The sequence below is a fragment of the Mustela nivalis genome (genome assembly GCF_964662115.1).
Source record: "Mustela nivalis genome assembly, chromosome: 14".
Classification (NCBI taxonomy): domain Eukaryota; kingdom Metazoa; phylum Chordata; class Mammalia; order Carnivora; family Mustelidae; genus Mustela; species Mustela nivalis.
Genome location: NC_139033.1, coordinates 42,534,434 through 42,606,522, shown reverse-complemented (window position 1 = coordinate 42,606,522; position 72,089 = coordinate 42,534,434). Strand labels below are relative to the sequence as shown.

The 72,089-nt window shown below is 37.3% G+C and overlaps 1 protein-coding gene across 3 annotated transcripts; it reads left to right on the top strand.

Annotated features, from left to right (window-relative positions):
* Positions 1-12,778: 12,778 nt before the first annotated feature.
* SMAD4 (SMAD family member 4) lies at positions 12,779-69,864 on the top strand. 3 transcript variants are annotated; one of them, XR_014302539.1, is made up of 13 exons: positions 12,779-12,909; positions 30,859-31,237; positions 32,080-32,254; positions 32,690-32,719; positions 37,534-37,746; positions 41,257-41,376; positions 41,471-41,587; positions 43,019-43,069; positions 50,655-50,838; positions 51,943-52,111; positions 61,620-61,758; positions 62,293-62,405; positions 63,272-64,796. XR_014302539.1 is itself a non-coding variant. In XM_082698207.1 (12 exons), exons 2-12 carry the CDS (start codon positions 30,989-30,991, stop codon positions 63,481-63,483), a joined length of 1,659 nt encoding a protein of 552 aa, XP_082554333.1. In that variant the 5' UTR covers positions 12,779-12,909; positions 30,859-30,988; the 3' UTR covers positions 63,484-69,864. The 3 variants fall into 3 exon arrangements, 2 of the variants coding, with proteins under 2 accessions (XP_082554333.1, XP_082554334.1); XM_082698207.1 differs by lacking the exon at positions 62,293-62,405 and having other exon boundaries at positions 63,272-69,864; XM_082698208.1 differs by lacking the exons at positions 12,779-12,909; positions 41,257-41,376; positions 41,471-41,587; positions 62,293-62,405 and having other exon boundaries at positions 30,863-31,237; positions 63,272-69,864.
* The last annotated feature ends 2,225 nt before the right edge of the window (positions 69,865-72,089 follow it).

Sequence of the window (72,089 nt, the reverse complement as noted above, 5' to 3'; positions counted from 1 at the left end):
GCAAGGCTGAGTCTTAGAACCAACGCCTTGCATCCTTCCCACAGCCCGTTCTGAGGGAGGAGCAGACGCCAGGTAAGTGCTGTCCAAACGCACACAGCATCCTTCTTCTCCTTCAAATGCCTCATTTCCACCTCTAAGAAGTGGCACTTGATTATACTCGAACACTTTAAAAGAAAATAGTAACTGCAATTTTCGTCCAAGGTAAAGTTAATTACTTTCCTCCAGTCTGTCTCCCCAGAAAATTGCTTTAAAAATAAGAAAAGAGGGGCACATGGGTGGCTCAGTCCTTAAGTGTCTGTCTTCAGCTCAGGTCATGGTCCCAGTGTCCTGGGATCAAGCCCCCCATCAGGCTCCTGGCTCAGCAGGAAACCTGCTTCTCCCTCTCTCACTCTCCCTGCTTGTATTCCCTCTCTCTGTCAAATAAATAAATAAAATCTTTAAAAAAAAATAAGAAAATATTTTGGTGATGGTAGGGTAATCTGCTTTTCCCCTGAGTTGAAAGTTCAAACCCTTTGCATAAATATTCATTATAAGAATCTTTTATCACTAAAAGGATGCCAACTCTACCTTTAAAAAAAAATGTTTTGTTTTTGTGTTTGATGAAATTGTTATTTCCAGCACCCTCCACCCTGTGATGTTCCCTTTTGTGCCTGTGACACCAAGTGAGACAGATGCCACGTTCACTTGTTTGGACCAAAAACTATGTAGTTTTAAGGCTGATTTGGAGTCTCCTAGGAGAAGAAAGAGGCTGGATAAATTTTAGGTGGTTCAGTTAATGTTCGTCACCATCCAGTTCCTCACCCAAAATAAAGCATGGCACCTAGTAGGATCACTCAGCATGTTTCCTGAATGAGGGATTTTGGAAAAAAGAAAGCCGAGTTTATCATTGAAAAGCACTGGAAGTAGATGGCATCACAGCTGTGGACTGCCTCCTGAATCAGTTGGTGTTCCTTCCTATTCCCCTCCTCAGGAGATTTTGCATTCAAGGCCCTAGAGGTCTGGAATGTAGAGTCTAGGGTCTTGCATTTAGAACTCTGGGTCCAGGGACGAGCTGTATCACCTCCTCTAGGAGGCTGTTAGAAATGTGGATGCTCCGTTCCTACCGGAGTCACTGAATCAGAATCTGCATGATCGTGTTCAAGATCATGTTCAAGTGGAAAAAACACTGTTTGAAAGTATCTGGGCCACTTCCTTTTGGAGACACCTGGTCAGGAGGCCCTTCTGGGTCTTGACTTCAGATCTGGGTTGCAGGACAGTTTCATACTGCACTTTGTACAGAGCGCTGGAGACCACAGAGGGTTCCAAATCCAGCTCTCCTATTAAAGGAACTTCATTACATGGGCAGGTGATGTAAAAAGTTAAAAAAAAAAAAAAAAGAGATCAGTCTCAGAGAAAACTTACAAAAATAGTACAAAAAACTTCTGCATATCCTTTACCCAGACTCACCAATTGTTAATATTTTCTCTCTCTACTTATATATTATTTTGGAATTAATGGAGGGCTAGTTATACACATAGGTCTGCCTTTCCCCTTAATACTTCAGTGTGGACTTACTAAGATTAAGGACATTCTCTTACATCACCGAAACACCAGGGCCAGATTCAGGGGGAGGCAGGGAAGGTCTGAGTCAGTGGCCCTGAGAGGGCTTCCTAGGAGCCTTGCTTACCGCACCCTAATCCTGGCCCTGCACATATACTTGCCCAAATCGGGAAACCTAACATGGATTCAATACTATTATCTAATCTACTGTCGGTATTCCAGTTGCATCAGTTGTTCCAAGAATGCCCCATTTTTACATACCCAACTCAAGACCATGCACAGCATTTCATCGTCATGTCTATTGGGTGTCCTTCAGTCTGAAACAGTTCTTCAGTCTGTTTTCCATGACGTTGACATTTTTGAAAGCTATAGACCAATTATTTTATAGAATGGTCCTCCATATGGTGACAAGTTATTTTTAATCTCTTGATGGTTCAGTTTCACCACCTATAGATTGAGAATCATTCCTGCTTCATGTTGAATTGAATAAATTCAACCATCTTATAGTCATGACACATGGCTGGTGTACATGGATTTAAAAAGTTAGCTAATACTAATTAGCTTCTTGTCAGTACCGCGTTAAGTGCTTCACCAGCATGATCTCACTGAGTCCTCCCTATAGCTAAGTGACACAGGCTCTGTTTTTGTCCCTGTTTCACAGGTGAAGAAATGGAGACTTAGAATGATTTGTTCACTGTCTTATAGCTAGTAAGGAGTGAAATTGGGACCTGAACCAAGTCAGCCTGCCTCTGAGGACTATTTGCTTAGTAACCTTGTTAGGGATGCTTACCTAAAATGTTAAGGTTTTTTGTTTGTTTATTTGTTTTTAAAGATTTATTTATTTATTTGAGAGAGAGAAAGAGAAAGAGAAACAGGGTGAGGGGTAAGGGAGGGGGAACAAATCTCAAGCAGATTCCCTGCTGAGTGTGGAGTGTGGAGCCTGACTTGGGGGTCAATCTCATGACCCTGAGATCATGACCTGAGCTAAAATCAAGAGTTGGACACACAAGTGACTGAGCCACCCAGGCACCCCTAAAATGTAAGATTTAAGATAAAATGTACATAATATAAAATTTACCATTTTGATCATTTTATTTTCTCTTACCTTTATTGAGATATAGTTCACATACATTGTGTAAATTTAAGGTATACAATGTGATGATTTGGTACAGGTACATATTGTAAAATATTATCATTATAAGGTGAGTAACATATTATTCATTTCACATAATGACATTTTTTTTTAGGCGGTGGAAATATTTAGGATCTCTTAGCAGCTTTCAAGTATATAATACAGTCTTGTTAACTAAAGTCACCATGCTATATGTTAGGTCCCTAGATCTTATTCATCTTATAACTGAATATTCGTACCCTTGGACCAACATTTCCTCATGTCTCCCCAGCCCCTGGTAACCACCATTTGACTCTTTGTTTCTATGAATTTTAACTATTTTATTAATTTGTTTGTTTGTTTATTTTTAGTGAAGAATGGTTGACACACAAAGTTACATTAGTTTCAAGTGCACAAGTTTATTAACTATTTGAAAGTGTACAACTCAGAGTCTTTCAGTATTGTCACAATGCTGTACAAACATCAGCACTAATTCCAGAACATTTCCATTACCTCAAAAAGAAACCCGTGTCTTTCAGTTCCCCTCCTTCTATCCCCTGATAACCACTAAATCTGCCAATCTTTCTGTTTCTATGGATTTGCATATATACACAATGGAATACTACTGAACAATAACAAGGAGCTAACTACTGATATACACAGGAACATTTTGGATCTCAAAAACATCACGCTGAGTGAAAAAATCCAGATGCAAAAAAATTACGTGTTGTAAGATTCCATTTATAGGGAATTTTAGAAAAGCCAAAACCTTAAAAACAGGAAGTGTGGCAGTGGTTGCCTGGGGCCAGGAATGTGGGGGTGGGGGTTGACTTGACCGCAAAGGGGCCGAAGGCAGTGTTCCAAACTGGATCGTGTGATGTATACCTTTACCCAAATCCATCCAACTCTCTATGTTAAAAAGTTTGTCAATGTAAATTGTACCTCAGTAAAACCGTAAAAACACAAACATACATGTTCTCCATACTTACCAGCATATCTTCCTTCATAGTCTGGCTCCGTATCTCTTTCCAGCCTCCCCTCACCTCACCTCTCACCTCTCTCCTCTATACATTCAGTCAACAAACATTCTCTGACACTTGCTGCGTACAAAGTCCTCAAGAGAACTTCCACCCTTAGGGAACTCACAACCTAGTCAGAACAAAGATAGGGCTCCCAATCCTGATAAACATCAGGGATCCTAGAGAATCACCAAATCTTCTTCTTCTTCTTTTTTTTTTTACTCATCTTATTTATTTTTGTAAAATAATCTCTACACCCATCATAGGGCTCAGAGTCATGACCCCAAGATCAAAAGTCCCATGCTCTTCTAACGGAGCCAGCCAGGAGCCCTGATTATCAATTGAGTCTTAAAGGAGAGGAATGAGAGCATATATGTTCCAGTCACTTTGAATTCCAAGTTTGAATCAAGGTTCAGTTTAATTTTTTAAAGAAGTAGTGCATTTTACAGGGTTCAAGAATAAACGATATTAATAGTGAAAAGCTTCCTCCCATCCAGTTCCCAGTCCACCCTATACAACCTATACAACCATTGTTGTTATAAACACATACTATTTTTCTTTCTTTTAACAGAAAAGATAACATAATATACATATCATTTTGGACTTTGCATTGTCATTTCACAGTAAACCTTTGAGATCTGTCCATAAGGGTACAGTGAAAACTACACTTTAATTATAGTTATGTAACATTTCATTGTATGGATGTATCATAATTTATTTTATCCAGTCTCCTTTAGGTATACATTTGAGTTTTTCCAACAACCTGTTATGGCAAACAATACTGTAATGGGTACCCTCTTTATAAGGGGTGTATTGGGTTTTGTTTTTTGTTTGGTTTGTATATATGTATATCTATGGCTATATATTGAATTCTTTTTTCATCCATTCCACAAACATGCCAGCCACTTTCATGTCTGTAGCCTGTTGCTCTGCCTTGAAAGTCTTTACCCAGTCCTTTTCTATTGGCAAACTCCTACTTTACCTCAAAAGCCAACTCAAATGCCACATTCTTGTGAAGGCTTCTGAACTCCCACTGGCAAGAGTTGTTCCTTCTCTTGTTTTCTCACCATATTCCATGACCCCATCATCAGAATGATCTATTAACACGTCATTCTTGCCCCAGTAGAGTAGGATTGACTCAAGGGCATGGACTATAGTAAATTTATCTTTGAATCCCTTTGTAATTGGTACCTGGTAAGTATTGAGGAAAACGTGCATTGCATGAATGGTTAGGACTGACAGAGGGGTCTGTACTGCTCCTGTCCCTTGCTGTCAGCTGCCTCTTGGTTTGTGTTCCTACGTAGCGGACCGTGGCCAAACAAAGGTGGGCTGTGATTTCCCTTCCCCTCCCACCTAATTCCTTCCTTCCTGCCTCCACCCCTTCCCTACCCTTGGGATTCTATCCACAGCTGCCTTTGTGGCCCTTGCTGGATCTGGCATGGATAGCAGTTATTCTAGCTTTTCAGTACATTAAGATAGATAAATAAGCAAATAAATAAGTAAATAAAATGGAGCATTGGTTCCACCCATCTTCTCTTTCTTCATCAAGTCTTTGGCCTCTTATGAAGCTCAAAGAACATATCCCTTGAGGGCCAAATGCACATCAGTTGCTCTCAAACATAATTTCCTGCACTTCAAGTCAAAGGAGATGACAGAGTTTACTATTGTGCTTTAGGAAAGTGGGAAATGCTTATAGTGTTTAGGTTAAGCAATCTTAAATGATTTTCAAGGGCAACTTAGATTCTTTTTTAAAAACATAGGGTTAACTCTGAAGTGTCATGAAACTCATGGCTGGCCCTGTCAATTGCTAGGTCACTTCTGTATTAAAAATTATTCTATTTCTGCCTTGCTGGGCAGTGCTGGAAGTGGGAGCTCTCCCTCCCTCCACTTCTGGAACGAAAAGCCAAAAGCTCTATATTCTCCTGACCCTGGAGAAGCTCCAAGTCCGGGATGTGAGCCATCAAAGAAAACAACAGGGCAAGAAGGCTTTCAAGCCTTCCCAGGGCAGAGATGGAGATGGGATTGAGATGTTTCACCTGAAGAAGTCTCAGGAAAAGTGGTAGCTTAGGTCCCTTGGAGTTCTTTGGGATGGTGGTCTTCAGAATTTCTTGCTTGCATGTCTCTTCAAAGAAATTTGAGAAACCATGCTTCTTCTTGTACTTTTAAAGGTCATATCTAAAATGTTTCATCTTAAGTTTAAATAATGGCAAAGTTTGTTATTTCTGGCATAATAAGTATTGGCATTTTAAAATGAGATTGTTACATCATTCTGTAAGTGTATCCAAGGGGATCTAAATATCATAATGTACCTATCATCCATTTAAAAAATACATGAACAAGCTTTTCTTAAAAAGAAATCCTACATCACTCTTTTTCTCGTTATCTTGCATTTCCATTCCACTTGCTCCTGAACATGATAATATGAGATTTTAGGCTGGAAAGTCTTTTATTGATCAGTCTATCATATTTCCCTAAAAATTAAAAAAAAATTTGATTGAGTCTCCAAGTTTAAAACATTCATCTTGACTGTATTATTAATACAATCTTAAGGGGCGCCTGGGTGGCTCAGTCAGTTAAGTGTCTGCTTTCGGTTCAGGTCATGATCTCAGGGTCCTGGGATTGAGCCCAGAGTAGGACTCCTTGCTCAGAGGGGAGTCTGCTTCTTCCTCTTCCTCTGGTTCTGCCCCCCTCCACATTGTGCTCACTCACTCTCTCTCTCTCAAATAAATAAAGTCTTTAAAAATATATAATTTTGAATACCTAATTGGTATAAACAACATAAAATATTATAAATTTTGATGAACTACTAAATTTTAAAAAATTTATTTATTTATTTGACAGAGAGAGAGAGAGAGTGAGAGAGGGAACACAGGCAGAGGGAATAGGAGAGGGAGAAGCAGACCTCCTGCTCAGCAGAGAGCCTGATGTGAGTGGGGCTTGATTCTAGGACTCTGGGATCATGACCTCAGCCGAAGGTAGACAGTTAATGACTGAGCCACCCAGGCACCCCGATGAACTATTAAAATTAAAATTTAGAATAGTTTTTACAGGAATAAGATATAGTTTAGATCAACTCTATCGCTAGTTTTCACTGTTTTGGGGAAGAAGCATGAAACACCTGTTCATTTATTCAACAATTTATTAAGCACCTCCTATTTGTCAACAGCAACTCTAGTCACTTAGGATACGTTAGTAAACATTACAGAAAAATCCCTGACCTCGTGGAGCTTACATTCTAGTGGGGAGGGGCAATAGATAATAAGCAATAAGCACAAGTAAATAATACAGCATTTTAGAAGAGCTATGAAGAAAGATAGAGCAGGGTAAGAGGGATCTGGGGTATAGTGTAGGGTTCAAAATGAGTTGGGATTTAAAAAAAAATGTTAGGATGGGCCCCATTGAGAAGATGGCATTTGACTAAAGATGGTTAGGGAGTTCAGGAGTTGGGGAGTTAGCACTGCAGACACCTGGGGGAAACGTGTGCCAGGCAAAGGGAAGTGCCAACGCAAAGGCCCTAACTCAGGAATGTGGCTGGTATCTAATACTAATAAGGCTGTAGCAGATTCTTCCAGGAGAATAATAGGACATGAGATTAGAAAGGTAACGATGGAGTGCAGTGGTGGTGCAGATCTTGTAGAACCCTGTAGACTACTGTAAGGACAAAGACTTTTACTCTGAGTGAGATGAGGAGTCATTGTGGGGACTTAAGCAGAGGAGTGACATGATTTGACTTATGCTTTGGGAGGATCCCTTTGGTTAGTATGTTGAGAATAGACTCTAAGGGGTAAGACTGAAAGCAGGAAGAGCTTTTGGAAGACTAAGCCAAACATGAGATAATGGTGACTTAGACCAGGGGCTAGTAGCAGTGGAGATGCTAAGGGAGGCTCTGAATCTAGACTAGATATGAGATGTAAAAGAAAGAGGGAGGTCCAGCATGACTCTAAGGTTTTTCATCTGAGCAGTTGGAAGGATGGACTTGTCATCAACAGAGACAGGAAAATTGGTGGGTTGAACAGTTTGAGGGAGGATGTTTTTCAGTCTGTGGCAAAAGTTTGAGATGTACAGTAGACTGCTGGGTATCAGAATCTGGAGTTCAGATGAGAGGTCTGGGCTGAATACATAAATTTGGAAATGTCATCATATATGATGATATCATGTATCTCTGATACTGGTATTGAAAGTTAGAAGGCTTAATGAGACTCACCAGTAAAATGAGTATAGATAAAAAAAGAAAAGAATCCAAGGAATGAGCCCTAGGTCATTGCCAGGCCCTAGGTCTGGGAAAAGAGAATCAACAAAGAAGAAATAAGACAGGGAAAGATGGACCAGTGATGAAGGAGGAAAACTAAGATGATATGGTTTAAAAAAAATGTGAATCAAGTAATTAGCTGTGTTACCTGTTACAGACAGGTCGATCAAGATGAGAATTCCAAATAAAGCATTGGACTTAGGCAATATGAAGTTCATTGTTGACCTTGATAGTTTTGATAATGTGGTAAGAATAAAAGCATGAATGGAGTTGAACTAAGAGAAGGTGCGAGACCGGCTCAGCTGGACCCCTAAAATATGCCACATATGTAACCTTGTGTGCATTGTTATGATTCTATTATATATGTATGTAGTCCTATCATAGGCATTGTATTTGGCGTGTTTTTGAACTTTTTATAAATTGTATCATATGGCATGTATTCTGCTACAGAGAGGGGGAGAACTAGAGACAGAAAGCATAGAAAACTCTTTTAGAAGTTCTGTTGGAATTGAAGTAGAGAAATGGGGTAGTAGTTGATGATGGAAGTGAGTCAAAGAGATTTCTTATGATTAGAGAAGTAACTGCTTATAAGTGATTTGAATGACCCAGCATAGCGGGAAACACTGATAAGTAAGGGGGGTGTAATAGCTGGAGTGATGTTGATGATCTTGATTAAGCGAGCCAAGATTGGGATTCGGTGCCTTAGCAGAGGGACTGCCTTTGGCTAAGAGCATGGAAAACTCAACTACATAATGGAGGGTAAGGTGGAGAAGAGGTTAAAGATGTTGGTATGTGGGTACGGGTAGATGAGATTGTGGGATTCTGCGAGATTTTCATTTCATTGCTTCAATCTTCTCAATGAAAAAGAAAGCAAGGTTGTTAACTGAGAAATGAGGATGAAAGGGAAGGAAGTGTAGGTTAGAGGGCAGAGAGGTGTGAAATCCAGAAGAATGGAGGAAAGAAGTGGAATTCTGGAGCAGCACTAAGGGCCCACTGGTGGTTAAAAGTGTTGAAATTAGGGCGCCTGGGTGGCTCAGTGGGTTAAGCCGCTGCCTTCGGCTCAGGTCATGATCTCAGAGTCCTGAGATCGAGTCCCGCATCGGGCTCTCTCCTCGGCAGAGAGCCTGCTTCCCTCTCTCTCTCTCTTTCTCTCTGTCAAATTAATAAATAAAATCTTAAAAAAAAAAAGTGTTGAAATTAAAGTGAAACTCACTAGTGTGATTGTGTTATTCTCTAGCCACTTTCAGATGCAGGGGTACTGGTGTGGAGTAGGTGGACAGCTGGCTTGACCAGGATTGTGGTTTTGCCAAGCATGCAGAGCAAAGGAAGAAGAAAGTACTGGGGTTGAAGGTGTGTGCAATGGAGTGATACAATGATCGGCCTGGGGTTTAAGCTGGGTAAGTACAGGAGAGAGTGGATATGTACTTTGAACAGTTGCTACAAGGAAATTTGGAAATGAGATGGTGTTAAGAGTGTAAGATGTTTGAAATTGTGATTATGATGAAATTGCAGTTTGGTAAGGCTTCTGCGATTCTGCCCATGGGAGTGAGTGGTTGAGTTAGGGTAGGCCAAGATCTCTGGAGGAGAAGTCAAAGAACTGAGAGGTCTGGGTATTGGGAAGATCATCCACATGTACATTAGAAGCACCTAGAATTAAGACCAAAGTGGTATTGGAATGACTGAGGGGAGCAAATAGTGAAAAAATGAAGGGAAATGGAAGCAACGATGAGGGGTCCTGGATAACCAGATTTAAACCTGCATGTTAGTAGTGAGAGGGGGATGATCTATTGAGGAGCAAGGAGGACACCTACCCCACTTCCAGGGACAGTCTGAGAGGCTTATGGTCGAGTTGCCTGAGATGGCCAAGTTGCCACCACTTGGGAGGGGGGCAAGGGATTCACTGTTCCAGGGGGAAAGTCAGGTTTCCCTTAAGCAAGAAAGTGAAGACAACCTGGAGAGAAATTCTGAGGAGGTTGGGTTGCAGGGATTATTATTCGCATAAATAAATCGACGGGACAGTGGACTGTGATGTGGCCCCACATGATCCCTGCCTCCTGGCAGTCATGCCCTTGTGTGGTCTCCTTCCCTTAAGTGAGGTGAGAGTGGGACTTGTGATTTGCTTCTGGCCAGCAGAGTATGGCAAAGCTGACGGGATGTATGTGACAAGGCATACATGATTATATTACAGAAGGTTGTTACCAGCGTCTTACACTGAGACGCTCCCCCTTGCTGGCTTTGAAGAAGGAAGCTGCCATGTTGTAAGCTTCCCTACAGAGAGCGCCACATGACAAAGAACTGAAGGGACCTCCAGCTGACAGTGAGCAAGGGGCCAAGGCCTTCAGTCCTACAGCCAGCAGGTAACTGAATGCTGCCAACAGTTTGGAAGTGCATCCTCTCCCAGTCAAGCTTCATTATGTGATCTTGCAAAGGACCCAGCTAAGCCCTGCTTAAACTCCTGACCCATAGAAACTGTGAACTAACAAATGTGTGTTGTTTTAAGCTGCTAAGGTTTTTCTTTCTTTCTTTTTTTTTTTTTAAGATTTTTTATTTTCTTATTGACAGACAGAGATCACAAGCAGGCGGAGAGGCAGGCAGAAAGAGAGAGGGGAAGCAGGCTCCTTGCTGAGCAGGGAGCCCAATGCGGGGCTCCATCCCAGGATCCTGGGATCATGACCTGAGCTGAAGGCAGAGGCTTTAACCCACTGAGCCAACCAGGTGCCCCTAAGCTGCTAAGTTTGTGGTTAAATTGTTATAAAGTAATAACTAACACAGATGAGAATGGAAGAGGGTTAGTTACAGCGATGTTACTATTAGCTCCACACACATCCAGTGCAGAGCCCAAAACAGGGCTTGAATTCACGATCCTGAGATCAAGACCTGAGCTGAGATCAAGAGTCAGCTGCTCAACCAAGTCACCCAGGCGCCCCTAGAGTGATGTTACTTTTAACTTCTTCTGAGGTATACTGCCCAGCAACTACATGCTAATCTATTACCAAATCACTTGCTTAGACCTTCCTTCAATTATGTTGATAGCAAAGAAATGGAAACAGCCTGACTTGGGAAAGAATTTATAACCCATTCATTCAGGTCATTCACTTTCTCATCACAACACCAAGTTCTGAATTGTCCCTTTGAATTGCCCTGGAGGTTTTACATCTTGGGTTGGGGTGCCTGGGTGATTCCGTCAGTTGAATATTGGGCTCTTGATCTGGGCTCAGGTCATGATCTCAGGGTTGTGGGTTTGAGCTCTTCATCAGACTCAGCTCTCAGCACGGAGTCTGCTTGGGATTCTCCTTCTTCCTCTCCCTCTGCTCCTTCCCTACCAGCACACTCTCTCTAAACAAAACAAAACAAAACAACCAAAAACATCTTGAGTTGATGATGCACCTTAAGTAATGGGTGAGAGTTTTACTTTGTTCCATCAGGTGGGACAGTTTTGAAAGAGGATGCTTTGTCCTCAGGTGATTTCTCAAGCTGAACAATTTTATTAAATAGTATATATAGCAGGGGCGGATCTGTACATGAATTACCTTAAGACTAGTCTTGGAAATTCTTCCTGAACCCCAGGAGTAAGGACCATTGAAGATGACAGTTATAGAGTCTTTTTAGCATAGGAGGTAAGAGCACAGAATGTGATGGTAGGGAAGACAGCATGGAAATAGGGTGGGGGGTGGGACACTGTGTGTGAAAGGTAGGAGGGTGAAGAGACTTAAGAAATGATTTTAGAACGCCCCAGTATTTAGTTTTCATGTGACCCTGAATGGAAGTATTTTCTAGGTGGTAGCAAAAAATAAAATAAAAAATTAAAAAATTATATAATTAGTATGTGCTTTCTGAAACTTTTTAAATATAAAAGAAATCCATGCATCTTGGAAAACTTTCAAATAGAGTATTAATTCAAAAGCAGAGTTTATGCTTTTCCCTATCCAACAGGTAACCTAGTTAACAGGTGTGTTGTAGGTCCTTGAAGGTCCCGTCCAACTCTGAGGTTCCACCGAAATCTCTTCTACTCACTTTTCCTAATACCTGACCAGATTTCCAAATTCCCAGATTCTTCGACTCTCCTGTGCATCCCTTAAGCCCAAAAGGGTTTTGGCAAGTTTAAACAGTTTTGGATCTAGTGATCCAGGGCTGGTGGAAACGGAAGGTGTGGTCGTCGCCAGTTTCTTTCCAAAGTGAACCGCTACAACCACCTTCACCCCGGAGCTGGCTGTCCAAGTCTCATTTTTGTGCCCGCAGGTCCTCAAAACACAAGGGCCGGCTGATCGCTATTTATAAACACTTACTGGACGCCCACTCTACTCCGAGCTCTCCCGCGCTGCTTGAGTACTTTTCTGCAAAGGGATGCCAATTTTTCTGATGAACTCCCTCCAAGCAGCCCTTTGTGCGGCAGCGCCCTAAGCCAGGGCCGGAGCCCAGAACGGGACTCTGGGCAGCCAGCCGACTGGTGCTGCCTCACGGGCGCAGGCGCAGAGCGACCCTCCCGTCACTCCGGGCGGGAGGCGGGGGCAGCAGGGAGAAAGGAAAGCTGCGGGGGAAAAAGGGCCAAACCCTGAAATTACCCGGATGTGGTCTCCGTGCGCGCATGCTCAGTGTCCTCTCGACAAGTTGGCAGCAACAACACGGCCCTGGTCGTCGTCGCCGCTGCGGTAACGGAGCGGCTCGGGTGGCGGAGCCCGCGTTCGCGCCCGCCCGCTCTCCTCCGAAGGCCCTTCCCGCCCTCCCCTCAACTCCACAGCCGCTCGGGGGGCGGGAGCGGGTGAGGGGAGCCGGGCGCCCCGCGAGAGAGGCACCCCGCCGCGGGGCGGCCCGGGAGCTCGAGGCGGCCCGCGCAGGCAGCGGCGCGGCGCCGAGGAGGGGCGGCCTGGCCCGGACGCGGCGGGGCGGGGGCCGAGGAGCGCTCCCGGCCGCCGGGGGAGCGACGGGCCCGGCGGCTCCGCGGACGAGCGGCGGCGGGAGAGCGGACACTCCTCGCCATCGCCCGAGCCCAGGTAACGCGCCATATCCCCTCCCCTTCCCCCGGCCGGGCCCGCGCACCCCGCCCGCAGCTTCCCCGCCCCGGGGCGGGCTCCCTGCGGCGGTGGCGGCGGGGAGCGAGCGGGAGGCCGGCGGGTGCGCCGGGAGAGCGAGAGCGGCCCCCCGGACGGGCCGGGCCGGCGGGGCCGCGGCGCCTCGCGTCCCCGCGTCCCTCGGGCTCCGGGCTCGGTCCTCCGGCCCCGAACTCCCCCTGCGGCGTGTGGCAGAATCAAGTTGAACTCGGACCGGGACGCCTGCCGCGGCCGCCGCTTCTCTTTGTTGTTCTTGAGTAGTTTCGCTGTCCGCCCCAGCCCAGGCTGGAGTGTGTCGCCTAGGGTATAGATGAAAGTTGTAAATGGCCTGCCGTCCTTTCTTTTTCTCAAGGAAATTTTTGTTTTCTCTTTGTCCTTTACTTTCCCTTCATGGTTGGTTGTGTCATTCCAGGTTTTGTTTCTGGCTTTGATTTGTTTACTTTTGGAGTATGGTGGGTGTTGGCGGTATGCGGGCAGCAGCCTCAGCACCTAACTGACCGCCACCCCCAACCCCACCCCACCCCTAATAAAAAATAAAGACAGTTTATCTTATTGCTGGGACTACAAATACTGAGCGTGAAATTGGTGTAGGATGTAGGGCGGTGGCTCCATCACATGCCCCAAACTGGGGTTGTGATTTCTCAGGCAAGATTTTCCAAAAAATGGGTGTGTGTGTGTGGTTAACTTGAAAGATTTCTTTGCGGGTATACGTAGGTTTTTAAAAACTCTGTTGGTGATTGATAGCTATTTCCCCCCTTGAAAACCCCAGCAAAATTTTTTTTTAATGAACATATGTATTTCTAATTATTTATTTTGAATTTAGTTTCTTAATGCCTTTAATTTTTGCATCACACTTGATGGTGAAATTGCCGGTTATTCCGGAATTATAAATACAAAACAATGTGGAATCATTTTAATTAGTCCGAATTAATTATTTAAAGGCATGTAATATTGGCTAATTTTTGTTAACAACCTTTGACTTTTGCCAGAATTAGCATCTTTTTAGGCTTGATGGCCGTTCGATTATGTGGCTTTTAAAAAGTAGGTTCAGTATTTTTGTTGGAAGAGACCATGTCGTCTTAAGAGAGAATAAAGAAATGCATATTTTCACAAAGTAATCAGATTTAGAACATTGCATTGGGATAAATTTTAGTGTGGATTTCATAAATTGCCTTTGCCTTGTTATACAGAGACTAAATATATTTCAGTTGAAATATAGCATAGTAAGTTCTAATGTGTAACTTTTCTTTTTCTGCTAAGGACTTCTTATCTTCCTTTTTGAAAAGTTCTGATGTGCTTAGTATATGACATTTCAAGTTGTAAATGATATAATATTTTAAAATATGATATTCTGCTAATGTTTCATAAGTTACGATTTTGTTTTCTTAAAAGGACTTGTTACAGAACAGAGTAATACAGACAGGCTAAGCATTTAGAATTTGCAGTATTTTTAGATCTAAAGGTGATAATGAATTATGTAGGTTTAAGTTGTTAGAATTAAAACTAAAAGCCTTTCTAGAGAAAATTGATAAAACATTTTGTGACTCTGTTAATAGAAGTGGCTTTTTCTTTGCTTTCCAGGTTTTTGGGTGAGGTTGCTTTAAAGAGGTATTACATCTTAATTTTTTTTTTTTTTTCCTGAAGTGGGAGTGCCCAAGTAGAAGCTTCTCTGTTTAGCTAAAGTCATTGTAAATCTTGAGCTTAGGAAAGAACTGCAAATCAGTTGCAGATTTAATGAAAATTTGGGCTGAGAAAGTGAATTTGAAATTTTAGAATATGTTTTATATGGATCATTGGCCTTTCTGATGACTTTGCTGCTTGAAGTAATTCTGCTTATACTGTGAAGCAGCAAATCTTATTTCTAAAAATCTATGTATGCTTCACTTTCTTTTTTTTTTTTTTAAGATTTTATTTATTTATTTGACAGAGAGAGATCATAAGTAGGCAGAGAGGCAGGCAGAGAGAGAGAGAGAGAGAGAGAGGAGGAAACAGGCTCCCTGCTGAGCAGAGAGCCCGATGCGGGACTCGATCCCAGGACCCTGAGATCATGACCTGAGCTGAAGGCAGCGGCTTAACCCACTGAGCCACCCAGGCGCCCATGCTTCACTTTCTTAAGCTGCATTTTAGTTGAGCTGTTTCTTTGTGTGTGAATTATTTTTTCTGCGTTCCCCTCTAGCCACCCCCCCCCCGCCCCAAATTAAAGAGCAAGCATTAAACTCATTTATGCTGCCCAGTCGCACTGTACCTCTCAGGGTTGGAAGCTGGGTTTTTTTTTTTTTTTTTCTTTTTTTTTCCTGATTGAACTGGTGTTAAAGTAATATCATTAGACACTATTCTCATTGAGCTGTAAATTGCTGAGGCCTCTACTAGGGCAGTTAACCCTGCAGGATCTGTCTTGTTCATTACATTTAAAATGTGTAATTTGTCTCATCTAAAATTCTGCCTGTTTTGGTGAGTACATTATTTTTCTTATGTTTAAACTTAGTTCTACATTGTCCACCTCTAGCTCATGCCCAACTTTTTTTTTTTCATTCAGTGATTTTTAGAGTGAGTGGGTCTTTAAAATCTTAGTTGACCATTTCAATGCTCATTGTACATGTTTTGATTTCCTTTTTTTCTAGAAGATTGTGTAGTTAGGCAGAAATCTTTGCTTTGCTTAAGTGATTAGAGGTTGACTGAAGTGATGCTTAATCATGTGTAAAACTAACATGAGGAACAGTTTCATTGATTTCATTATTTTCTACACTAAATCAAAGTTAAAGGACTTGGATAACTATAACACAGGATATAATTTTGTTAAATTATCAAATTTTGGGTTTTTTACTCAACAGTTGATGAAGATTTTATTGTTTTAAAAATTCAGACAGTTAACAGATATGTGTAGATATTCACTTGAGCAACTTTCAGTATGATACTGTTTGCATCATAATATGACAAAACATCTGCTTGGTAGTGAGTCCGATTTAGAATTTCTGGATTTTTTTCTCATTTTGAAATGTGTAATTTTGGTGATGGGAAGTGTGGCTGAATTCCAGTTTCTCAGGAACAAGGTATTTTAGGTTGTGTCACCTTGACATTATTTTGTGGTGTGGTTGACATCCAGGAAAATTTGTTTTAACCATGCGAGTGGATAGAAACTAGGGTAGTGCTTACTTAAGTAAAACTAAGATGATAGGTGGTCAGAATCTTTTAAGTCTGGATTATTTGCTACTGCAAATTATATCATTGGTCAGATAGATACCTTTAAAGACTGGTTGTAAAGATTGTCTAACATCTTATTTTTTTTTTTTTTTAAGATTTTATTTATTTGACAGAGAGAGAGATCACAAGTAGGCATAGAGAGGCAGGCAGGGGTGTGGGGGTGGGTGGGTGGGCAGGAAGCATGCTCCCTGCTTGAGCAGGAGAGCTCTGTGTGGGGGAGGGGGCTCCATCCCAGGAGCCTGAGATCATAACCAGAGCGGAAGGCAAAAATGTGTAGACTTAATCCACTGAGCCATCCAGGCGCCCCTATCTGTTATAACATCTTAATTTGAAGTTGGTGATAATTGCAAATACATTTAAGCTCAAAAACTATATTAGTTGAAATGAGAATTGTTTGCGCTTTGAAGAACTTGGAACTGTGTGGGGTTCATCTTTTTTATTGCTTCTTTACTCCCAAGGTTTAGGACAGTGGTTCTCAACCTTAGATGCATTTTGAAATTTTCTGGGAAGCTTTGCAAAATACTGGTGGCTGGATCCCACCTCGCAAAATTGATTCAGTTGGGCTGGGGTACAGCAAGATTAGAGTTGGAGGTGGCTTAGTTATTAGGGTCCTCTAACTTTATATTTTGAACTGTTTCACTTGTGTCAGTTTTCTGTCCTTTAATACCATGATGAACATATGTACTGTATGTATCTCACATCTGACTTAATGGGTCTCTTGAAGGTATTGCCCCTTTTATTTTGCGTCAGTATTTGTCCTTTCATTTTTCCCTCTTTCCCTTCTTTTCTTTGTTTATTTTTTTCAAATCATTTGAAATGTCTGGTAGCAAGTTTTAGGGACTTGTATTTCCCATGATAAGAAGTTGGTATAGCGTTACTATTCCAAATAGGAAGTTGATCTTTTTCTTAGTACTCTAAAATGTTTATTTGGTCTCCTTTTAGAGACTTGGGACTTTGTTTAGGTGCCAAAATTAGCATCTAAACTCCCAGTGGAATTTGGTATTCAAGGGGGGTTAATCTGGTCAGAAACCGTACATTTTCTAGGCATCGGTTAATTGGTCACTTCACTGGTTCCTGAGAGGCAAGTTTGCATTTAACTTTTGCTGTCAAGAGTTAAGTTGTGTGCTGTGAGATAGTTGCTCAGCAAGCCCAACTAGTTAGCATTTCTATAGAAATCATCTAAGGTGGGCATATTTAGTTCTCCATTTACATCACCTTAGTAGTTCCTAAGTGCTGGTTGAGGAGTAGATGCGTCTTCATCTCTGGAAGAGCTATATTTTTAAAAAATATTTTTCTCTTCCCACGCTCAATTCCAACACACATACAGATTCAGAATGGGAATTGAGTGGAGGAGGCATGGGAATCTGTATGATTAAAAAAATAATAAGTACTTCTTGATCTTAAAGGCTTTAGATATTTTATCCTTATTGCTTTGCTTTGATATGTGACAGGCTTTATTTTGCAGTCATTGATGCACTGGAAAATTTACTTACCTTTTTTTTTTTGTTTGTTTTAAAGGACTGCTACTGAATATTTGTCTTTTGTAGTAAGGTATGATTTCTTTATTTTAATGTGGATGAATTCAGATCTTTTTCAAGTCAAAATGTGTTTCTAAATGTAAAACTTAATTAAGGATATATATCAGTAGTATTTGCTACTGAGTTCTAGAGCGTATATCAACAGATGCTTATCATTGTAATAATTCAGTCATCTGATGAAAGGATGACCAGAAATAATACTTAATGGAGTAAGATGAACCAGGTATCATTGTATGTAAACACACTAGGTACATCTGTGTCGTAGATATGCCCCACTAAAATTAAAGGAAGAATTTTTATGTGTATAGATGTTGAAATTAGGCAGTTAGTTAATAGTGAAGAAAAATGACATGACAACTGTGCAATTAGTTTTTTAATCAGTTGCATATATTCATGATAATGCAATTTGTTTCATTATCTTTTTGGTAATTTATAAAGTGAAATGTGTAGACTAGTATAAACTAGATCAGTGCTTTGTAAAACTGACAGCCCCTCAAACTCCTAGAGTCCTTTATGGTTGGGGCCCCACTCTTGATGTATAGTTAATAGGGCTGGGCTAACCTGTAGGGATTCTGAAACACCACTTTTGAAAGAACAAGGTAGATGAATTGATAGTTTCCTTTGTTTCAGAGGTTTTATGACATGTATTTTCCAGTTTATTAAAATTCACCTTAATTTTCAGTTTTTTAAAACAGTGTTTCCCAAAGTGTAGTCCACAGACTCCTGGGGTCCCCATGACCCTATTCTTTTAGGAGATTCATGAAGTCAAAATTGTTTTCATAATAAAACATGCTACGTGCTGTTTTCTGTGTTGACATGTGCACTGATGGTGAAGAAGCAGTGATGGGTGATAAACCGCTGGCATCTTCGCTTGAATCAAGGCAATGGCATCAAACTGTATGAATCTTTACTGTGTTCTTCACAGCCAGAACACATTAAGCATTTGGAAAAATGTTTCACTTTAGAGTATCTCTGGTGAAGCAGTAAAAAGTTTTATTTTTAAAATCTCTGCCCTGGAGTGCATATCTTTTTAATACTCAGTGCGATTAAATGGAAGTGTGCATAAAGTTCTTGTGCGCATCCAAGTAGAAGGTTCATCTCTAGGAATAGTACTTGTGTAGTTGAACTGTAAGATAAATTAGCTGCTTTTTTAAGTGGAATCTCTCTCTTATTTTTACTTAAAAGAATTGTAGTTACTTAGACTTGGATATTTGTCAGGTATTTTCTTGAAAATTAGTGAAGTGGGCCTGACACTCAGGGAGAATAAAGTTGTTGCTAATGATAAAATATCTTTCAGGTGAAAATTTTAGATTTGAAAATTTGTGTCTGCCACATGAGCTGGCCAGCTGCGTAATACTTAAAGACTTTTCTGATGACATTGGTGGTGATATTAATGAATGTAATTTTAAAAAATTATATATTGTGTAAGGACACGTAAGCATTTGGAAGATCTTTATAATTCATTGAATCAGTTTTTTTTTTTTTTTTGAGATTTTATTTATGTATTTGACAGAGAGAAAGAGAGATCACAAGCAGGGGGAAAAACAGGTAGAGGGAGAAGCAAGGTCCCTCCATCGATCCCAGGACCCCGAGATCATGACCTGAGCCGAAGGCAGAGGCTCAATCCACTGAGTCACCGAGGCACCCCCAAAGAACCAGTTTTTTCCAGAGACAAATGCATGATATTATAAGATCATGCGTGGGCAGGAGATCCATTCAAAGTACAATGTACACCAATGGATCTTAATGTAACAGAGCCAAGAAGTTCATTGATACAGTTTCAGATTCTACATTTTAGCTAACCTTTAAGGATTGCCATTTGTTGCATTTTTGTGTTGAATAAAAGATGAATAACCATGATTATCTAAAAAGGCCACTAAAATACTCTATTTTCCAAGGATGTATATATGTGAGGCACATTTTCTTCATGTGCTTTAACTGAAACAATATATCAGAACAGATTGAATCCAGAAACAAATATGAGAATCCAGATGTCATCTTTTAAGTTAGACATTAAAGAAATTAGCAAAAATGGAAAACAGTGTAACTCTGAATACTAATATTTTTGTCTGTTTTGGAAAGTAGTTATTTTTTCATAAAACAATTATATTAACAGATACTGGATTTCTTATATTAAATTAATTTGATAAAATCAATATTTTAAATACCTTTTAGTTTTAGACTATAAACAAAAGCTATTTGGAATCTCAGTAATTAGGAATGTAAATAAGGGAACCTGAGACCAGAGAGTGACAACTGCTATTTTAAAGTAATTACCTGTATTACTGACTAGATTACTGATTGGTTCCAATTTTTATGTGGTTTGTATTATTTTCATTGTTATTTCTGAGAATTTTAATTTACTTTTTGTTTAGTAATTATGTACTGGGAAACATGTAGCAGTCAAACTTGTCAAAAGGGGAATTTTTGTCTTGGTCTGAAAATAGAGCTGGCCTCAGAGTGCTGGATCCTGGTCACAACCAGCGGGTTTCATCAGGACTCTTTGTTTTGGCTTTGTTTTTTTTTTGGGTAAGATTTTATTTATCTATTTGACAGAGAGAGAGAGGGTACATGCACAAGCAGGGAGAGCTGCAGGCAGAGAGAGAGGGAGAAGCAGACTCCCTGCTTAGCAGGGAGCCCCATGTGTGAACTTGATCCTAGGTCCTGGGATCATGATCTTAGCCAAAGGCATATGCTTAACCAACTGAGCCACACAGGCACCCCATCAGACTCTTTTCCTTCCTGTCCTTCCTTTTTTTTTTTTTTTTTTTTTTTTTTTGGATTGAGGTATAACTGACATACAATACCCTGTGAGTTTCAGCTGTATATCTTGGTGACTTGATTTTTTTTTTTTAAAGATTTTATTTATTTATTTGACAGAGAGATCACAAGTCGACGGAGAGTCAGGCAGAGAGAGAGAGAGAGAGAAGCAGGCTCCCACTGAGCAAAGAGCCCGATGCGGGGCTCGATCCCAGGACACTGAGATCATGACCTGAGCCGAAGGCAGCGGCTTAATCCACTGAGCCACCCAGGCGCCCCGATATTTTTATACATTACAAAATTATCCCCAGAGAAAGTCTAGTTACAAAGTTAATGTTTAAATAAGGGTTTTTTGTTTGTTTGTTTGTTTTTTTAGATTTTATTTATTTATTTGATGGAGAGAGCAAGAGACACAAGCAGGCAGAGCAGGAGAGGGAGAAGCAGTCTCCCTACTGAGCAGGGAGCCGGATGCGGGGCTTGATCCCAGGACCCTGGGATCATGACCTGAGCCGAAGGCAGTTGCTTAACCAACTGAGCCACCCAGGCACCCCTTAAATAAGATTTTTAAAGCTGAAGCCTGGTACACCAATATCACATTTACTCAAGACCTATGGGTGAACAAGAAGCACATCTCTAAATTTGTCTCTTGCAGTTCATCTTTTTTTTTTTTAAGATTTTATTTATTTATTTGACAGAGAGAGATCACAAGCAGGCAGAGAGGCAGGCAGAGAGAGAGGCAGGCAGAGAGAGAGGAGGAAGCAGGCTCCCCGCTGAGCAGAGAGCCTGATGTGGGGCTCGATCCCAGGACCCCAAGATCATGACCTGAGCCGAAGGCAGCGGCTTAACCACTGAGCCACCCAGGTGCCCCTCTTGCAGTTCATCTTAAAAGTTGTAACAAGGGGGCGCCTGGGTGGCTCAGTGGGTTAAGCCACTGCCTTTGGCTCAGGTCATGGTCCCAGGGTCCTGGGATCGAGTCCCACATCGGGCTCTCTGCTCAGCGGGGAGCCTGCTTCCTCCTCTCTCTCTCTGCCTGCCTCTCTGCCTTCTTGTGATCTCTCTCTGACAAATAAATCAATAAATTCTTTAAAAAAAAAAAAGTTGTAACAAAAACATTCTTTCTGTTTGATTGTATCATTCGCACGCATCTCAGATTTTATAATCATTAATACCTGTGTACATAATCCTTTGTATTCTTGGGAGTGCTTCTCCAGTTACTGTCAGTTTAAGGAAACCCAATTTTCAGACCTTCCTCTGTTTAGAATCTAGGCTGTAACTTCTGCTATAGGCAGTTGAATTGAGCCTGCACACCATTTGTTTTCTGCTTATAAGCCTAGACTGCCTGTACTGAGAATTTCTTTCTAATGATATTTCATTGGGCCAGGTTTTTTTTTCCATGTTAAACGTAAGCATTTATCTCATAGTCCCATATTAAGTAGTCTGTTGCATTGACCAAAATACCTATAACTTCTAGAAAATATACTTGTATATTTTGTTTTGCATATATAATACTGCCAGTAATTCAAAAGTAAACAGACATCTGAGAAATAAAAAAAAAGTCAACATTCTTTTCTTTTTTTTAAGATTTTATTTATTTATTTGACAGACAAAAATCACAAATAGGCAGAGAGGCAGGCAGAGAGAGAGGAAGGGGGGCAGGTTCCCTGTTGAGCAGAGAGCCTGATGCGGAGCTCGATCCCAGGATCCTGGGATCATGCCCTGAGCTCAAAGCAGAGGCTCTAACCCATTGAGCCACCCAGGCGTCCCAAAAGTCAACGTTCTTTGACTAAAAAGTTTATGAATTCCCATGAGAACTTCTCAGGCCAAGCACTCAACTTTTTTGATTTTAAAGAGTTTATTTATTTATTTATGAGTGATAGCAGTCACTCATGCACCTGCACATACAGAGGGGAGGAGCTGAGGGAGAGGGAGACTCCCAGGCAGACTCCTTGCTGAGTGCAGAGCCCTAGGGGGGTTTGATCTCAGTCCTGAGGTCACAACCTGAGTCGAAGCCAAGAGTTGGAAGCTCAACCAACTATGCCACCCAGGCGCCCCCAATTTAGGGAGTATCTTAATTAGCCTGGTTATCTGGCTTTGTAGTCCATGGAATGCCTTTTAGAGCTGTGGTTAGTAATAGGCAATACCTTATGATTAATAGCAAGGCTAGAGGGGCGCCTGGGTGGCTCAGTGGGTTAAGCCGCTGCCTTCGGCTCAGGTCATGATCTCGGGGTCCTGGGATCGAACCCCGCATCGGGCTCTCTGCTCAGCGGGGAGCCTGCTTCCCTCTCTCTCTGTCTGCCTCTCTGTCTACTTGTGATCTCTCTGTGTCAAATAAATAAATAAAATCTTTAAAAAAAAATAGCAAGGCTAGAGACAAAACACATAATAGGTAGACAGATAAAAGTATGAACCTCTGTCCTTTTGCTAACTTTTTACCTTCTATTACCCCTGTCACCATAGAATGGTTTGTTCTATCTTTACATAATATCTGTATTTTAGAGACTTTTGAATAGGCTTAACTTTTCTTTTTTAAAAAATTTTTTATTTTTTTATTAACATATAATGTATTATTAGCCCCAGTGGTACAGCTCTGTGAATCACCAGGTTTATACACTCAGAGCACTCACCATAGCACATACCCTCCCCAATGTCCATAACCCAACTACCCTCTCCCTCCCCACCTCCCCCTAGCAACCCCCAGGCTTAACTTTTCTACTGAGCTCGTTAAACTCAGTGTATTTAAAACTGAATATGTTACTTAGCCCTTTAAAATCTTCTATTCTTGGGGTGCCTGGGTGGCTCAGTGGGTTAGGCCTCTGCTTTCAGCTCAGGTCATGATCTCAGGGTCCTGGGATCGAGCCCTGCATCTGGCTCTCTGCTCTGCGGGGAGCCTGCTTCCCTCTCTCTCTCTGCCTGCCTCTCTGCCTACTTGTGATCTCTCTCTCTGTCAAATAAATAAATAAGAATCTTTAAGGATTAAAAAAAATAAAATCTTTTATTCTTTCTTCATCATTCAGTTAACTGTGGAATAGGTCCTCTTTGATTGTCCCTTCTTTTCACCTTTTATAAGTAGCTGATTAAAAAAAAAAAAAAAAAACTAGTCTGTTCTACTTTGAGATATTGATTCCCCCTTTGTTTCTGTTGCCCATATCCCTCATCTAGACCCTATCACTTTTCTGATCATTGTTGCCTAACTAGTTTTGTTTCCCTTTCCAAAGTTATTCTCCATGCTTTCGATTACAGTTTTCTTTCTAATGCAAATCTAATGCCACTTTTCCTTCCTTTTTCCTATGTTGAACCTACTCTAGAGAAAGTCTGCACTCTTATCCCTCTGCTTTTCCTGATTTTCCTTCAGCCTGGCAAATTCTTATTCACATATGGTAGTTACTAGTATTATTCCACCAGTATCCTTTTTTTTTTTTTTTTTTCATTTACTTATTTGACAGAGATCACAAGTAGGCAGAGAGGCAGGCAGAGAGAGAGGAGGGGAAGCAGGCTCCCTGCTGAGGAGAGAGCTTGCCTGATGCGGGGCTCTATCTCAGGACCCTGGGATCATGACCTGAGCTGAAGGCAGAGGCTTTAACCCACTGAGCCACCTGGGTGCCCCTCCACCAGTATTCTTATGGCTCTCTGCACTTCTCTGTCTGCCTTCCCCACGTTAATTTAAGCATAGCTCAGGATATCCCAGTTTCAGCACTACTGACATATTGGGCTGACTAAATTTTTGTCACAGGGTGTGGTCCTGTGCGTTGCAAGATGTTTAGAAGCAGCTCTGGTCTTTACTACTTGATACCAGTAGTTCTCTGCTTCCCACCTCCCCATTCCAGTTGTGACAAGCAAAAGTGTCTTCAGATATCGCTAAAGTCCCCTGAGGGACAGAGTATTCCTGGTTGAGAACCACTGGCATGGCCATATGATGTTGGCCAATCAAATGTGAGCAGAAGCAAGACTTTAAGAGACAGTGCACGAGTTATCCTGTCTTTTCCCCAGCCATTTGAGGACATACGTAGTGATGGAGCCTTAGCCTAATTCTTGAAAGATGATAGTGAGCAGTGATCTGTTTATCTGTGACGGACTGATAGTTTAGCTTATGCAGGAAATCTTTGTTTTAAGCTACTGATATTTTTGTGTTTGGTTGTTGCTGCAGTGTAGCATAGCATAGCCTTCTTGCTAAACCATGGTAAGACCTATCTTAACCTCTGGACTTCCCATCCTTTCTCATTTATAGTCCCAAATCAATTTAATGGCCACCTCTATTCTCATCTCTTTTTTAGTATAGTAGTAGGTTTGGATCTTCTAGATTGGTGGTTCTCAATGGAGTAAGTACTTTACTGTAAGGGATGTTGTGGAAATTAGAGAAGCATTGGTGGATGGGGGACAAGGGATGCAATCCTATGATGTGAGGGACTGTGAAGAATTACCATGCATCCCATAACACTTTCACATGCCCCAGAAATTCATGTAGAAGGTTAATATGTAATTAATTATCCAACTCCATCTTTTTTTTTTTTTTAATAAAGATTTTATCTATTTATTTGAGAGAGACCACAAGCAGGGGCAAGGGCAGAGGGAGAGGGAGAAGCAGACTCCCCGCTAAGCAGGGAGCCTCATGTGTGGCTCTGTCTCAAGACCCAAGGATTATGACTTGAGCTGAAGGCAAACACCCAACCAACTGAGCCACACAGGTGCCCCTAACTCCCATCTTAATATATACTCATTTTTTCAGGAATTTTCTCTTAATTTTTTTTCTTAAATTGAAGTTTTTTGGAATTTTGTTAAGAATTCAGTGTTTGGGGAAATCCACATGTCATCATCTGCAGTGCCATTGTGCTATTTGAGTTGCCAGAACAACATACCTGTCTTGGAAGGTCTGAATTTGTCATAATAAAGCTGTCATAATTACGATGATTCTACAGTAAGTGCAAATATCATGCCTGAACAATTTTTTTTAAGTATGCTCCAATGTAGGGCTTGAACTCATGACCCTGAGATTAAGACACGAGCTGAGATCAAGAGTTGGACACTTAACTGACTGAGCCACCCAGGTGCCCCATGCCTGGGCATTTTTATTGAAATGTACACTTTATTAAATATTAATCTTTTTCTCCTTTATGTTACAATTAAGGCATTGTTAAATTTAAAAAATGTATGTATGTATTTTAGAAGTTTGTTTCTGGATGGCTAAGAGGGGGTAGTATAAATTATTTTTTACAAAAATGGGATGTTTATCTGATAGAGTTGAGAACCACTTTCTGATTATGTGCTACTTGTTTTTTGTCTCTGGAGTGCTTTGCACATACTAGTAGATTCAGTATTTGTTGAATTGGTCAATTGTGGTTCCCAGATTACTTTTCGTACAGTGTTGCAATTTGTTTACCATAGAGAATCTGTAAAGTTGGCAAGGCAAGAGTTTGTTTCCATTTTACAGAGAGAATCAAAAGACATACTAACTTGCCCTATCATACTGCTAGAGTTTTAATCAGACCTCACAAATTTATTTATACCATTCCAGTACTTTTGTGTATCATTGCATGCCACTCTTTTTTTTTTTAAGATTTTATTTGAGAGAGAGAGAGAGCACAATTGGGGAATGGGAAGGGCAGAGGAGCGGGAGAAGCAGACTCTCCACTGAGTGGGGAGACTTATGAGCCTGATTCTGAGCTGGATCCCAGGACCCCGAGATCATGACCTGAGCTGAAGTCTGAACCACCGAGGCAACTCTGTCATTGCATACCACTCTTAAAAAATTATTATCTAGAGCTGTTTAGTGTAGGAAAACATCTTTATGCTCCTGTTGGCATTATTTTTTATGCAGGGAACTTTCTGTTTTAGGCACTTGTCATGGGAGTAGAATAGGCATAAAATCAAGAAAGAATGTGGTGTTTGAGGAAGTGAGGATTTTTTTTTTAAGATTTTATTTATTTATTTATTTGACACAGAAAGAGTGAGCACAAGCAGGGGCAGTGGCAGACAGAGAGAGACGGAGAAGCAGGTTCCCTGCAGAGCAGGGGATATGGGACCTGATTCCAGGACCCTGGGATCATGACCTGAGCTGTAGGCAGTCGCTCAACCAACTGAGCCATTCAGGTGCCAAGTGAAGACAGTTTTATCAGTTTTCAAAGAAATGTGCAATTAAAGCTTTAGGCCCCCATATAGCTTAAGTTTTAGGGATGGTAACATCTGAGTGTGGTGAAATAGTTACACTCAAACACTGTAATTACATTTTAAATTAACATAAATCTTTTGGAAAGTAGTATAAGAAATGAATTCAGCAACAAAAGTATTTATAGTCTTTAAAATTTGTTGCAAGGAAATGCCACAGAATAAAAAAGCTAGTCAGTCTGTGTTTGCCTCGTATATATCAGGAACTGTGCATGGTGCTGGGAATTTCTAAGGTGAAAAAGTTTTGCTGTTTTCTTGAACTTCTAGATTTGTGGCAGCAGAGTATGAGACAAATACCTAATCAAATAACTATAATGTGTTGAGTTGTAATTGGGTGTGTTTTAAATTTGAGGGAGGGCATAGTTAACATACCAGGGAATACAAAGTAAACACACCAGGAAAGTCATTCTCCAGGATTAGGGGAGAGACATTTAAGCTGCATTTTGAAGGGTAACTAGGACTTACTCAGATAAAATGAGACTGGATGTTTTAGGCAAAAGGAATAGCATGGACATGCATCTGAAAGCACATACAGAAACATGCATTTGACAATAAGAAGCACTTACATGTCCTAGGAATTGAGCATATATGATGAATAAGACAAGTATAATCTCTGTACGATAGATCTTTCAGTCTAGATATTAAAATTGTTATGAGGTTAGCACTCAGAGATTTCAAACTGGTGGTTCTCTGGGGCCAGATTTAAGTTGAAGGTGTGTTTTGTTTGGCATGCCCAGTGCTTTTTCTCTCTTTATTCCTTCCTCCTCTTTCTCCACAAATAAGTTGCTGATACTTAAAAATGAGATTTCATGCACAAATGAGCATTGAAGATCTGGCAGCAGTGGGCTAGTATTTTCATATGCCACTTCCACTGGAAGTAAATAGTGGCTTCCTACTTTAGATGGGTGTGCACTTGTGGTCTTCAGTACTTTTCTTTAAACCTGACACATTTTATTCATTTATATAATTTGCCAGGCTCCTGTATGCCTTTGAGTTGTGAGCCTTGGATGAGTCATTTACTTCTGTCCTTGCCCTTCTAAATTTTCTTTGACATATTTTAGTAGGAGAAATACAGAAAAATGCACATTGTGTTTTAGAAAAACAACTGTTCAACTGAAAGACGAATCAACATAAAGAATATGGAATTCAAATATCAGTCAACAGATTTAGACTCTATTTTTTATCTATCTAATTCCTGTTTCCTTAATCATGTGCTTTGAGTTTGGTAATAATACGTGTGACATTACACTAAGAAAACTTCTAGGCTTTCAGAGTGCTTTGTTTTATCTGTAAGAACTATATAAAAGAATCTGGAATAAACACTGAAAGAATGTAAAAAAAGCTCCTTTTAAGGTAATCATTTTGGTATCCAAACTATAAACACTAAACATTTTAGTACTCAGACTATAGCTTCCTTTTTGTTTTCTTTTCTTTTATTTTTTTTAAAGAATTTATTTATTTATTTGACAGAGCGAGCACAGGTAGGCAGAGTGGCAGGCAGAGGGAGAGGGAGAAGCAGGCTCTCCACCGAGCAGGGAGCCCAATTTGGGGCTTGATCCCAGGACTATGGGATCATGACCTGAGCCAAAGGCAGATGCTTAATGGACTGAGCCACCCAGGTGCCCCTCCTTTTTATTTTTTAAGGTAGGCTCCATGCCCAGCCTGGGGCTTGAACTCATGACCCTGAGATCAAAGAGTTATATGTTCTGTCAACTGAGCCAGCCAGGTGCCCTTTTAGTTGCTTTTTTACTGAACCTTATGTGCTAGGCACTTCATGTAGATTGTCTTCTTTGAGCTCTGTATATACTTTTTAATCCAGATTCAGAGAGTTTAACTTAATTTGTCCAACTACTTAGTGTGAGGGCTAGGATTCTAATCCAGATCTCTGACTCCCAACTCCCCCCGCCACCCCAGGCAGGTGATCTTGGGTAATTCCTTCAACATGGATTTACTGAATGTGGGCAAATGCTTACCATTCAAAGGTATAAGAAAACCTCTTCTTTGCATTGGGCTTATAATTAGTTGAAAAGAGACATTTATGTAAAATAGGTAACAGTAGAGGGGAGCATGAATTACATACCAAGTGATTGATAGAAATGCCAAGGTGGCTCAGAAGTACAACAGCATCAGGGAGAATAGGAAGGAGGAGACTGCTCGAAATGACTAAGGTAGAAAATCATGTAACTTTGTGAGAGAATGTGAGGATAATGAATGAGAGAGGTAGGTCAGAGATGATTTACCAAGCTGTCCAGTGCTGGGTAATTCAGTAGAATTAATGCTTCATGAGCAGAGGTTATCAAAAGAGGAACAGGCTTTGGTAGAGACTGATGAGTTAGTTTTTGGTTGGTTGGTTGGTTTTGTGTTTTTGTAAGCTCAGCGGCCATTGTGGGACTTGAACTCACAACCCTGAAATCAAGAGTGGCTTGCTCTAGCAAATGAGCCAGCCAGGCCTTGGTGGAGGATAGATTTTAATGATTCAAGTAAATAGCAAAAGAAAATAAAAGAATAAGCATGGAATACAATATCATCACCAAACTAATAAAAAACAGTTCAGCATAAGGTATAGTCTCCACTCCAGGTTTATCGCATTTATTCTTAGGCTGATGGCTTTTTCTTATTCCATGTGAGATCCTAAGGTTAGAAAAGTTACTTTAGTTTTGTGCATATTGAATGGATTCTTCATTAATACAATTTTCTGTATTTTGATTTCTTTTGAAAATAATTTACCTCACTGCTTTTACAAGTAAAATCTTTTGAGGAATTCAGTGGTCTCTTATTTTAATGATAACTTTATTAAGATATAATTCATGTACTCTAAAATTCGCTCTTTTAAAATGTATAATTCAGTGGTTTTCACTATAGTGGCAGAGTTGTGCAGCCATCACCACTATCTATTTTAGAACATTTCATTATCCCGAAAAGAACCTCCATACCCATTAGCAGTCATTTCTTGTTTCCCTTTCCCCTAGCCTCTGGCATCCACTGATCTATTTTTTTCTGTATGCATTTGCCTATAATGATAATTCATATAAATAGGATTATACAACATGTGGCCTTTTGTGACTGGCTTCCCCCCCATAAGATTTTATTTATTTATTAGAGAGAGACAAAGATGGAGCATGGTCATGGGGGAGGAGGCAGAGGGAGAGGGAGAAGCAGACTTCCCCCTGAGCAGGGAGTCTGACACAGGGCTCAATCCCAGGACCCTGAGATCATGACCTGAGCCATAGGCAGATGCTGAACTGACTGAGCCACCCAGGCACCCCATTGTGATGTACTGGCTTTATTCACTTAGCATGTTTTCCAGGTTCATTCATGTTATACCATGTATCAGTATTTCATTCTTTTTTATGACTGAATAATACTACATTGTATGGATATACTCATTTATGTAGTCATCAGTAAATGGACATTTGTATTGTACTTTTGGGCTATTATGAATGATACTGCCATGTACATTTACATATACTTTTTTGTGTGGACATAGGATTTCGGTAATCCTGGGTAGAATTGCCAAGACTGGAATTCCTGGGTTATATAGTAACTCTGTTTAACATTTTGAGGAATTTTCAGACTACTTTTCAAAGTGACAATATTATTTTGGAGTGGATGTTGGTTCCATTTCTCCACTTCCTCACAAGTGCTTATTATTGTCTACTCTTTTGATTTATTTAATGTAGTGAATGTAAAGTAGTGTCTCCTTGTGGTTTTGATTTCCCTAATGAGTAATGATGTTTAAGTGTCTTTTATAGCTTATTGGCTATTCTTTGGAGAAATGGGTATTAAGTCCTTTGTCCATTTAAAAATTTGTATTTATCTTTTTATTGTTGTCAGTGGTCTTTAAAAAGATGGGTGTTTTTTAACTTATAAAGAGCATTTGTAACAGGTGATGGTAAATTTTTCATGTGAATTAGGTTTAGGTTTAAGTAGTTGTTAAGTGCTGGTCTTCATTAGCAGTCATTTTAAAAAGTCTTGTTAAGATTTAACTTTAGGATGACTGGTTCAGTCCACAAGACCTGATTGAGCATGCTTATATAATAAGAAGAAGATTTAGATTTAATATTTTTTGGAATGTCAAAAACAGCACCATTTTAATTTATTTAAAACTGTAAGCACCAAATTTAAATTATGTGCATCGAATCTTTGACTTAACTGGAGCATTTCCATCTTTTCCCAAGTAATTGAATCTACTTTGTGAAATGTGTTTTAATGTCTATGTCTCATTTTTTTTTAGGTTTTCCCGAATACCACATGCCTAATAATTTTCCTTGCGACATTAGCCATTGTTTTTCACTGCCTCCAAAAGATCAAAATTTCTCCGGAAATTGGAGACCTATTTGATTTAAAAGAAATAACTTTAACAAATGGACAATATGTCTATTACAAATACACCGACAAGTAACGATGCCTGTCTGAGCATTGTCCATAGTTTGATGTGCCATAGACAAGGCGGAGAGAGTGAAACATTTGCAAAAAGAGCAATTGAAAGTTTGGTAAAGAAGCTGAAAGAGAAAAAAGATGAATTGGATTCTTTAATAACAGCTATAACAACAAATGGAGCTCATCCTAGCAAATGTGTTACCATACAGAGAACATTGGATGGGAGGCTTCAGGTTAGTCTCGTATGAGAGTTTTTCTGTGTCTTTTGTAGTGGCAGATTAAAAAATTCTTGCTTCCTCTTAAGTTGCTATTAGATAATTTAATGTTTGCACCATCTCTTCAGATACTATACATCCTGCAGCAGTATGTGTTATGGGAATCTATGAAGAATATATTCTTCATATAACAAAGATACATCATAAAAGTTTTTTTTAATGTTCTAAGAAAAAAATTCATTGTAGAAAATTTGGAAAATAAAAATAAAAAGCAGAAGAAACCCCATACCTTTAGCACTTTGGTATTCATCTTTGTAGCTTTTTTCCTCCTTTTTTTGAAATTTTATGTACATTTAAAAAACTGAGTTGGCCCTTTTATAATTGGCCCTTTTATAATTTGGAAGTCTGATATTGTATGCTTGGTACTTGTGTATGAAAAAGACTCAAACAATTCAAGCACATCTTGAAAACTCAAGGAGTTAAAAGCTTGTATTTTATAAATTTTTTAATCTTTCATTTTTATGGATTACATTTTTTCTTATAGAATTACATCATGTGTGTCCTGTGCTGAATATTTTTAAAGAAACATATAGAAATATGATGTCATTAGATTTAAAAATTTTATTTTTAGATTTTAGGAATGATTATTCAACAAACTCATACTTTTTTTGCATTTTAAAAGCCTGAGCATGGGTCTTAAAAAAATACCTTAGTTCATTAATGTTTCTCATTTATGAAATGGAGATTATAATACTGAGTTTGTAGGGTTGTAAGAATTAAATTGAGAACATATATAAAGTGCCTTATTTAATGTGTAATGTGTAATTGATGATCAATAAGTTGTCGTCTATCTTTCCTAGGTGGCAGGTCGGAAGGGATTTCCTCATGTGATCTATGCCCGTCTCTGGAGGTGGCCTGATCTTCACAAAAATGAACTCAAACATGTTAAATATTGTCAATATGCATTTGACTTAAAATGTGATAGTGTCTGTGTGAATCCATATCACTACGAACGAGTTGTATCACCTGGAATTGGTGAGTAGGCTTTGCTTTTATCCTCAGATGCACAAAAGGAAACGATCTCAGTAGTGTTTTAATTTTTCTGCATTAAATTATAAATTTGGGTATAGCTCAGGACTTCAACTAAGGTTAAAAAATCAGATATTTTTAATGACATATAAATATTTAAATTTGAACTTTAAAATAGTTTGTATTTTTCTTTATTACTACATATACATTATAGTTCATATTCTTCCCATTTAGAACCATGTTTTTGAAAAATAAGATGGAAGACTTTATTGAATTGTTTATATACTATCAGATAGCATTTATACTAATCTTGAATTGAAATGGCTCATGAAGTTTTGAATCTCTGAATTAAATTTACATTTTGTAATTTTAAATACAACGGAAATATTTTCATGGTAATGATTAATATTTCATTTTCTTTTCCCCTTTAAAAAAATTAAGATCTCTCAGGATTAACACTGCAGAGTAATGGTAGGTAATCTGTTTCTTGTAACTTTCTGTTTTCTTTTATTCTGTCCCCTCTGTTTTTTATTGACCTAAAATTAGTTTGTGTGGGTGCTGGTAACATAAAATTTATAAGAAAAATACTTATTTGTTTGGAAATGTAAATTTTGGGGGAGCAAAAAAAAAAACTGGATTTCAATAGGCTGGTGGTTCTTTGGATTTGAACTACCGTTTATGCACTCAAGTGTTCTAAAAAATATGATATGGGAATATAAAACTATAAAGGAAAAGTTTTTTTTGAATTGGTAAAAACTGGCTGTTTTGGAAGAAAATCTCAGAGAGCCAATTTAAATGGGTATAAATACCTGTAATGTTTGGTAATTTGGGGTCATGTATAGCATGTCCTTTAGAAATATTAATATCCTATACTTACCTGGCAGGAGAAATATTAATATCCTAATTTTTATTTGTTTCTCCCAAATTTATTTTTGTAAATGATAATTTTAAGTATGATTTAAAACTACATACATTAATTTTTTTTCAGTCTTGTTACATTTTGAGTAAATAAAACAAGGCTACTTTCACTTTCATCGATGATCCAATTCTGTTTTAAAAAGGAGTGTCTTTTGAGTTAGGGAAATGAACTCAGTAGCGGGAGGAATTTGTTTTTTAGTGTAATATTTGAGAACAGAGATCTCTTAAAACTTCAGTTTTGTTACTTAGAACATGTTAATGAACTAAAAGGTTTATAAGAAGTAATTAATTTGCAGAACAACTCTGATAAAGAACCACCATTACCTTAGAAAGGTGTGCACTTGTTCTGGAGGGAAATTAGTGTGTTGGCACTTCTTGTTGCAGAATCTTACAGGTGAGTCAGAAATACCATCTGGCCTTAAACATGGAAGAGCATGAAAGTCTACTTGTTTTTATTGTCCACTTTTCTTCCATGTCACTGTATAAGAGAAAGACTATAATGTCTTTTGGTACTTGCTAAGGGTTAGATTTCTGAGAATAGTGGGTTGGTAACGTGGTAGTGGTCTGGGAAGGGTAGCTCTAAGATTGGTTAAATTCCTGCCTCTTTGCTACACAGATATTGATATTATGTCATTTATTTTCTTTGAAAGTAAATACCTTTTAGATCTTCACCATTCTCCATCCATGATTTTGGAAAATTATTCCTCAGTAGGAAGTAAGGATTGGGGGCCGGTAGTGATATCTGTATCAGAATCTCCTTAGTGGGAGTGGTTGAGAGGAGCCAATTTTGAAGACTCATTACACCACCCCCCCCATCCTAACATGCTGCTGTTATGAGTAGGTGTCTTTGGTTGGATCGTGATAGGCTCTTTTTATTGACTCTAAGGTTGCTTTAGCCTTGCAGATCCCCCTAGTGGTGGTTTTTTTAAAGACCGGCTTCAGTGGCTTATTTCTTCAGAAAACAATAGGTGTTTTTCATAGCCCCTTCTAGATTTGGACAGAGAAATAATACAAAGCCAGGTTAAAAAAAAAAAAGTTAAGAAAATGGGATAATTCCTTCGCTTTTGAGTTGGAATCTTACGGTAATCATTTCCAGCCTATCACATATCTTTTGTGAAACTTTCCATGACCCCATCAGTCTGCATATTCATTTTAAGAAATATTTAATGAGCATATATTGCTTGGTAGTGTGTTAGGATCTAGGGACAATAGGGTAAAAGTAAGATGTGTTTTCTCCACTCAAGGTAGCTCATAGTTTAGTGGAGGAAAGATAGTAAATAAGACAGCAGTGGTAGCATCAGATAGTGCAGTGCTCTGTCTGCTGGTGGTGATGAAGAGCACTGACTTAGGGTGGGTCCAGTGGCTTCAGCTTTTGTGTCCCATATACATTCCTTTACCCTTCATAGAACATTTTACAATTACATGTATGATTGCTCTAAAAGTATGGTTAAAGCATAACAGCTAACACTTGCTAAGTATACACTTTGTGTCTCATACTGAGCTGTATGAGTTAGAAGTATATTTCATCATTCTCATTATACCCCCACATGAAAGGTGGAATTTTACACACTTGATTAGATGAAGATCAAGATAGACAGCTAGGAGGAGCTGGATTAATATGTGCTCAATATTTGATATTTAAACAATAGAAAAATATTGTAGAAAAGTCTAAGTTCCATGAAGGCAGAGATTTTTCTTTTGCTTATTAATGTATTCCAGGTGCTAGAACAGTACCTGGAACATAGGTGCTTAATAAATATTTATTCAGTGAATGAATTTGTTGAATGCTAGTCCATAAAGAAAAATACTTAATAGTTTGGTATCTGTTATTCTGGACTTAAAAAATATATACTATATGTTTTTTAATTTTATTTTTTTGAATAGGCAATACATGGTCCATAAATCAAAATACTATAAAAAGGTATACAGTGAAAAGAAGTGCTCCCACCCCTGCCCCCATTCCCCCCTACCTCAGGTAATCACTTTTATTAGTTTCTGGTGTTTCCTTCCAGGGTTTCTTTATGCAAAAATACATGTGTTATTTCCCTCCTTTCTTACATAAAAAGCATATTGTGCCCTTGTTCTGGACCTTGCTTTTTTAATTAGAGTTTGTGATTTTTTTTTAAACATGCATGTGATCATAGTGTACAATAGTGTTTTGTAACCTACTTTTTTTCCCTTGGCAAAAGTATACTGCAGACATCTATCCTTGATCCTACAGTTTTACCTAAGGGACATGTTTTGTTTTAAGTTATTTGACTGACGAGACTTATAGTCAGGTAGAAGTCTCACACTTACCTTTGGGGAAGGTTTAGTCAATATATTAGGCAAGAAAATATTATGAGGCATAGCTCTTTAAAAGTAGAATTTAGTCATCACGATTGCACATTAAGCTGAGAAGAGTCACCTGAAAAGCAAAAGTGATGAGTATCAAGTTGACCCACTATTTCCTCTTATCAATAGCTTTCTCCTTATGTACTAGCAATACCAATATCTTGGTAAAAAGATCTTTGTCACAGTAATAACAAAAAACCCTAAAATGTCCAGGAATTACATAGGGATGTCAGGATCTATATGAAGAAAATTATAGAACTTTGTTGACGAGTGTAATTAAAAAAAAAAAAAAAAGATTGGATAAATACAGTAATATCCACTTTGTGTCCCAAACAATTTTTTCTTTTATTTTTATAATTTGGCTAAGATTAGTGATAAGTGTTTGGGTCCAATTTTCTTACTGATGTATTGTGATATGTTAAGCATCCTTTTAGTTATCTTTTTGTTTCCCTAGGATTTTTTAAAGAAAAACTTTTTGCAAAATCTTCATGACTTTTTTTTTTTAATTTATTTATTTGAGGGAGAGAGAGTGCATGTGCATGCATGCGTGGGTGGAGGATGGGGAGAAGGAGAGAGAATCTTAAGCAGATTCCGTGTTGAGTGTGGAGCTGCACACAGGGTTCTTCTCTCACAACCCTAAGATCTCAACCTGAGCTGAAACCAAGAGTCGGATGCTCAACCAACTGTACCATCCAGGTGCCCCTTCATGACTTTTGATGTATGAAGAAGCCCCTAAGAGATTGTACATAGAAATTTGAACAGTGGGTTATTCTTAGTGCTTTGAAATAGTCTCATTAAAAAAAAAAAAAAAAAAAAAAAAAAGGCCATGTTGGGCACTTGGTTGGCTTAGTCGGTAATCATGTGACTTTTAATCTCAGGGTTGCAAGTTCAAGCCCCACGTTGGGCATGGCGCCTACTTTTAAAAAAGGGGGCCATGTAACAAATTGGTATTTATGTGTAATCAGTTTTTTCAAAAATTGACATAGGGAAAGACAAAGGGCTCCATATGTTGATTCTTTTTTTTTTTTTTTTAAAGATTTTATTTATTTATTTGACAGACATCACAAGTAGGCAGAGAGGCAGGCAGAGAGAGAGAGAGGAGGAAGCAGGCTCTCTGCGAAGTAGTATTGGAATTCAGTGGTTTATAAAATTCTGGGAGAGTCAGTTTAGAAGCAATGAAGAGTTGTTTGCTAAAGATAAAAAGCATACCCCAAAGCAATAGCCTAAAGCAAATAGGGAGGTTCTGGGCAGAGAATAGTTGACATCAACGCAGTTTGTTTTCTTTTCTTTCTTAAAACAAAGGCAACCATTCCCTGGTTTATTAAAGGAAAAGTGTTATGTTTTATCAGAGTTTAGGTTTGCTTATTAAGGTATAACCACATAGGTGAAAGATTTTGATTGAACTTTTTCACAACATGTATTTGTCAAAGATCATTATTTGATTTGGGTTTTCAGAAGGAAATTTCAGTTTGACTTACCATTTAGAATTTTTCTTTCTGGTTCTAACCCTATAGGGGACATTCAGTACTTTTCACTTTCAAAGCATGTCGCTTAACAGTATGTCTAAATCCTGGAACTGGATAGCTATCAGATCCTATTCATATTTCTACACTGTGAAATTAGCAAAAAGATATAGCCAAGTACCTGATCTCAGTTTTGTCTTCTCGCGGGTAAACATTTTCCCCAGCTGTTTACTTTTCACCTAACTCATGTATTTAAGATGGTTATTACTTCTAGGTTAGTCCAGAAACTAAGGAATACCTTTTGAGAACCATTGCTGGAAGTTGTTGAAATATAGTCTATAGTCTATAGTTTCAAATTTCAGGGGGTCAGTCAGGTTGATTGATAGAATATATCTGAGATACCTACTTCTAAATAAATATTTTTGCATATAAAGTATTCTTTTCAAATATGAAAGAAATTTGAGTTAGAGTTATTTATGTTGATTTTAGGTGTTGTCATATTACAAGATTTTTTTTTTCCTGGTAACTGAAGCTTATAAGGTTTTAAAATGTGTTTAATTTTTTATATAGCTCCACCAAGTATGTTGGTGAAGGACGAATATGTTCATGACTTTGAGGGACAGCCATCATTATCAACTGAAGGGCATTCAATTCAAACCATCCAGCATCCACCAAGTAATCGTGCCTCAACGGAGACATACAGCACCCCAGCTCTGTTAGCTCCATCTGAGTCTAATGCTACCAGCACCACCAACTTTCCCAACATTCCTGTGGCTTCCACAAGTGAGTAGTAGAATCAAATGTAGTCCACAAGTTGATCTTACCCTATTTAATATTTGTATGTCATCATTATATCTACTTGGAGGAAAACTCCAAGTAAGTAAAAATTAAAAGCACTGTGGTATCTTTTATAGGGAAAAAGTATTAAATTGGTTTTTCAGTTGGTCCTGGAAAAAATGGTATTTATAATTTACTTAAATTTTTTTATGTTGATGTATAGTCACTTGGAATATAAGTAATGACTTTGATTATAATACTGATTTAAGTTAGTGGTCTAATTTGTAATTTCTCTACTATTACATGCAGAAGTAAGAATTGTCTTGCACTTTCAGATGTATTTTAGAGAAGCATTTAAGTAGTTAACAAGTAGTTTTGGACCAAGATATAAAAATAATCTCTGTCAATTGAACTGTACACTTTGCTTTAATCCGGGTTTCTGTTGTGCTGTATCTGGCAGAATATTACTTTGTAATAGTCATTTTCAGTTTTCCTTTGTACAAACTTAGAAAAAGGGATCTTGATCATGTTTGTAATATATATATTATATACAATAATATGTATATTATAATATGTATGTATAATATATAATATATATATCCTTCAAGATAGACATTAAGTATTTTAGTCTGTTTTGAAATAAAGCTAAATTCTAGGTATCTATGTATTATTATTTTTAACCAAGAAATCTTTTTCAAAAAGATTCTTCCCATGACAGAGATGCCATTGTCTTTGCCACATTGTAGAGGCAGAGGGCTATTAGGTTTATCTTTTCTTGGGGCCCGATCACGCAATAATGACTCCGTTCTATTAATATTGCTATAATTTTCACAGTACCAAAGTTTGCACAGTTTGCTCTTTGGCAATGGAGTTTTTTTTTTTTTTTTTTTAAACTAATTACAGAGCAGGGTCTTGGCCTATATATGGTGTTATTTGTACCTGGTTACTAAGGAGATTGTATCTAAGCCCACATCAGCAGTGGATTGTTGCTAGATCTGGACTAGTACTTTATTAGCAGCTACCAAAGGGAGCAGTATTCTTTTTTTTTTTTTTTTTTTTTAAAGAATTTATTTATTTATTTGACAGAGACAGATCACAAGTAGGCAGAGAGGCAGGCAGAGAGAGAGGAGGAAGCAGGCTCCCCGCCGAGCAGAGAGCCCGATGCGGGACTCGATCCCAGGACCCTGGGATCATGACCTGAGTCGAAGGCAGTGGCTTAACCCACTAAGCCACTCAGGCGCCCCGGGAGCAGTATTCTATTTACTTTAATATCTGATCAGATTCAAAATAGAAATTTGATCTTTGGAATAAATAGGGGACTGATTTCTCTAATTAAGTTTATAAGTATGGTGTACCAAATATCCCCCCTCTAATTCATTTTACCTCTTCAAAGCAATATATTTTGGATTTGCTTTGTAAGATGACAGTCTCACCATAGACAACATATTCTAAGTGGAGTTTAGAGGTTAAGCACCTACTTTAGAACCTGGACCCTCTTAACTACTTAGCGCTTCTGTTATCTGTCTACTCTTTACTAACCAATTTGGAAGTATAGTTGACAGAGCAGTCAGCGATGGAGAGTAAGAGAAAGCAAGCACATTCTAGCCACCCAAGCATGGATTAGTGAGAGTACAGCCACTTACTTACTTACTTCTGTTGAGATTATCTGGAGATTGAATTTGCATGCCTTTTTTGATGCTTGCTAAAATGGTTTTAATTGTTCTATGCCCTGGAGTCAGGTCCTATTAAATACTAGAAAAAGTGGTATTTGTGAAATTCTGATGATTTTTCTTGGTTATTTTTTGGATATATTTTTCTAATTGAATAGATGATTATTTTTAGAATCTGTCACAAAATGTTCTTCTAGATCTCAAAACGTGTATTGATAGAATTAAAAGGAAAAAAAATGGACTAAAACAGGAATTGGAAGACTATTTCAAATGAGCTAGTATAATTTAGTTCTACTATTTAATTTCATCTTATATACTTGGAATTGTGTAATGGAAATATTCAGTAGAGATAGCCACAGTGGGCTATAGTCTGTGTTCATTTGGCACTTGAATATTTTCAGGTTTTCTTTCTAAATATCTGTAAATTAAAATAATCTCATTTCACCTGCATAGTGACACTTTTTGTAAGTTAGCTAAGAGTCTCTGGCGTGCATAGTTGTTAAAAGCAAGAGTAAATGTAATTAACATTTAAAGATAACTTGGAAAAAATTGGGCAGATGTGTAGGGAGGGGGTTCCTAAAAACATCTTTAAAAGTAAATAATTTGGGGATTATTGCAGTAATCTCTTTAACTTTTAATTTTATAATCCTCACCATAAGGAAATGTGATTTGCAGAGAGGAGAAAAGTGTTCCTTTTCCTTGGTACTTTGAGTAATGGTGTCATTTCCTTTCTTCTATCTATATTCCCATTTGGATGAGAAAGTGATTCCAGTGATAGATAACAATTATGAAATTTCAGTGCTTTCCAAATGCAATAAACAATTGACTTAATTAATGCTTGCTTTCAGAAATCAAACTTTTTCCACTAAAAAAAAAAAGCAAGCCTTAAAAATGTAGGTTGTTGGGTATACCTGGCTGGTTTGGTCGGTGGAGCATGGAACTCTTCATTCATCTCAGGGTGGTGGGTTTGAGCCTCACTTTGGGGGCAGAAATTACTTTAAAAAATAAAAAATAAAATCTTAAAAAAAATAGTAGGTCAGTAAGCAATACCGTAGAATGGTTTTGAATAGAACAGAAACCAGACAAATCTTGCTCCTCTTGGTATATTACATATAGAATAGGTAGCTAATTTCCTGTCAATCCAGGAAGATAATAGTGTTCTTGGAAGGAGGTGATTTTTGATTTTTTAAAGTACATGAAAAAATTTCAATGTAGACTTATAGTTTGTTGTTGTGGTTTTTGTTTTTTTGTTTTTGTTTTTCTTTTCTTTTTTCTTTTTTTTACTAGCAGTGCTCTGTTGATTGAACAGTGGAGCTTGACCTTTTCTAAACTTCACCTTACCCATCACATTCCATTTAAAATATTTGCCTGCTCTGCTTTTCTTTTATCAAACTCTGCATTTTGCCATTACCAGTACCAGTGCTGATAATAATGAATTTCCAGTTTTCAACAAACTTTCTTGAGTTTGGACTTTCGGGAGTCCTAATCAGAAAGGTCCAGAGCTACATGGCATGGCCAGGGATGAGCTGATGTACTTCTGAAGTTATTATGATAGGCTAGACATACAGTGGGATTTTGCTGGCATTTGAAAAATATTTATAAAGGAAAAATCCTCTGAAATTAGCTAGACATTATTTAAGGTAGAACAGTTTTGGACATTTTCAAGTTAAGGTTTGCCTTCATAGGTAACTTTAGGGTTTGTTATTTGATAGACCATGGACGAGTTCCATTTTTTGCCCATCTTTATAGTTGTGATTCTCAGATATAATTTGTCCTTCATTTACTGTATAAAAACATAGGATTGCATCGATCAATGTACCGTATTAATGTCTTCTTGTTCCTCTAGGTCAGCCTGCCAGTATACTGGCGGGCAGCCATAGTGAAGGATTGTTGCAGATAGCTTCAGGGCCTCAGCCAGGACAGCAGCAGAATGGATTTACTGGTCAGCCAGCTACTTACCATCATAGTATGTACATGCTTTTTAAAATCTTTTAAGTAGTTGAGAAAAAATAGGCAGACTTTCTAAAAGCAAATTAATCCATGTGGGCCTTAATTTTTAGACAGCACTACCACCTGGACTGGAAGTAGGAGCGCACCATACACACCTAATTTGCCTCACCACCAAAACGGCCATCTTCAGCACCACCCGCCTATGCCGCCCCATCCCGGACATTACTGTAAGCTCTCGTTTTTGTTGTAAGGGCCTTTTCTTTTTTGAGAATTGGTTTCCTTTCTATTTTTTTTTTTAATGGTTTTGCATCTTTTATTCATCTTATAATTTAGTTTCATTAAATGACTACTGCTTTTTCAGCATTTTTGGTAAACAGTGTTTACTTTTTATAGTTTTGTTATCATACCTTTGTTTTAGAGGAGTGATGTTTACTAAATACATTTATTTCTCTGTTGCTGATGTTTCATTAACACCACATTGATTTCCATTCATTTGTTTGTTTGCTTTTTATATGTTCTTAGATCTCATGTATACCTGTATATCCACCCTAAGTGGATTGAAACTCCTTGAGTGTCAAGATCTCAAGGTACTCATCATCATACTATTCAGCATACTGTAGACACTTAGATGTTGAATCTGTCATTACTCTGTGCAGTCTTGTTTGGGAAGGAGACTCTACTGATAATCATAGCTTGTAGTTTCAGGCAGAAGAGGAACATTGTTCATCTGGCTTAGTGAAGTCAAGAGCATACATTTTTCTTATGTATTAAATTCCTTTTCCTTCGTTATAAGAGTAATATTACCAAAGAAAACTTGAAGTTACAGAAAAGTGTAAATAAGAAAATAAAAATTACCCAGAGTGCTCCTATCTAGAGATACCTACTTCTAAAATTTTGTCGTATTTTTTCTTCCAGTCATATAAATGGGTCTCTATACACTTGGGAGGGAAAATATCATACTGTGTATATATTGTTGTATCCTTCTTATTTTCAATTATGTTACTGTTTTTCCATATCTTAGTATACTTTTTTATGGTTGCCTGGCTCAGCATAGTGGTTAAGGTGCTGAGCTTGGACCCCTTAACTGACTGTGTGACCATTGGCAGGTTATATAATCCTCACTAACTAAGCCTTAAGGGTAACAACAGTATCCATCTCAAGGAATGTTGTAAGAAGTAAATGTAATACTTGTGAAGTGTTTAGCAGGATGTTTTAACACTTAATGATCTCTTAAATATCTTAGCTACTGTTCCATTATGTAAATATCCTTAATTTAATAAACCTTAAACACTTGTTTTCAGAATGGACCTACAATTTGAATTATTATTATATATTACGTTGTAAATTATAGTCTATCATGTTACATGAATAATTCATTTATAATTTACATTAAGTTTTCCATGTACAATTATTGTAAATTGCTAATAGCACTTGGCACATAGCATTAAAGTGTTAGCTCTTAACTATCCACAAAAGTAACTCGAGTATTTGCTTATTATAAAGTAATCTAAACAAAGCTTTTAAATTTTTAGATATTGCATAAGCTTGATTTAAACAACTCCTGAGGTACAGTAGTTATATTTAAGCAAGGTTTATTAAAAGTTTTAGCATTGGAAAACTTTTAATAAATAAAAATGGGATTTTTGTCTTTTCTTTAGGGCCAGTTCACAATGAGCTTGCATTCCAGCCTCCCATTTCCAATCATCCTGGTAAGTGCATTTCAACATTGATTCCCTATATTTAGATTTTCTTTATAGTAATTAAAACACACACACACACAAACATACACATGTTTTAGTATAATTACAGAGTAATCTAACTTTTTAGATAAGTATAATACTCCTTATATCACATTAACTAATCAGCAGTTCATGAGTAGCTGATATAGTCACACATAGGGTGTCCATATTTGATTCTTTTTAACTGTCTGAAAGAAAAGACAAGAACTGTTTTTTTTTTTTTTCAGCTAAAATATGAAGTAACAAAATGCTGGTTTTAGCATTGAATACATAAATATGCAGCAGAAGAAAACTAGGTTTCAAAATAGAACAGCTGTAAAACTGTAGCTTAAAAAGCCAGGGAAGAATCTGAAGTAGATGCTGAAAATAAAAATAATTCACTGTGTCTGTTTCAGAAGATAGATTCAGGAATTTTTGGTTAATTGGAGTTTTTAGAAACTTTTTGATTAAATAATCTTCAAAAGAGTAAATAACTAAATTGATTTCCTCAGTTCAGAGTTTGAATATATCTTTTTAAACTATAGAAGTATAACAGAAAACTTAAATAAAATACTGGGGGCTTCTTAGCATAAATACAGGATTTTGATTTGTTTTCCTCTATCCTTTCATACATTTTTCCCTTAGCTTAAAAAGTTGGAAATATGTAATTTCCACTCATCACTTAATTTTCCCCCCTAATTAAAAATAATTGGTTTTATTTTGAAGAATTTCAAACATACATCAAATATCAGATGCCCCCTCCCCCTAATATACTCATTCCTCAGTTTCAGCTGTTATCAGCTATGTTTCATGCATACCCTCACCTATTATTTTGAAGGAAATCCTATAAAATTGTTTTGTGTATAAATATATGAACGTGTATTTCTAATAAAAATTTTTTAAAAGCATAGCTCCAGTAGGCATAATGATCAATTTAAAGGATAACTTACAGTTCTTCAAATAGGTCTACATAATTTTCTTAAACAGTGTTCTGTTTGTTTTTTTTTATGTTCTAATTTTTCTTCCAGATGTTAGAAAAACCCCAAACCATTGAGGGTAAGATTTTCAAGCTTGTGACTCTTCTCATATTTCAGTTTAAGAGATTTAAAGGGTTTCTGAATCAAAAGGCTAAATTGCTTTACAGCGACCGTATCAGAATGTGAGAACCAGTTTTACCATGCTCACCAGTATAGGTGTGATAGTTTGGTATACTTTTTGTTGATTTAGGAGGCAAATAATAATTTGTTTTGATTAGAAGAAAAATGCTATGGGTGGGGCAGAAATACTTTTACCATACATGATTAGTAGTTAATTCTCTTTAGTAGATTTTCTTCATGTTATTTGCATATTTATTGTAACTTTAAACATTTTGGGTGATTAAGGAGCCTTGCCTTTTTATAAACATTTTTACTGAGAAATACCATATACAGAAAAGTATATAAAACAACTGTTATGAATAGTCTCATGAATAACATTGAGCCAACACCTAGGTAACCACCATCCAGATTGAGAATTAAAATTTGCCACACCCCTAGAAAAGTTCCTATCCCATTTTCAGTCAAAAACTTTCCTGCTCCCTACCAGAGATAAGCACTATTCTGCTTTTTGTGGGTACTATTTTTTTTTTCTCTTTGAAAGTGGTGAATGCATCACCCGTCTAGTTTAGTAGATCAGTTTTACTTGTTTTTGAAATCATATAAATAAAGTCGTTGTATCAAAATTTTAATTTGTTGTGAATAGACATTGTGGTAAGGGGAAAATCTAGAGTCATAAGAATAAGAATTTTTTCTGGCTTCAAGACAGCATCATTGGGTGTCGTGGTTCCTGGGACTTTGGGGGGCCTCGGTGTCCATATAGATTAGTTGGAATGTGGTCCGCAGGAGGGACGATAACCAGAGCTCAGGAGAAAGACCCGTCCTGAATGAGATGGTGAGGTGAGGTTGGAAATGGTGGCATTTAGCTGGTTATTTGGACTCAATTTGGATTCGGCAGTTGCTTTTGGCTTCTTGATAGATTTTTTTTATTCTTCTCATGGTAGAACTGATGTTGAGATCTGACAGCTCCTAGTGGTTAGGGAATAGCATTAACTAGTTATGAGGATACACATTTGGAACACCCCACATTGGCATTAAAGCTTTTGTCTATGAGTAGAATAGGAAGTGACTTAAAGGTGGGAATGATCCTGAAGGGTCTCTGAGTGGTTTTGCGAAGGGATTAGCTCCGTGCATACATCTTTAGTGCAATCAGCTGATTGGAACTCAGTTGCCTGTGAACTCTTTGGCTATGAATACTTACAAGTCCTAGAGGAGTTTTACCTCACAACTGTTTTCTTCATTTCTTCTCTTGTACTGTTAAGAGGATATTTAGCTGGTCTCCTTATTGGGAGAGCTTCTAGTCATAGTTTAATCTCTATTCTTACTCAGTATTTCTTTCCAAATTTGAATCTAATTACTTCTCTGCTAAAGAATTTGCATCATTTCCCCTACTTATTGCTTGGCCAAAAGGTCTAAATTCCTTAACTGGGCATATATACTTACAGTCTCTGATATATAATCCTGATCCTGGTATCTGTGTGCTTTCCTAGCCTTGTCTCTTTATGCTTTAACCATCCTGAAGCACTTACTCAAGCTTGCTCAGCTTTATCATTCCTCTATGCAAAAAAAATCTGTCTGATGGTCTTTCACTCTATATTAGTTACTTGTTCTGAAATAGAGTACTCCCCAAACTTAGCTGATTAAACCAGTAATAACAGTCCCTTATCTTAGTTCCTGTGGGTCAGGGATTTGGGAATGGCTTGGTTGGTTTGCTCTGGACTTAGAGTTGCATGAGGTTGCAGTCAAGATGTCGGCTTGGGCTGTTGTCACCTGATAGATTTTCTGGGACTAGAGGATTCACTTTTGTGGTGGTTTACCCACATAGCTGGTAATTCAGTGTTATTGTCTGCAGGAAACTCCATTTCTCTCTGTGTGGACCTCTCTGTAGAACTTCTTGAGTGTCTTCACTCAAGATAGCTAACTTCCCCCAGAGTCAGTGATGAAGAGAAGGCAAGACAGAGCCTTTGGGTCTTTTAAGACTTAGCCTCAAAAGTCACATCATAATTTCTGTAAGATCTTATTTTGTGGGCAGGGGATGGCACAAAGATGTGAATATCAGGAAATGAGAATCATTAAGGGCCATCTTGATGCCCACCCATGTACTCCTAAAGTCCTACATGTGGCAAACTATTTAAGATCTAGCTGGCATATACTACTGTTGGGAAGCCTTTCTTAATCCCTTGGTCCCCTTCTATCTAGTACTTTTAATTCTTTTTTTTTTTTTTTTAAGATTTTATTTATTTATTTGACAGAGAAAGTGAGAGAACACAAGCAGGGGGAGCAGCAGAGGGAGAGGGAGAAGCAGGCTCCCTGCTGAGCAGGGAACCCGATACGGGGCTCTATCCCAGGACCCTGGGATTATGACCTGAGCGAAACCAACTGAACCAGGCAACCCTCTAGTATTTTTAATTCTATTAAATTATTGTTAGTTTAAAACTCTGCAATCCTGTTTCATAAAGGAATAGAAAACAAAGTTAATACTTGTTTAGGTGTCTGATTAATACAGCCCCTTAAGGTCTGATTAAGAAATGCTAAAATGGTCTACCACAGACTTAAGGCCATTTAGATGGGAAATAACCATATACCCTGTATGTAACTATATTACATACAGTTGAAATATTGAAATACCATCAATATATAGTGAATCTATTTTGAGAAATGATTTTTGAAGATAGTTACATAGATGATTTCAGAAATGAGGTACTATAAATTGTAAAAAAGGAAAATAATTATTATTGGTCATTACCTTGGTGTTAAAGATTTCAGTTAGGCCATATACTTGGTGATATTTATATTTTGATAACTAAGTTGAAAAAAATTTTTGGAAAAGGTTAATCATTTTATTTCCTTTTTATGAACTAACTCTGTTTTTGCTTTTTCATAAAGCTGAGATGTATTCATTGAATTAAATATTGATTACAAATTAAAGTGAAGAGTTTCCTCAGTGTCTTTGAGGTTGTTTTGGTAATTCACGAATGAGTTCAAATCCGCAGATTTCTACATTCAGGTTATATTCTAGTACTTAGGAACTCTCTACTACTATTCAAGAGACGTGTTGATAAAAGATTTTCATAGGGTATCTTACTCAGATCTAAATAATAAAAGAAATAATTCATAATGAATCTCTTGGGTACTGTAAATCAAGTTTTTAACTTCTTGAATGATTTTATTTCAGAAATTGAAGACAATACCTTGGAGACTGTATTTTTCAGTGTAATTGTGTTTATAATACATTTCCCCATTAGAAAAAATTTTTAAGCTAAGTTCTTATATTGCCAAAAAAAAAAAAAAAGAAAATCATGTTGTTAACTCAGGTTTTTAAAAACCTTTTCTCTGGCCAGTGATGAGCAAGCAGTCCATAGGCTTCATGAGACCAGCTCAACTTCACTAATTCAGCAACAAGAAGCTAAAAATATTAGCAAGCACATTAACAGTCCCATTCTCTTTCATATGACTTCGGACATTAAGAAAGCCCTCTCTGAACTGAGTAATTTCATCCTGCTATTAATACTGGTTTTGAGAAGCTGCAGGCTTGTCACTTAATATGGCATTTGGTCCTTGGAGCAAAAGAACAAAGAGAGATCTAGAAAGTCTTAATGAGTGTTTCCTATTACCTTCTCCTGTTTAAAAAAAAGTTTCTTCCTGACTGTTTAGCAAATTGAGAGTGGAGTAGAGGTTTTTCACATGGTATATTGTATCACAGCACTGTCAAGTTTTCTGGAACCCACTTAGAGAGTACTTCTAGTTCTCTGTCTTCTCAGACAGTAACTCCCTTCCTCTTGCCTTTTTAGGGCGTAATCTCTTAAAAGATGGTTGTTTTTTCATCCCTGGTCTAGGGTGTGCAATTCTGATGTCACTTTCTATTAACTTCAAGTTTCTTAAAACTCTTCATCTCAGTACTAACAGGTCAGCTCATTCAGAGATGCAACTTTATGTAACCGTTTAGGCAAGCACACAGAAACCCCTTTGGTGACTGGAAAATAATAAAATAAGGTTTAAGTGGAGTTGCAGATGTTATAATTCATGATGATTAAAGTATATTTTTTCATATTTAAACAGAGAGATAATATAACTCTGTTTTTCTCTCGAGACTCTCATGGAAAAAGATTGTTCACCATGGCACTTTACTTCTGGATAATGTTCTTCAGTATGAACTAGGAAATGCATGTACCTTGGACCTTATTTTTTATCCAGCATTATGAACATTCATGACTTCAGGGCATTGTTTTTAACAGAATTTACTGTTTGGATTGTCTAAAGACCCCTTTAAATGCTCTTACTGTTTTTTGCTTCTAGAATATTGGGTAATTGTTATCTTGTCTTAGATAATCTCTTTAGTTTTGGCTTAAACTAATATAAATATATTTGCCAGTCACGTTTGCTGAAGCTTTTTGTTCATAGCATAATGGATGTCTTTAATTCACAATAACTTCATAAAAATTTCAGAGCTAGTTTTTTTTTAAGAAGGGACTTCAGTATATCACTCCTTTTTCATGTTTTAATGATAACCAAACATATTTAAAATAAATGTTAAGTATTTGTGATTAGTTGATTTCATCTCTGTAGCAGAACATTTGAATTGCTGTTTTTGAATCACCATTTTCATGTGGTTGGTTTAATTCTTCATTGAAAACTCTTTCTTACTTGACAACATTTTGAAAAGCAATTAAGTACATAGCTTTTACAAGATTTTTTAAAAAAGATTTTATTTATTTATCAGAGAGAGAACACAAGTGGGAGGAGGGGCAGAAGGAGAGGGACAACAGACTCCTTACTGAGCAAGGAGCCAGAAGGACTTGGCAGGACTCCATGCCGGGACCCTAAGGTCATGACTGGAGAGTCAGACACTTAACTGACTGAACCATGTAGGCACCCCAGATTTTACAAGATTTTTTTTTTTTTAAGTTCTTATTTATTTATTTTTGTCATAGAGAGAAGACAAACAGGGGGAGTGGTAGGCAGAGGGAGAAGCAGGTCCCTGCTGAGCAAGGAGCCTGCTATGGGACTTGATTCCAGGACCCTCGGATCATGACCTGAGCTGAAGGCAGATGCTCAACTGAAAGCCACACAGGCGCCCCTACAGGATTTTTAAAATATATTTTAAGTATCAGTCATACTTAATTTTAAGATATTTTAGAAGTTTGAAAGATCTACTTGTCATTTTAAGTATCTACAGATTGTTGAAAGTTTTATTGCTGCAAATTCTAGTTTAGTCAAAGTTCATAAAGGGCACATTGAGATGCAGATAAATAATTGGTTTGTCAGCAGAAAACTTTATTCTCTAACAAGTGGCACTGGCCTTTTCTCCCCTTAAATATGTCAAATTCATTTTTACTCCAGGGCCTTTGCATTTATTTTCTTTTTGAAGTGTTCTGTTCACAGTCTTTATATAAATACAAGGTCTTTCAAATTTCAGCTTTTCAGATAGGATGTACCTCTGCCATCTAGTCTAAAGGATTCTTTCCAATCATTTTCTATCCCATACCCCATTTTATTTTCTTCACAGTGTTTATCATTATTGGAGTCATCTTATTTATTTATTTCCTTATTTGTCTGCCTTTGTGTCACCATGAGAATAGGGACAGTAGCTGTCTTATTTACTGCTGTGTATGTTGTGCCTAGAATAATTCCTATGTACTTTCTGTGTATCTGTTAAATTAATTAAAAAAGGAAAACCAAATAATTTCCATGTATGTTATCTCTATGTAATAATATTTGTATTCAAATGAGAATTAGAAATACTTGGTTGACTCTATTTGCAAACCATACCAGATAGTAGTGCCTTTCCCCGTCCAGTCATTCCAAGTTATTTGTCATTTATTGTTGTTCAAATGAATACACTAAATACATCTGCAAAGTTAAAATTGTAGTAGTTAACATGAATTGACTTCACTAAAAATACAGACAGGAAAAATGACCTTTCACCCAAGAGACAGTTGAGAATCCTGCTCACAGCAACTGTATAGTGGAGTGTAATTAATCTTGACTCTAGTCTGGGATGGTTGACTTGCTTATGCCCTTTCTCTGAATTAGGGATCTATAAAAGTATGTCATCAATTGATGTTGCTCAAAAACACTTACCTGGAATATGTCTTAGAGTCAGTGTGTTTAAATAAGAAAAAAGTTCAGACTATATAAGAGAAAACATGTACAGTCAAATGAAACATGGTGATAAAATATTTTAGAATCTGATTACTTCTGTTCTTTAAGTTCCTATTTGGCTGAGTCCTTTGAGGTAAGAACCATTAAAAAATGACTAGAGTTTCAAGAATGCTCAGGTACTGAGCTGAAAAATGGAAGACATGGAAGTGTCTACTTTTTAATGGATTATCATTTTGATCAAATTCTTTTGGGTGCTTTTCATGTGCCTTTCCCCTTCCTTCATGCTTTCTTTTAGGAAAAGCTTTGTCTTAGGGAATGAACATGAATGCCTTATATCTATCTTACATGGGTAGGTGTTCTCTCCTGTTTACCTCTTGTAGCTCCTGAGTATTGGTGTTCCATCGCTTACTTTGAAATGGATGTTCAAGTAGGAGAGACATTTAAGGTTCCTTCAAGCTGCCCTATTGTTACTGTTGATGGATATGTGGACCCTTCTGGAGGAGATCGCTTTTGCTTGGGTCAACTCTCCAATGTTCACAGGACAGAAGCCATTGAGAGAGCAAGGTATTGTTGAGTGTTTAGTTAGTTACTTTAAAACTTGAACATGGTACCTTGTCATTTATTCAAAGTTACATTTTTCTGTGTACATTTATAAGATTTTTGAATGTAGATAAAGTCATCTTGAAAATTCAGAATTCATAAGCATTGCATTGTAATTACAGATGTTATTTAAAATATGATTAAAATGGCCTTTTAAGTTAGTGGTGTTTTTATATTTTGAATAGTAATAGACCTTTTGGTATCCAGTTTGAAACCAATTTGTTTATTTTCTCTTATCATATTATTTCTATAAGTCTTTTGAGAGGAAATGTAAAATGAGGACATGTTTCTGCAAGTATTATCTATAATGTTGGAAAAATAAAAATAGGGAAATGGTTAAGTAAATTTTTATGAACTTTCATTTTTTTATGTATTAAAGTGTTAATTGAAAGTTTATATAGCAAATGTAAAGGCTTAAGATGAAATATTACAGGAAAATATGCATAGTTTTCAGTATTATAAGATTTCAGATCTTTAAGGACGTTTGTGTGTGCTTAAGTACATAATCATAGCTCTATCACTAGCTATGTGACTTTGGCAAATTACTTACTCTCTAAGCCAGTACTGTCTGATAGAATTTTCTGTGATGAAGGAAACAGTTTATATCTGTGCTGTTCACTGCAGTAGCCACTCCCCACATAAAATATGGCTGTTGAGCACTTAAAATATGACCCATGTGATTAACTGAATTCTGTAATTTAAATGAGCACTTGTAGCTAGTAGCTGTTGATTTGGGCAGTGTAGCTATAAGCTTTTATATGTTTTAGTTTCATCATTTATAAAATGGGAATAATAGTATTTACCTTACTAAATTTTGAAGGTTAAGTGAGAATTTATATTAAATATTTGGTACATAGTAAGCATTATATATATGTTCATCATTATTTTTTATGAGTGAGATATTAAAAAAGGAAGTACACAAAAATGTTAACAATGGGTATCTTTCAGTAATGGTGTTATATAACATCTTTTATTTAAAAAAATATATTTGGTATGCTGTATAATCTGAACTAAAACTTACCTTTAAATACTTCCAAAACAAAATGTAATTTCCTTTTTCTTTCTAAGGTTGCACATAGGCAAAGGTGTGCAGTTGGAATGTAAAGGTGAAGGTGATGTTTGGGTCAGGTGCCTTAGCGACCATGCAGTCTTTGTGCAGAGTTACTACTTAGACAGAGAAGCTGGGCGTGCACCTGGAGATGCTGTTCATAAGATCTACCCAAGTGCATACATAAAGGTTAGTTGCAGTTTTACTCAAACATTTTAGACTTAGAAAGCTCTATTTGTTGTTTAAAAAATTGAGATGGAGGTGGGAGGAGAAGAAAAATATCTTTTTAATGTGTTAAATAATCAGAAATTATGTTTGTGTATAAAACACATTTCCTGGGGCATATATTGACGTGATTGGCTATATCTAGTTTTATGGTTGTATTCATGCCCTAATGTTTTATTAATAATTTTGTTAAATGTTTTGGAGTTATACATAGGCTCTTGAAAATTTTGAGTGAAATCTTCAAGTTTGTATTCCTTTGATACATAATAGGTAAAAATCAGACTCTAGAAATTTATCTTAGCCAGTCTTCAGGATTGTACGGAGGAGAATTCTAAAATTAATAACTTTTCAAAGTAAGAACGCGAGAAATGAAAAATTCTTCAATACCAATTTTTAAATGTTATTTTGTACACTAAGTGAGTTTTATTTGTTATCATTTTGTATATTAAATCTCATGTGTTTATCATTCATTCAGCTCATTTCAATTTTAATTTATAACATACACTGCTTTTGAAAGAAAGGTAGTTGGGTTTAGAAAGCCTAAATGTATTTTTAATTTCAGATTTTTTACAGTTATTCTAAGCATCTTCATTTTGGCCATTGTAAAATAGTGAAATTAACTGCAACTCATCACTTATTCCCAGGAAATTACTTAGTGTACAAATAATATAGTCGCTTGATGGCCTCACAACAACAAACTCTCATTTTTAGTTACTGCCATTCAGTTAAAGAATACAGGGATCTTCTTTTTAAAACAACTTTGAAATATATCAAGTATGAAAAAAATAACAAACCCTCATGTACTCACCATCCAGCTTCAGCAGTCATCAGCATTGTATCAGTCTGTTTTATGTTTATCACTGTACCTTTTTCTTCCAGTGATTTAAAGCCAATTCCAAATATTATATTAGTTCATTCATAAAATATTCTTGTGTGAGTGACTAATTGGTAAATATTTCTAAAAGACATAATCACAATGCTGTTTATCACACTTAACAAAATTAATAGTAATTCCCTGTTGAAAGTCTTGACAATAGAGAATCTTTATAGTGTTGATCTGTTAGAACAGTGGAATAGACTAGAACAATAAAATATTAAAATACATTTATTGATAGGATATTTATAATGTGGAAATGTTGATTATTAATATATAGAATGTATTTTATTTTTATGAAAGAAATAATATCAAGGATATTTGTATTCATTTATATATATACCTGCAAGTCTTGAATCATGTACATGATGTCTTACCAGGAATTGCCTCTGGGAGGTGGAATTATCTTCATTTGCATTTTCCAGTTTTTCCACAAGGAATTTTAGTTATTTGTGCTTTATTGTTATTTTTAAGTGGTGTTAGATTTCCTTGTACGCTTTGCAGTCTATTTTATGTTGGTTGGCAAATTTGCCTTGAGAGAATTCATTTTATTTTTAATTTTTTTCCTCCCTGTTATTGCTTCTCCCTTTAGGGCAGTTTTGTCTTAGTCTGGCACCCTGAGATCCACATCTCAGAACCAGTTCTTATATTTAGGAGGTAGAGGAATTTTGTCCCATGAGGAAATTGAGTTCCAATCTCCAGGTATACACAGGGCCTAATTCCTATTACATAAGTTTCTGATGCTTAGCTCTGCCATGGGCAAGAATTTTATTCGTAGGTACATTTTCCAAATTAGCTGTCAAAGTGTTTTACTAGCACTTAATTCATGGGCAGGTACGCAGTTGTAGCCCTCAAAGAGCCTGGTTCTTGTCGTTTTCCAGATTACTATAAGAGGTTGGATTACTAACCTCTACATCATTTTTTGGTCTTGGTACCCCAAGTACCTCCTATCTTTAGTTCCTGCTCTCCACTGTAGATTTTGTTTATCCATCATCAGTAGGTGGACACATGGATTATTTCCACTTTTTGGCTCTTACGAATAATGCTGCTTTGAACATTCATATATAGGATTTTAGGTAGATGTTTGTTTTCCTTTTCTTGGATATATATGTAGGAGTGGATTTGCTGGATCATAGGGTTGATTCTGTGTTGAACATTTTGATGGGCTGCTAGACTGTTTTCCCAAGTGGCTATATGCCATCTTACATTTCCACCTGCAATGTATATATGATAGTTTCAGTTTCTCTGTACTCTCATCAACACTTGTTGTTATCTTTTTTATTTTAGCTGTCTTAGTGGATGTGAAGCAGCATCTCATTGTGGTTTTAATGTGCCCTAATGGCTAATAATATTGAACATCTTTTCATGTGTTTATTGACCGTTTGTATATCTTTTCTGGAGAAATATCTGTTCAGATCTTTTGCCCATTTTTAAATTGGGTTGTCATTTTATTATTGAGTTGTGTGAGTTCTTTATATATTTTGGATATTAGTCCCTTATTAGATACATGATTTGTGCATATTTTCTGCCATTCTTTGGCTTATCCTTCATTTCACTTTCTTGATGGTATGGTTTGCAGCATGAAAATTTTTAATTTTGGTGTAGTCCAATTTAGCTATTTTTTGGTCACTTTTGCTTTTGGTGTCTTTTCTAAGAAACCATTGCCTAATCTAAGGCCAAGAAGATTTACTCTTAAGTTTTCTTCTAAGCATTTTATAGCTTTAGCTCTTTAATTTAGATCTGTGCTCCATTTTGAGTTAATTTGTGTGTACCATGTAAGGAAGGGATCCAACTTTATTCATTTGAATGAGAATAGCCAGTTGTTCTGGCAACCATTTGTTGAAAACTATTCTTTCCCTTGTGAGTTATCTTGACACCTTTGTTGAAATTCAGTTGACCTTGAATGACCTTGTGCTATCAATTCTGTTTCATTGATCATATATATATATTTATATCTATATCTGTCTGTCTATCTATCTGTATGTGTATCTTCTTATGACAGTACTGCTCTACTGTAGCTTTGTGGTAAGCTTAGAAATTGGGAAGTGTGAGTTTTCTAACTTTGTCCTTTCTCAGGATTCTTTTGGCTATTGACTGCTCTTTCCATGTGAAAATTCCATGTGAATTTTACTATTGGCTTGAAGAATATATACTTGTAATAGTTTTTCTATCCTTTGTGCTCTTAGCAGAGAAAGAAGCTGTTGGTGCATACCTACTCATCCATCTTGACTTGGAAATCTCTGGATTGTGTAATTTACAGTGAATGTATAAAGAACTAGAGTGTTGATTATATACTATGTGTCAGATGGTAGTTAGAAATTTATTTGATGTAGGGTCATATTTATAACATTTGGTTTAAAAATGTGGAATTTTGTGTAAGTAAAGTGATTTCAAGGATTTTCAAATAAATGTAACCTCTCTATTTTGGTACAGATGGCTCTTGAAAAGCTCCTGAGGTATGAGACATAAAATCATGTGATAAAACACTGTCATGGGTAGATTTTTATAGTAGTCTCAGGCTTTTGCCATGAACAATAAATGTCTTGTGGGAGACTTTAGTGGAGTAAAAAACAGCATACCATTTTTGTTATAATAACTCTTTAAGGTTTAAAAAGACTTATATGTTTACCAAGCATGTTATTATTGTTCAGAAGAATCTTACTAGCCAGAAAGAAAGAGATGCAGATATATGCTAAGTCTTAACCATTGACATTTTCTTCATTTGTGAATTTTTTAGGCAGTAGTAACTAAAGGATCTGTATAGTGCTGTTTAAATTGTCATATTACCACCAGAGATAATAATACTGAGATGAATTATATTCAGATAACATGAACTTCTGGAAGGAGTAGTACCCACACGTTGGGAATATACCTCTCCCTAACCCCCTAAACATGCACATACAAACATATTTTTCTCTTTTTAGTTAAAATGAAGAAAATAAAGCTTTGAAGAACCATTCTTTTATTTTATGAACCAAGAAGCTAGAACTAAATTGGGGGAGGTGCATTCTACTAAGATGTTAATTTTTTTCCCTTCATCTTTCATGATGTCATAGTCCCCTTACATTCATGAAAATCTGATGTAATGAAATGGCATTTTACAAGCTTTATGTGAAGCAGATGTTTGAATTCTGAGTGGCCTTGCTGTTTTGCTTTCAAAAGTAAGATCTGTTTTGTTTTATGGTGTTTACTACTGGGTAGTCAGGTTTTTTAATAGCTTTATTGAGATATTGAGATACAATTCACATACCATGTAATTCATCCATTTAAATTTTACAATTCAATGATTTTAAAAAATATATTCAGAGTTATGCAACCCTCATCACAATCAGTTTTCAAACATTTTACCACTCTGGAAAGGAACTGCGTACCCTTTAGCTGTCATTCCTCAACCGCTCCCCTCCATTTCCCTCAGCGCTAGGCAACCACTCATCTACATTTCTCTCTACAGATTTGCCTATTCAGAACCTTTTTTATAAATGAATTCATACAGTGTGGTCCTACGTGACTTCTTTCACTAGGCATAATGTTTTCAAGCTTCATCCACATAGCATGTATCTCTACTTCATTTTTTAAATGGCTGAATAATATTCCATATACCACATCTTGTTATCCATTCATCACTTGATAAAGAGTTTCCACTTTTTGGCTATATTATGAATAATACTACTATGAACTTTAGTGTGTACAAGTTTTTATGTGAATGTATGTTTTCATTTCTCTTGGATATGTACCTAGGAGTGGAATTGCTAGATTATGAGATAACTTGGAGCATTTTGAGGGACTGCCAAACTGTTTTCCAAAGTGGTTTAACCCTTTTACATTCTGATCAGTGTGGGAAGGTTTCAGTTTGCAGTCTCATCAACACTTGTTATTATCTGTCTTTTTGATGTTAGTCATCCTAGTGGGTGTGAGTCATTGTGCTGGCTTTTGATTTACATTTCTCTGATGCTGAGTCAGGTTTATTTTTGAACACATACATGTTAGGGGATGTTTCTAAACCACGGGTAGGCTAGGTTGAAGGTTATTATAATCCTAATAGCCTTCGGATTGATTAAATTGATTCTCAATTGCCATATATTGTGATTCTTACCTCTAGGTCCAGTAACTTCATAAATTCTTAATGAAGTCTTATGTTCAAATGCCCAATATAACAACACCAGTTACCCATTTCTCTTTCTGGGTTTCTAGTTTTTGGTGTTGATTTAAACTGAGAGTATTATAATTAAGCCTTATATATGCAAAATGCTAAACTTTTGACTGGTTGAAAGACAGTATCCTGAAGGTGTTCACATTGAGCTTTATAAGACACTAACGTGGGTTAAGTAATAGGTTTGTAATAAACTTACATGAGAGTAACCATAGGCAACACGCTTAAATAAATTAAAGTGATTAAGTCAGGAATGGCGATCAGAAATATCTTATGGAATTGCCTGCGTGGCTTAGTTAAGTTGTCTGCCTTCAGCTCAGGTCATGTGTTCCACGTTTGACTTTGTGCTTAGTGAGGGATCTGCTTGTCACTCTCCCTCTGCTCCTCCCTCCCACTCATGTTCTCTCTCTCTCTCTCAAATAAATAAAATCTTCAACAACAACAACAAAAACCAAACAAGAAAGAAAGAAAGGAAGAAATATCTTTTGAATCTGAGTGCAAAAGAATATTTAAACCTTTGGATCCTTTGAATTGTCTTTACCAACAACTAAGTCAGATTCTGAAAGGAAGATGATTGCATTTCAGTGATAGCCTTCATTTTGCCATCCGGTATAACAGATAAAACCTGTTATGGTTTAATGGATCAGATATATATAGAGAGGCGACCCAGGTTTCTCTTAGCAGTATAGCCAGTAATTATAAATTTTCTGGTTTGAGTGCTTTAATTACATAAATAATCCACTGTGGAAGGTTTTGCTGAGGTGCTTAACAAATAATTTCTACGTCTGCAGATAAAAGTGATAATATTTTAAAATTTCATTTTTGTGGCTACTATAATTGTAGCTGGCGTTAGCCTAGATTTAGGCTAAGACATTCATAATTGTGATTGTTTACAACATATTGTAAGGAATTGATGTGTGAAGATCTATTGGTTATTCATGGTGGGGAGTGGGGGTATGTTGAGAGCATATTTGAACCCTAGGAATTTGTAAGTTAGTTATATTCCCTGTTCCCAGAGAGTAAGATTATATAGGTACCATACTTGGTTAGTGATGATTAAAACAATTTCTTTTTAAGATTTTATTTATTTATTTGACAGAGACCCAGCAAAAGAGGTAACACAAGCAAGGGGAGTGGGAGAGGGAGAAGCAGGCCTCCTGCTGAGCAGGGAGCCAAATGTGGGGCCTGACCCCAGGACCCTGGGATCATGACCCGAGCCAAAGGCAGACACACTTGATGACTGAGCCATGCAGGCGCCCCGGTTAAAACAATTTTTTAAAAGTGGTTATAAAGACCTAAATGAAAAACACAACTATATAACATCTTGGAAAAGCAAAACTATGAAGACCGTAAGATCAGTAGTTTCAAAGGGATAAGAAAGGAGGGATGGATAAATAGGCAGAGCACAAAGGATTTTTTAGGGCATTGACACTACTCTTTATGGTACTACAATATTGGAGATATATATATATATACACACACACACACACACACACACACATATATATATATATATATATGTAAAATCAAGAGTGAAACTTAATGTAAACTATGACCTTGGGTGATGATGTGTTTGTGTGGTTCATCAATTAGGACAAATGAACAAATGTATCACTGTGCCAGGGGACATTGTTCTTGAGTGGGGACAGAGCTTTCTTTACTTTCTGCTCAGTTTTAGCATGAACCTAAAACTGCTCTAAAATAGAAAGTTTATTAATTTCCTTCTTTAATAAAAAAGTAGTTGTAGAACTGTTTGGCTTTTCAAATATTTGAGTTCCTGCTTTGTACTGTCGGGGTGTAATGCCTTCTGAGAGGTCAGAGCCCAGTGGAAAAGTTCAGAGTCTAATGGACTCTTGGGAAATCTTGAAAAAATAATGCTTCCTGTTCTGGGCATTGTGAGATTTCTCATTTTTGGACCCGACTCTCATGCTTTCTGTCCTGCAGTCTTTTTGAACTACAGTTTGGCAGGGTAATACCTATATATTTGACAAATTCATACCTCTTCAGAGAATGAGATAGTATAAGTTTTGTCCTTCATTGATGCTAGAAGATCAACGTTGAATAGAGAAATAAGTAAATAAGAATATGAATTGCAATTTAGAAAGGATAGTTCTGTGTTCTTCTTAATATCAAATACCATGATTAAAGACAATCAGAATTTATTTTTAAGGCATCTGAAAATTAGTGGTTTGGGTTCCAAACTTGTTGATCTGATAAAGCTGCATGTTATGCATTATTTGATGGTGATGATGATGATGATGATGATTCTTTTTTTTTTTTGGTTAAAGATAATTGTGCTTGCTCATACTGGGTTTTGTGCATACTAAAAGGATTTTTGTTTGTTTGTTTTTTCCTTCACTTTTTAAAAAATTTTCTTTAATTTTTTAAATAAACATATAATGTATTATTAGCCCTAGGGGTACAGGTCTGTGAATCACCAGGTTTATACACTTCACAGCACTCATCATAGCACATACCCTCCCCAATGTCTGTAACCCAATCACCCTCTCCCTGCCCCCCTCCCCCGGCAACCCTCAGTTTTTTTTGTGAGATTAAGAGTCTCTTAGGGTTTGTCTCCCTCCTGATCTCATCTTATTTCATTTATTCTTTTCTTACCTCCCCAAACCCCCCACGTTGCATCTCCACTTCCTCATATCAGGGAGATCATATGATAGTTGTCTTTCTCCGATTGACTTATTTTGCTCAGCATAATACCCTCTAGTTCCATCCACGTCATTGCAAATGGCAAGATTTCATTTACTAAGAGGATTTTTTAAATAATTTAATGTATTCTCTGAATAAGGAATATAGTCACATGGTTCAGAAATTAAAATAATATAAAAAGTTTGCGTTGAGCAGCCTGTTTCCACTCTGTCTTGTTTCCTGTGGCTTTTGTAGATGACCACTCTGCTTGTTAATATTTCAGTGCTTTTTTTAAAAGAAGATTTTTTTTCTTTTTCTTTTTTTTTTAGAGCTAGATCATGAGTGGGAGAGGAGAGAGAGAATCTCAAGGAGACTCCCCACTGAGCTCAGAGCATGACCCAGGGCTCACGACCCCAAGATAACAACTTGAGCCCAAAGCAAGAGTTGGACACTTAACCGACTGTGCCACCCAGAAATCCCTTTCAGTGCTTTTTGAAAAAGCAAATATAAGCAAATACATTATTTTGGGAAGTTGTTTTTTTCCTAGAAAAAAGATGATAGGATTTGTCATTCATAACTTATTGCTTACTTAAAGAGCATGTCAGTACTTTCATGAGGATAAGGATAAAAGTTTCAGTCCCTTCCTCAGTATACCAGCCCTTGGTGCTCTTGGTGTGGCTGGTAAATAACCCTGAAATTACTTACGAACTCCCTTCTGTTGTCCTGAAAGGTAAATAATTCAGGGGAGGCTGAAACCAAAATACTAGGTAGCATTTTTGACAGCTTACTGTATATTATGCTAAGTTTACCACAACTCTGTGAAAAAGCATGTACATTTAGCACTCCCATTTTATAGATAAGAAAATTGAAGCTCCAGAGAGATTAAGAATCTTAGCCCATGTAATTAGCAGATATTAGTGATATGATTCAAAGCTAAACTTTTTTTTAATTATGAGCACTTTTCAACATAACAGAAAAGTGGAGAAACTAGTTTAGTGACATCCTGTATATCCATCACTGAGATTCAGTAGTTGTTACAATTTTACATTTGTTTAATCCATCCTTTTTTTCATTATTTCTTAAGTATTAAAAACAATTTTTTATTAATGAGTGGGAGAGAAGAAAGAGTTGGGGTAGGGGTGCGGGGAGGAGCCAAGGAAGAGGGCCTGGCAGACTCCACGCTGAGCACAGAGCCCAATGCGGGGCTTGATCTTAGAACCCTGAGATACAACCTGAGCAGAAACCAAGAGTTGGATGTTTAACCGACTGAACCACCTAGGTGCCCTTATTTCTTAAGTATTTCAAAACAAGTCCTAGATATCTTGTTACCTTGCTCCTACGTACTAAAGTGTACATCTCTAAAAAGTCTAGTTGCTTTCTTAAATAGTGACAGTGCCATTTATTACACTTTTCCAAATAGCTAGAATGATAAAGAAGTTGGCACATGACCAAGACCATCAATTCAGTCTAAAGAGCACTCTCAACAATTTGGTTATGAATAAAGGATAAAGGGTGGGGTTTTTTCATAGGGACAATGACTGACCCACATTGAATTAGATAAAGGCCAGAGAGGCCTGCGGCAGCCAGAACTCTCCTGATAGTGAACTGTGCCTCGTGCTGAGCTCCAGTCCCCTTTTTTAACCACTAGTTAGACTCTACATGAAAACTTAGATTTTTTCATTAATTTCTTCCTTAGGGCTGCGTGGAGCTATGAATTTTAAATAAATCGTGCATGGGTTTTTGATGTGCAGTGGCAGCATTTCTGATGGACTCCTAGCATTGAACTTAATCCTCTTTGTTTCAAGGTCTTTGACTTGCGTCAGTGTCACCGTCAGATGCAGCAGCAGGCGGCCACCGCACAGGCTGCAGCGGCCGCCCAGGCGGCAGCTGTGGCGGGAAACATCCCTGGCCCCGGATCAGTAGGTGGAATAGCTCCAGCTATCAGTAAGTATGCTTTCAGTTTTTTGTCTTAAAGTGTAGTAGCTGGTATTTTATCTTGATTCACTCAGTTGCTTAGTTACTTTAGGCAATAATAGAAAACTAAACTACTTTTTTTATTGGGATAATAACATTTTTGAACTAAAAAACTGTTCTGTAATAGTTGCCCTTTGTCTAGGACCCTACTTTCATTCTTTCTGTATCAAAAAGGGAATATGGGATAAAGGACAAAGGGGCTGTTGTTAGATTATATCGCTCAATCTCCTGTTATTTTGTTGTTGTTGTTGTTGATGCTTTTAATTCTTACCTCACCAGCAAGGGTGGGTTGTAATCACTGACGTGCTTGGCTTTATTCTAGAAGGAAAGCATATTTCAATTTCAGAATTAGGTACTTCTCCAAGTTTTTTTTTAAGTATGCTAAGCATGGAGAGAAAACTAAGTGAGGGTGGTATTTTGATAACTTGTAGACTTTTTTTTAATTTTAGGGTAAAATTGAACTGTGTGCCAGGTTTCACACTGATGGGGAATTTTTTACTGCAGAGTTAAACTCCTGACTATAGACTTTTATGATGGAAACACGTGGCACCCATCTTCCACGTCTGAAGGCATAACTAGTGATTCATTCAACCCCTGTTCTTAACCTCTTCAGTGTGGTAAGCAAATCACACTGGCTAAGAAAACTGCAGTGGCCCTGCAGGTTTCTCTACAGCACATGCAGACGCCTCCCATTAGATTCACTGTGATACTGATGAGTGGAGATTGACTATATGACTGTATGTTCTGACTGGAAAATTAGCTGCAGAATCTCCTTTGTGACTTATGTTCAGGAGTTTACAGTGTAGAGGTAGATAAGACATATTCAGTTAGAGAATTGGCTTTTTAAATAATTGGAGCATCCAAACCATTAATTTGCTAGTTTTGATGTTATAAACATGCTTTTACTAAAGAGTCCAGAGCTATTATTAAATTTCTCATTCTTAACTACTGCCCCCATTGAATAATGGCATGGGATCTCTGGGACACTGTGAACTTAAGAGACAGACATCCTCTGGGTCACCCAAGAAATCCTTAGCGGAACCAGGGCTGTTAACTGTCTCACGGTTAGTCAGGTCTTACTTTGAATGAGGCTGTTCAAACAGACAGTAAGGTTCTTAGAACCAATCTGTGGACATGTGCTGCCTCTTAAAAACAAGGCTTTTTTTTGTTTTGTTTTTTGTTTTTTAACCCTTCACCTCTCCTTCTAAAGAGAAAAATAGATGGGGTGTTGGTGGATTGTGGTAACTTATTTTATAATTGCTGGTAGCTAGAAGACTCGTGTGGAATGTGCATTGTCTTAACCGAAAGCTTTCAGTCCCTGTTGATAAAGTGTAGATCTACACGTACTTCTTGGCACTTTGACAGAGAAGTTATATGCTGGGGAGCATGAAGTAAAGCTGGTTGGTCACTTTATTAATAAGGTGTAGGGAGGATGGAAGATACCAGCCTGTCCCTCTGACGTCTTCCAAATCTTCTCCGTTAGGTTTGTCAGCGGCTGCCGGCATTGGCGTTGATGACCTGCGTCGCTTGTGCATACTCAGGATGAGTTTTGTGAAAGGCTGGGGACCGGATTACCCAAGACAAAGCATCAAAGAAACGCCTTGCTGGATTGAGATTCACTTACACCGGGCCCTCCAGCTCTTAGATGAAGTGCTTCACACCATGCCTATTGCCGACCCACAGCCTTTAGACTGAGGTCTTTCACTGTCGGGGCCCTTAACGTTGTCAGGATGATGGACTATAAGATGCAATCCTGTTTATAATCCGAAGATATATTTCACTTTTGTTCTGCTTTATCTTTTCATAAAGGGTTGAAAAGTGTGTTTGCTGCCTTGCTCCTAGCAGACAGAAACTGGATTAAAACAATTTTTTTTTCTATTTAGAACTTTTCAGGCATGGCTCAGAGCTTGAAGATCAGGAAAAACACATTCTTATTAAATCCTCACCAGTTATGTATGAAGGAATCATTCCAGTGCTGGAAAATTTAGCCCTTTAAAATGTCTTAGAGTCTTTTATATGCAGAACATTGATACATGTGTTATTCTACAGAATAAATTCAATATTGCTGATTTTAAAGGAGAGAAGTTCTCAAAGTTAATTCACCTATGTTATTTTGTGTGCGAGTTGTTGTTGTTGAACATACTTTACTCCAAATATTGTGCCATGTGGGTGAGTTAATTTTACCAAGAGCAACTTCACTCTGTGTTTAAAAAATAAGATAGTAATGTATTATAACCTTTTATCCAGAATATTTTTTTGCAAGTTAAACTAGTGAAGATGATTTCAATTCAGATGGTCTTGCAACTTCAGTTTTATTTTTGCCAAGGCAAAACACTAATCTGTGTATATTGAGAATTCCTTCAATTACCCCACAAAGAAATACCATTTAAAATTAACATTTGTTATCCCTGTTGGATAACTATTTATCAAGAAATACTCTTGCCCTGTTATACAGTAGATGTATTCTTCTCTATTTCTAGGCATAAGGTTGGTCACTAAGTAGCCTAGAAGAGGAATTTCTTTCCTTCATGAATTCATAAGGAAAGGTTTTGTATTTTTAAAAACACTAAAAGCAGTGTCACTCCACCTAATATCTCACTGTTCTGCAAAGGTGGCAATGCTTAAACTAAAAGTGAGTATTTTGGAAACTGCTAAATTCTATGTTAAATACTGTGCAGAATAATGGAAACATTACAGTTCATAATAGGTAGTTTGGATATTTTTGTACTTGATTTGATGTGTGACTTTTTTTTCGTATACTGTTTAAATCATGTATGTTATGACATTGTTTAAAATTCAGTTTTTGTATCTTGGGGCAAGACTGCAAACTTTTTATACCTTTTGGTTATTCTAAGCCCTTTGCCATCAATGATCATATCAATTGGCAGTGACTTTGTATAGAGAATTTACGTAGAAAAGTTGCAAATGTATTGACTGTACCACAGACACAATATGTATGCTTTTTACTTAGCTAGTAGCATAAATAAAACCGAATCTCAACATACAAAGTTGAATTCTAGGTTTGATTTTTAAAGTTTTGTTTTCTTTTGCACTTTTGAGTTCAACCTCAGAAGCAGAACACCTTCTAAATGACAGGCAGCAGCCAGTACTATCCGGCAGCTTTGGTTTCCCTCACACTCTGCCAGGACTTCCCCATGGACATTATGTATCAAGTATAGGTTGGTTGGGTTTTTTTTTTTTTTAAGCTTTTATTTTACTGTAGCAAAATAAGCCTGATTGTCTACAAGATAAATAGGTTGTCTACAGGATAAACAGTGTGAAATAAAACCAAGGGTTATCTTTGAGATCCTTTTACTTATTGCTTGGTGGGCCTTCTTAAATGTAATGATTCTTAAGGTGTGTGACAAATTTGAGATTTGATAAGCACTATGCATAATAGTCATCCATCTGTCGACTTGAGTGGGTAAGTCGCCTATGTCCTTGCTCAGAAGGTCTTCTTTGTAAGACCATTCTGGAAGCCACTGAGTTTGCTTATTGCTGTGATGTAAACATAGATCTTGTTCCGAGCTACGTGTCTTTTGTTTTAAAATAATTTCTCTGCTGGCTCATTTGAGCTCTTCAGTACTACAGAAAACTTTTGTTAAAGACCTAATTTTAATCTATAAATGTTTGGTGATTCAAGTTTTATTGGCAGATTTTTTAAAAAAAGATATCTTCATTCTCTAGAAATTGCTGACTTTAGGTCTATTTTACTGTGGATGAAGAATAGGAGTGAAGGGAGAGATTTTTAAAATTCACATTATTTGATTAGGATCATTAGCGTGCTATGATATCATCCAACACCTCCTTTTCTCCTTTAGGGAAGGTTTTCATGTTTAGTCATCTGGGGAAAGTATGTGGAAAATATTCGCTTAGAAGTCTATCTTTGAAGCCAAGCCACCTGTCTTGGTTTCTTTCTGCTAAGAGCCATAATGTTACTACGTATGTAGGAGTACTTCTAGTTATTAATTGCTTTATATTTGTACCTAGATTCAGTCACCTGCTTTTGAGAACACAACTAGTATGTTAATGATCAGTTATTTCTGAGAACTTAGTTGTCAAACAGTATTTCCATTTCTTAGAGCTAATCATCTTTGATGAGTAAGACTCAAGATTCACTAGGTTTAAAATTTTACAGCTACTTTAGGGTAGGATAGTTTCCTCAGTTCTCAGAATCTGATTATTATAAGGATATGGTTCTGGGTAGGTTTTCTCTAGCTGTTTCGTATCTCAATATGTTGAATTTCATTGAAAGCTGAGTGAGAGTTGAATCAAGTACCTTTATAATCCAGTATGAGGCCATTCCATTTTGGTCCAGTGCCTTTCAGTACATTATCAAAGGGAATCCTTAATGGTGTTGCCTTTATTTTCCAGGGAGTAGATTGTTTTATGGGATATAAGCTGTCTCATTTTTTATAGTATGCTACCCCTGGTATACAAAGATAATGATAGTAAATCACTGCCATATAACCTTGTTTTTCTAGAAGCATGGCTCATTTGTGTCGACCTACTCACTAAATAGGTCTCTTATCATGAGTCTTCCTGTAATCATCGTAGATTTACAGGCTGGGTGGTTAGCTTAAGGATTACCATACTCTAATTATCCAGGTAAACTGAAGACATATTAGCTGTGTTGTATTTCAAAGTTAAAAATGCATTTTTGTGGGGAAGGGCATGGTGTTAAGGGGGATATTTGTAATGGAAATTTTGAAGGCAAAATAAAATGCTCTTCCAGATGATAGACATTTTACTTTAAAAGTTTATTGCAGTTATCTTTTTGACTCTGCCCATCTGGAGAGGGAAATTTTACATTTTCCCTTGGTGCTCCTTATGCATCTGTGGAGGTGAAATATTTCTATTCCTGGTTTGATGGTAACTGGTTAATAGTTACTAGCTGTTATGCAAAATTAGATTAATTCAGATCTTTTTTAGAGTTGTTTGGAAGAAGCAGTTTTATTCTGAGTAGGGCAGAATCCTCCTTTTTGTTGATAGTTTTCTATGGTTGGCTCCTTTCATTATTAACTCATTTTACTGGCATTTTATTTAACGATAACAGATTAGGCTGATGAATTTTAGTTACTGAGGTAACTGAGTACATGAAAGCAATTACCTGTAAAATCATCTACCAACTTTTTAGTAGATGGAGCTAAGACTAGCAGATAATAACAACATGAGGAAATGCTTTCTTTTTTATTTTATTTTATTTTTTTCAGTTTTCAAAGCTTTTTCTTATACTATTTCACTTGATCTTTACAGTAACTCTGAGAAGGAGTTAGAGGGAAGGAAATGCCTTTTTTTTTTTCTTTTTCTTTCTAAAGGCAGACCTCATCTTGTCGCAGATAGCTATCTGTAAATAGTAGCCTAAATTCTTCTTTGGAAAGTTTATAGAAGATAGGCTCTGAGAATCTTTTGTGTAAACCTTTTTCCTTTTCTTTTTTTTTTCTGACAACTAGGTAATTTCTCCTAAGAGCTTTCAGGAAGGATATATAAGGTTAGTGGGCACATTCATAGAAGCAACCTCAGCTTGGTCTTGTCCCTAGCGTCTGTCCCAATGCTACTGGGTTGTTTATCTTGTTTATCTGCTGTTACTGTGGAATGGCATTTTCTGCATTATCCAAACTTGCCTTATTTAAGCAGTAAACCTTTTTTTATTTTAGCCATTTTGAGGGGGGTGGAGTTATTTAATATGTATGTCAAAGAACATACTAGGCATGTTTCTTTTGTCTTTGTAGATGTCCAAGGCTGCTGAGGTTTTGCCTTGATAAACTAAATGGTCATAGACTGCTCTGGTTTTTGAATGTTTACTTTTTTTTTATGCACATACCCTCCAGCATTCTCTTCCGACCACTTCATGTGTACCTCCCCTTAAGACTTTCTTCTTTCCTTTCGGATTCGTTTTACCAGCTGCTTGGGCAAGAAAACGAAATAACTAGACCCACTAGAACCACCTTTAAAACACTAGGAAAACTGGGATGGGTCTTAAGAAACTTTCCTGTAAAGTACCGAAAAGGCCTTCTTCAGTGCTTCGGTGTCTCATTGGTTTGACCGCTTAGACTGTTTCCTCATTCTTTGCTGACTTCCAGGTAGCCGCGGTAGGGAGACACGGGTCCTGTTCATATTTCCACCCTGTGAAAGATTTTGAAAGGTTTTGTTGCTTCCACTTCAGTCCTGCTCATACAAAAACTGGAGTCACAAGACTCACTACATTAGCATCAGTAGTCAGAGCAGTACCATTGCCTAGAGAATACCAGCCAAAAAACGGACAACAAAAAATAAACTTGGGAAATGAGAGGGTTGTTTCTGTTTGTTTGGGTGTTCCCTTTTGAGCCCTATCTTCTGGCTTTCCTCCTCTCCAGATATTTTTGACCTATAGGTGCCTTTATGAAAATTGAGGGTCTGATATCCTGTCCTAAGGAATAGCTAAAAGTAATCGCTGATGTTTGCAGGGATTTTAACATCAGACTTGAATGAATGAATGAACCATACTCCTTCCTTCCTTGTTTCTTTCCTTCCTTTCTTCCTCTCTCCTTCTTCCCTCCCCCCACCCTTGTAGGAAGAACTGAGGTGAAGACAATCATTTCTCTCTATTGATGTGGATAGTTTTCACAGTAGATCTCAGAGCCCGTGTTCTTGTTCAAGCTAAAACTAGTGGCTCTGGGCTGGCACCAGGTACACTCTGGCTCGCACTCTGCCACTAATCTGATGTGTGACCTTGGGCAGGTCATTTACCTTCTCTGGGCCTCAGTTGCCTCATCTGTAAAATGAGGGAGTTGGATTAGATGTGTCCTTCCAGCTCTGAAATTTAAGTGACCTTGCCTACCTTGCAGCAGGCTTTGATTTCTTCCTTCCTTTTTGCTCTGCTGTTTGAGGGGGCTTTTTCCTTATTTCCACATTATTCAAATGAGATTAGGCGTAATATTTTATTATTATTCTCCAGTGGACAAGAAGTTACATAATATGTTCTTGAGACTTAAATTTAACCAAAGGCCTAGCACCACCTTGGGGGGCTGCAATAAAAACTAAAAAAAAAAAAAAAAGCTGAGGAGGGGAAAAAACCTTCATTTTATTTTCCCGTCATCTCTATTAAAGGTTTAAACTTAAGGCTTTTTTTTTTTTTTCTGAGTCATGGCATTCCACTTTTTGGGTTGGTATGTGTGTGACACCATCCTTTTAAGTGCTATGTGCTGGTAACTTTTTTTTTTCCGACTAAAATGAATTGAAAACTTATTATAAATGCCTGATGATACTAGAGGTCATTGGTTTCTTATCTCTGGTCTTTGGTTCCTTATCTCTTTTAAGTTCAAAACAGGGAAATTCCTCTGGATAGCATCAGTTAAGATGGTTCATATGATAGAAGAAAATAATACCAGTGGATGATCATTTACTTTATTCTTGGCTCTTTTTAGGTGCATTTTGTTTAGAAGACTTTTGGGTGGAGTGTTCCTTTCAGAGTACTTTTTCACCTTATTCTTCGATAAGTATAATTAATGAACTTGGCTTTTCAAGGACCTTGAGAGCCTTCCTTGGGAGTGGGTCAAGGGTGGGGGGTTGGGGAGTCCTGGTAGAGGCCAGCTCTGTGCTAGCTGGAGAGGAAGGAATGAAACCAACTGCTATTGCGATGGCTGCTTGTCATTCATAGAAGGACTCATGGGCTTGGATTGGTTAAAAGGCTAAACAGGTACCTGAGAAACTTCTCCAAGTATGGGGTTCTTCTGGCCAATGCCTTGGACATGTGACTTAAGGGAACAGCATGAATGCTTGTAGATGATGCAAACCTGGTGGGCTGCAGAACCATTTGGATGAAGTGACTGGAGGTTGGGGACTGATTTGGTGGTGGTATTTCCCAACTCTGTCTCCTCTCCTGAAATCAGAGTAATGCAGCTATGCCAAAACCCAGAGAAGAGCCACACTTAGCTTCTGCTTTTGGGAAAACTGGTCAGCTAAAGCTCCGGTAGTTCCTTTGTGGCTTTCTGTATACTTTTGTCTGGTTGAAGTCTGTGGCTAAAAAATAGTTGAACCTTTCTTGAGAACTCTGTAACAAAGTATGTTTTTGATTAAAAAAGAAAGCCAATTAAATCATTATGGGCTCATTCTTTTTCTTAAGCTTGTGGATGTCTTAAATCTGGAAAGAGTTTCTAATCACTTAGAGAATTCTCAAACTTGAGGACAACAGTTTCCTTCACTGCTTTGTGACCACTGAAATGGAAAATGGAGAATACATCATGTCAGATATGACCATGGAAGAATAGTACCCTTTCTTTACTCATTTCTAAAAGGACAGGGTGGAGAAATAGTAGTTGAAGAGGTAGATGCTAAGGGATTATGAGGCCCAAGATGCTTAAGGAGAGACAGACTTCGAAAATTAGAGACCCTGCCTTGCCCATCTAAGAATTAAGGAAAGCTATTAGCTTACTAGCTCCCTGTTCTCTGAATTGGGAGTCAAGATAGGTGGGAATGAGTTCAAGTAAGGTGACTCTATGGCAATGGCCTATCAATTGCATGATGAAATCAATATTTTCTTTCTGATCTTGCTGACATGAGTTCTAGAGATGTTTGTTAGTTTATTATTATGTTCCCACCTGACCTGAAGTTTTATAGTATTTTATTTTAGGTTAGAACTTGAAAGCGGTGGTAGCTTGGCATTCTTTGGGGAAATAAAAACATTTCTTTATGAAGCACTTAAGAATAAAGGGCAGTTGTATGTATTCGTCTCTGCCCTTTACTCGTGACCCCTAATTCCTTATGCTTTATCCCATGTCCTGCCTCATCAAAGCCCCTTCAATCCTTCCTACCCCTATCATCTCACTGGGATAAATCGCCGTAATCTTCCCCCTCACCCTTTTCTATCCTAAACGAGTAATAATCTAGTAATATAGGCAAGCTGAAAGAAAAAGTAGGGAAGATACATATCAGGTAAAAATTAAAAGCAGTAGTGGCTATGTTCATACTAGATTTCAGAGCAAAAACAATAACAAAAAATAGGAACATTATTTAATGATAAAAAGGACAATCCATTAAGATAGAGTGATCCTTACTGTGTGTACACCAAATCACAGAGCTGTAAAATGTGTGACGCAAAAAGTGATAGAACTAGAGAAATGAACATCCTCAGTTGTAGTTGGCAACTTCAACATCTTAAACAATTAATAGAACAATTAGATGTAAAATCATCAAAGATACAGAAACCATCCAACAACAACACCAAAATGCATATGCTTTTCAAGTGTAAACATACTATATTCCAAGATAAATTATATCCTGGATAGACCCAAAGCTCAACAGATTTTAAAAATTGAAGTCCTAACAGATATTCTCTGACCACAATGGAATCAAACTGGGAATGAATAATAGAGAACAAGAAAATCCCCAAACACATAGAAACAACAAACAACATCTTAAAAAAAAATAAATAAATAAATAAATAATCCATGGGTCAAAAAGCATCAAGGGAAATTAAAAGAACAAAACAACAACAGCTAATTTAAGAGTGAAAGGGAAATTTATGACACTAACTGCAAATACTAGAGAAGAGGAAAAATCTCAAATCCAAGCTTCAACTTCAGACACCTAGAAAAAACCCAAATAAGCAAGTAAGCAGAAGGAAGGAAATAAAGAGCAGAAACCCATATAATTGAAACAAAAACAATAAAGAATATCAATGAAACAAAGAGCTGGTTCTTTGGAAAGTTAAGTAAAATCAACAAACCTCCAGCAAGACTGACCAAAGAGAAGATACAGATTACCAGTGTGAGGTACAGGATATCACTTCCAGACTCTGGAGACATTAAAAGGATAATAAGGGAACGATGAAACAACGTTATGCACATTTGTCAACTTCCATGATTTTAACATCTAATTTTCAACAATTTGTTGAAAAACATACTTTAGCAGTTCACCCATTATGAAATAAATCATTTGAATAGCTCTATAGCTTTTAAGGAAATTAAATTCATAATTATAAAATTCCCCAAAAGAGGGGCACCTGGCTGGCTCAGTGGGAAGAGCAGGACTCTTGATCTCAGGATTTTAAGTTCGAACCCAATGGTGGGTGTAGCGATTACTTAAATAAATAATAAATTTTAAAAAATCCCAAAAATGAAATTTCCAGTCTCAGATGGTTTCTCTGGAGATTCTGACAAAGAATTATAATAATTACACTAACTACACAGTCTTTTCCAGAAAAGAGAAGTGAAGGGAACACTTCCTAATTCACTGTATGAAGCTAGCATTCTCCTGATAAAAAGCCAAAGACAATGCAAAAAATATCTCCCTTGAATATACCTGCAAAGAAGTCCTTGACA

What these genes read in the sequence shown, in the direction of transcription:
- SMAD4 (XM_082698207.1), top strand. Translation starts at nt 30,989, where the DNA reads ATGGACAATATGTCTATTACAAATACACCGACAAGTAACGATGCCTGT. An exon ending in GCCCCATCCCGGACATTACT is followed by an intron (nt 41,588 to 43,018) that starts GTAAGCTCTCGT and finishes TCTTTTCTTTAG; the next exon opens with GGCCAGTTCACAATGAGCTT. An exon ending in TCCCATTTCCAATCATCCTG is followed by an intron (nt 43,070 to 50,654) that starts GTAAGTGCATTT and finishes TACCTCTTGTAG; the next exon opens with CTCCTGAGTATTGGTGTTCC.